Below are 72,089 nucleotides of genomic sequence, written 5' to 3'. Positions count from 1 at the left end.
AATCGGTTTTAGCCTACTCTCTTGAATCTCTGTTTATTAGACTTGAAGAATCTGATTATAATCTCTGTGCGCAAGAGAGAATACCTTGCCCACAGTGGAATTGGTTTCTTGCACCTGTCAGCTTCCTCTTCCTCACTATCAGATGTGCTTCTATAAGGAGAAATTTCGTAAGATTGTATACCCACAGAGTTAGGCTTTTCCCCATGTGTAAAACTTGATTGGGCAGGGAATGAGCTGATGGTTGCTGATGTAACTTTTTGCACTGGGCAGATCTTTTCACATTGCGACACAGACATGGGCCCTGTCTGTTTACAGATGGTTGTGAACCCTGCAACCATCTGGCATATCGAAGGCATAACTTGGCATAATTTACAATCTAAAATGTTGGTGAGGCCTGCAACAAGTCATATTGCATGCCAGACAGCCAGATAGACAGTGACAAGAAAGACGAATTAAAGGCAATAAGAATACTACGCAGTGAAGATCTGCTTGAGCTTAAATTAGCTGCTCAAAAAGTCAGGAAGTTCAATCTCTCCTGTTGCTGCAGTGTCAGGGATCTGGAACTACCATGTTCTCTGACATACCTTGGAATTTTGAGATTGGATTCTTGTCGATCTTGGAATCTGTCTGCCTTGTCTTTCTTTGTCTTCCTTTGTTGCAGAAATAGCAGGCTTGGCCTCCAATTGTCTGTCCCTCATAAGATTGGCTTCCTTCTCTCTCTCAATTTGATGTTGCTTCTTGGACAACTCCTCAGCCTTTCGAGGATGTTGGCTTTTTGCCCGGACATCCTACCAGAATTAGCACACATGATGGTTCCATTGCCATAAATAAAATATGAAGCTAAAAAATTTACACACATGAAAACTTACCAAGGCTTTCTTCTTCTGTTCTCTCTCCAATTCCAAGCGCAGATGTTCCTCTTGCTCTTTTCTTAATCGCTGGGATTCCTCCAGCCGCTTTCTTTTTTGTTCACGTTGTTTTCTCTCTGCCTCTTCTCTTTTCCTTTTTCTAGTTGCAAGCTCAGCTTCTTTTTGCTTCCATTGTTCTTCCTTTCTTTTCTGCAGCTCCTTTTCTTTAGCTTTTTGTTGATCTAACTTCAGCTTAAATTCAGCAGCACGCTTTGCCTTGGACAAAAGATTGTCCTGCTTTCTATGGCCTTGAACTTTGTAAGCCCAGTCTGTGGACATTGAAGAGAAAGCATCTGATACTTTTGCATTTAAAGAGCTTTTGGGCTCAAGGTGGACATTGCAGGCTGCAGCAAGCTTCATATGTTCACCATGTTTCCATGCCCTGGTACTGAGGTCTTCCTTGGATTTTGTGTATAGGTGTATATCATTTTCCAGATCTAGCTTCCATATCTTTTGTTCATGGGTCTTTTTGTCCTCCTTGGTTATCAAATCTACCTCAAGAGCCTGGATCTTAGCGTCCCTCTTCCCTGCAAGTCATTGGAATTTCTTTTAGAATGCTTTAAAACTATACTATGGAAGAGAATATGAATGCATAATAGACAGAAAACTTCTAGCTTCTCTAGGAGTTAGGTTTGAAAACCATCACCTCTTGAAGAAGCCACACTGAAAGGAGTTTGCTGCAAGCAATTTGACAAGGAGAAATTGGTAGTAGCAAGATCGTATGTCCTTGCAATGCATGGAGTGGCCTGACTTGTTCTGCTGCTTTCCTTTAGGATATTTGTACCAATCCTTTTGTATCTCATCCTTGATTGTGATGCAGGTTGTTTTCTGCATTGTGAAGGTGTGTTCTCCTTTTCTTCACTGTTTTCCTCCTCAATGCATAAATGGTTGACAATGAAATCTCTGAAATAATCTTGCTCTCCCACTCTGTGAGTTTCCTCTTCATTGCATAAAGAATTTTGTGCTCTGACTCTGATTTTTTTTTCATACTGATTATTCAGCGCAGGAGTTGATGGTCTTTTATATCCTCGTTTCTCTACACAAAATTCTGCATTTCCAGTGAGGGGCTTTCTAGCATCCAAGCTCTCTCCACTTCGATTTGTTAAGTCTCCAAGACTGAGAATTTTACCACTATCATCATCGAAATCACAATAGCATGCTTCGTATAGCCTTGTGCCATTCTCCTTCTGAAGGCTGAGCCATGGTTTATGAACTGAGAGTGGATTCACCATGTTCATCCTGCAGGCTGAGGAAGATACATGGTTTGACCATTCAGGTAGATCTGCCTGGCCTTCTGGATTTTCCTGACAAGGCAATGGTGATCCAGCATCCTTCCGTCTTAACTGGTTTAATGATTGTTCACAATTCCTGATTTCTGCCTTTGTAAGTGTCAAATCCATACTACTTAATCTTGTCCTTTTTCTTCTGCTGCTATTCACTCTCCCCTGCAATATAGACTGAGTGAACTGAGCCATGCGAAGGAAATCCAGTTCTCCTTGTTGATGGACTTCATTTTTTAGGGGATATACAAGACTAGGAGAGAGATTATGACCATCCCTTGCTCCGCTTGCATCTAACATTTTTGGAACACCCAACCTGGTAGGTGGAGTTATGAGCAACAAGTCTGTATGATGCCCATCAACACAGCCATCCTGCCCATGGCCAACGCACTCATCGTAGCATTCTGTATTGTTTACGCTGGCAATGTTTCCCTTCTGTGTACTAGCATTAGTTGGAGGAAGTGATGTGTCTGTTCCTTGTGTCTTGTGGCTGCTAAGATCCGCTTTTGCATTTGAAAAGGCCCAAACTCCTCTCAATGTTCCTGTATCTACCTCAGCTGAACCTGAGGCATGTACTATGTTTGAAATCGATTCTACCCATTTAGAATTATTCAAATCATCTAAGCGTGCACCTGTATCTAAGTCTCTAATATGAAGATCTGCACAGTGGTCATTGCCTTGGGGAGAAGATAATGCATCTCTAATTTGTGCTGTATCTTTTGCCTTCTCATCATAACAAACCACCTTTGGACAAAGAGAGGCCTCAGTACGCAAAGGTTCCAGAAAAACTTCAATGCTGGTTCTTCCAGAAGCCCAATAACTAAGCTTTCCTCCCAAAACTGCATCCAATGGGCTGTTATCATCATATGTTGGCTTTTCACTTTTTGCTTCAGACTGTTTGCAGGCTTCCTCATCCATAAAAAGAGTAGAAGAGATTTGCACCTGTTTTTCTTCATTGAATTCCCCTTTTTCCAAGGTAACCTGTACATGAGAGTTCCCGGCTCTTTCAGGAGAAGGGGGTTTATGGCATGGCGGAACAAACGTAACGGCTGTTTCCTCTGATGCCTGCAATACAGGGACAGATCCAGTAAGATACACCAGTTTCTTATCTTCCACCGGTAAAGTTTGTGGGCTCATTGATCCTTCCCCCGCTGTGACAGGATTTCTCATGCCATTGTCTGCAGGCTCGCTTGGCTCAACCAAATCCGCAGGTCTCAGATTTATGAACGTATCATTCATCACAATTATGTTGCACGAGTTGTTCGAAGTATCCGAAGGAAATTTCTCAGAACCAATGTCCATTGCAAGCTGCTTGGTATCTCCAACCGTCATTTTTCCACTGGTTGAGCCAGGTGTCCCTACATCTGCTGCAGCTCGTCTCTTCTTCTTTGGTTTCAAATCACATATTTTGACCTCATCCCCAAACAAACCTGGAGCGGATGCTAACATTTTTGCCTTAGACCTTGTCATTCTCTGAGATGTCACAGGATTAGGTTTTCCAGGTAGGGCTGATTTGAATCCAGATGGTCTCTCATTGGAGTACTCGTCCTGAACAGCAGTGAGAGGGGTTCTTGCCCCCGTGTTGCCTTCTGGCCTGGATGATACCATCCTTGAAGGAGCACCCTCAGAAGCGTTCTCCCGACCAATAACAGATTTAAATTGGTCAAGGGCAGCTGTATCACTCACATCTACACTCAAATCGACCAAAAGGTTTGCAGTCGTACTTCCATCAAGGGATGGTTCCTTTCGTGAAGTCGGGTCCCGTACGAGATCTCCCTCGTTATGGACATTTGCTGACTTTATTAAAGAGTTCGATACCACATAGTTTTGGCTGTTCCCTGCGATTCGCATGAGAGCTACAAAAGACGTCAAGATTGTGTACAGCAAACGCTTCGCGAACATGACTTTTGTTGGAAGAATTTACCGATTAAACAAGCATAAATGCATATATTGTGGGGTAACTGAGATGAAGTCCTACCTCTCGGTTGCAATTCGCGTTTTGGTGAGCTTCCGTCCTTAGTATTAGACTGGACAATCGTCCCCACCTCATCCAAGCGCAACCGACTGGGAGTGGAATCAAGTAAGCATTCAGCTGCACCTTGGTCTTGTGTTCTCAGATTGCGCATTCTGGCGCGCGTCGTCCTTTTCTGCGACTGAGAAACGACTTTCCGGAATTTCAAATCCTGACCGCTTGCAAATTCAGGCTGAGGCGTTTCCATCAGCTTCTTCGAATCCTTCCATGACCTCCAGGATTGCGGTTGCAAATTATGATCCTCAAGACAGGCAATCAGAGATTCTTCGAAAGATTGTGCGAGGGCCCATAGTCCCTGCACAGCACGTTTTTGGCAACGGAGGATGTGCAGGAGAGTGTCCGCCTCGAAAGATGCCATGCTGTGGAACGCCCAATTGTGCTGTTATACTCTTCTTGCACTCACAATCTAAATCTCTCTCTCTGTCGCACCCGCCAGCACCAGGGATGTAGCAAAACTTGGGTATGCGAGCGCTTCTTGCTCATTTTCTCTTCTCTCTCTCGGTCTCTCTGTGTCTCGATCTCTTCCCCGCCACGTTAAATGCTCATGAGCAACACATTAGACTCTTCTTGCAATTCATATTCCGCGCTCTCTCTCCCTCTCATGAGCAACACAATCTGCTCTTCTTGCAATTCATAGCGCACCCTCTCTCTCTCTCTCTCTCTCTCTCTCTCTCTCTCCCTCTCTGTCTGTCGCGATCTCTCCAAATGCTCATGAGCAACACACTATACTCTTCTTAGTGCGCGCACGCGCGCTCTCTCTCTCTTCCCCCTCTCATGAGCAACACATTATGCTCTTCTCGCTCTCTCTCTTTGTCTCCATCTCTGTCTCGATCTCTCCAAATGCTCATGACCAACACCATCCATGTAGCAGCGACGTGAGTTTCAAATTCACCCGACGATATGAGAAAAATGGAGGTAGCCATTCCCCTCCCTTTTCAAACACACTAGCCGTTGCCCTCGCACTTTTCTTTTTAGGTGAAGGCGACGGTCACACACATTCTCAAGTTGACCTAAGGGTGTTTATAGACTAGCCCACCATGGTCACCGCCCACTGACCATGGACACCCAAGATTGCTCACCCATGTCCAACCCATGGTCAAATCCATCATGGATGGGCATGGGCGGCTCTAATCTTTTTAAACACCTTAAGGCAACCTGCAGAACACGGAGCAATGCATTTGAAGTGTCAAACCCAATCATCGAATCAGTTTGCCACTTCCATAGGAGGGGCAAGCCTCGAATTGGTGGTTCACCACATTAAATGAGTGGAGCCCCCAACCATAACCCACAGTCGTAGCACTCCAATTGGCCCCATTGTACAGGGCCAGTGGATAGAAGGAAGCAATCAGCTACCTCTGCCCCACCACACAGTGCCATCCCTACCATCCTTATTTATCCGAAGCTTTCAAACAAGTCAACAAGAGCAAGCACTTCATCACGTTCAAGCAAATTCTCTCCAACGAGACTCTGTGTTCCACGTGTCATAAGCTTCTAAATCTATATGGTCTTTCTTGCAAATGCTTTGATACAATCACCCATTTGTTCAACATAGCATTCCTAGCATTATTGCAAAATTGTGCTCTAAGAGTGATGAAAAACATAATTAGTTAGTCTCTTTACATGACCAGCCTAGAGCACAGTAAGCCACATGTCATGATTCCATACACATTGCATAAGCCATACCTACTACTCATGCACCAAGGGAAACAAGCTGTACAGATTGCAAACAACACCGAGACGGCTACTTACGGAGAGAGATTGATAGCTTCAAGAAGAGTAATCAACACAACCAATATTCTCACCGGGATCGCCATCTTGGCACCTCCGCCATCTAAAGGACATGATCACAATGGTTGATGTGTGGGGCTTGCCAAATATGTTCTCGACTCTTACAGTCGACAAAGTCATCATGACAACACACTGGCCCGAGATCAATGACATTGAGAAACTCACCAAGTCCATAAACCCTAACTCGACCTGGAGAGACTGTCTGATCGAGTGCGCGGTGCAGCCGATCATCTTGCACAGAAGTAGGCACTGAAGAAAACCCATCAACAGCTAATGGTACCACAAGACACATTTTCTATCACACTCACCTACGTTATCATAGGCCACAAGGCACAAGGGTGCACAATCTCAACGAAAGCCATGGTGGTCATTTAAGAAGTGTTCACTCCCGGCCTAGCATACATTATGCTATCCAAAGTCACGACACAATGCAACGTCTGTATTCTAGCATAATTAACACGACGACCATCCAATTCTAGAAGGTATTGCATTTGATTTTAGAAGTAAATATATTTTTCACAAGTTTCTAACTTCCATTCCATAAGTGCAGATCAATCGTTTGGACACGAGCTACCGCCTACATCATCAACCATGGACCCGAACCAAGTAAGCAATGCGCACGATCCTTCTCGTGACATTTGATTCAATAGTGAAGATTTCAATTGACAAATGACTACTATGTATCCTGTGTTACAGCTATTCGAGCTGTATAAGTCGCAAGTCAGCACATAACCATAAACACCAAGTAAACAAAAAACTTGCTACTTTACGACATCACAAATGAAGCTGGCTAACAATATAGGCGAGGAGCTAGATGTATACATACAAGGATTCCCTTCGTACGAGAAGCTGAATGAATTTCTACAACAATGCTGCACCAAAGGAGGATGCCAGCCGATTCGCGAACAGCAATGTCCGAAACTATCATGCCAAATCGACAACAACCACAACAATAGTAAGGTTTTACTAACAATTGTGTAATCAACTAATTTGCAGGACTTCATAAAAATATATTAAGGAAGCTAGACATAAATATTGGTGACCCGTAGTCTACACATGCCGCGAGGCAAAGCCTAAGAGTTACTTGATAGCAAAGCAAACGGCATATCTTGCTATTACATCAGGTTGTTGCACTATGGGTTCAAATGTCTCCATTGATCACTCGATAGCATTGTATCGGAGGACAGGTGCTGACATTTTGAATAAGTTCAAATGATAAAAGTCTTTTAACAATCGAGAAGGTAATTAAATTAGTGGTGCCTAATATAGCAGGCAAGCTATATAGACTAGGGATGGTGGATCCGCTCGCCAGAAAACTAAAGGTATATAGCCCACTGCTACTGAGCCACTACTATTGATGCATAATTGTACCAAGAAAATAACTATTCACTTTTATTTTGAGAACAACAACCATGCCATAAGTGCTAATTTATTGTCGTCTTGTCAGTCCAGACAATAGATCCCACCCGTGATCGAGGACAATGATGTATGCCCGAGGAAACAACTTGCAGTAACGAAATTATTACATAACTTGCAAGCATAACCAAAAAAAAAATACATTGGCCACACCAGTAACTTGGCGGCACACATGCAAACTCACAAACATCGACTACCAGCTAGGATGAAATCAGACGTAGAACAATATGTACCTTTTGATAAAAAATTTGATGTAGACATTCTAGCAAGAACAGAGAATGTGAACAAGGCAATCACGTTATTTAAAAAATGCAAAACTGACTTTGATACGACCGGCAATAGAGGATACAATGATCTCAAAAGGCCACCCTCCTTGTGAGAAGACTTAAATTTATTCAAGATTTTAACACGCTTTATCATCCCATAGATGTTACTAGTGTGTAGGTCTTATGAATTACAAGATTTTGTATGTTCACATGTCATCATATGATGATGGCGCCAATAGTTTGTTGTATTCCTAAGGATGTACCATGAGTAACATCAAGAAAACCCTTCTATGGATCATAAATAGACATATAATTTTTGTTTAAATACCACCAAAGGCCTTGATGGATAGTGGATCTACATATGGAAATCGTACAAATAATCAAGGGTTTGATCCATTGTTTGTGAGGCCGTTTATACTTCACTAATTGTATGATAATTAGAGTTTGAAATAGGCAACTACATTCATCATCTTTTAGTAGTCTAAAGTTATTGTATTCTGATGATGTTGTACCGCATCTGGAGTTCACACACTTCATCCCACATGGATACGACATGGGATTGAGAGATTGGGATGATCCTACACATTGTATAATTTAGAAAAATGTGGCTCTCTCTAGGCTTTAAGATTAGAAAGATAATATGATTGGAGTAATAACTTCACATTTACACTTCTCAAGTAAAATAATCCTCCATATTAAATGGTGAGATCTTTTTGATGTATTATCATTTGCCTTGATGCCTATGCTAAGTAAACTCTTATGCTTAATGTTTCATGCATGATTATGGTATTAAAACATTTCCACGGCATAACATTGGCTAGCATCATTGGGAATAAAATTTTATAGGTACAATGCCAAGTATCAATGGTTGCCTCATATTTAGGGGTGAATTTGAAGAAAAACATTTGCCGAATGTGTGAAGAGACACATTACAAAAGCAACAAAAATGGTCAAGGACATGGCAAAGTATGTATGGATATATATCATGGCTCCTTTCCATGCATGTGAAGAATCAAAGCACAAATGGTATATTTTGTGTTCATAAAATTGTGAGGAATCCGGACATATGGAAAGCAGATGGCCAATCATCAAGATTGAACCTCACAAAGTAACTGGGGATAATTTGGCACACAATCATCATCATTTTTCACAAAATTAGTTGGAATATATTGCTCGTTTAAGGAACTAAAAAAGGAGCACCTCATAATAAGAATAATATTTTATGTAGCCTATATATATTTGACATTAGGGAAGCATGTTATTTACTATAACCCTTTTGACATTTGAATTTAAGGAGCATGTACATGCTAAGTAAATGTGTTTTTAAACCATTGATAAATGAAATGTAGTTATTGTAGGCTAGCATTGATGCATGAAGTGTAGTTATTTTAGGCATATGAATTAGTGTATGAACTAGTGTCTGAACTAGTGTCTGCTAGTAACTGATTAGTATATGCTAGCTTGCTTTGTGAGAAGCTAATGATGTCATGTACAAGTTGGAGGATGCCCGTGTGAAAGAATGATGCATAAATTGAGAAGCATTGGCCCTCCAAATGGGGTGGAAGGAGTGCCCACGTGAGTGTACTTTTGCTATTGACCACTCTAGAATGCTCATGCAATCCACATACCACATATGAATGCATAATGGCTCATGCACACATTCCATGCATACGAGAGGTCACAACCTCTCATGCTTCTTGGGATCCATCCCTTGGGCATACCCCATTATTCTACCCTTAACCTATGACACTTTATGCCTGCCATTTATTAATGCACCCATGCATTCCTACCCATTCCTATCCTAGGACCTACATGTGTGAGTGCACCATTTACATTAATCAATTAACATATCCAATACATTATCATTATGGCATTTAGCCATTTAAACCTACCTAGCCTACCTTCTAATTATTACATTTGATCATTCTAACCTAATACATTTAAGACTACAAAATCATGTCGTGACATGCCCTCTTGCTTGGGACATAGATGTCCTCATCTACTAGGTATTCTTCTTTGCCTTCATGGTCTTTAGCACTCCTCTTGCTTGGGACATAGATGTCCTCATCTACTAGGTATTCTTCTTTGCCTTCATGGTCTTTAGCACTCATTAGTTTCCTGCATAAACTTCCATACAACAACTTCAATCTTTCATCTTCATGTCTAGTGCTCCTGCCAAACAAGTCCAACATTAGTATGTTCCTTTAAATCAAATTCCCAATTAAATCAATAAGAAAGACATAGTACTTATCTTTCATGTTGTGTTGTCCATGTACTCCTTCGCTTTGGACATTCTTACAAAGACTAATTCGACTTTATCCATTGGGGTTAGTAGGAATCCATTTTCATTCTACTTTTCCTTTCCAACAGGATACCATTTCCTAACCTATCTCTCTCATATGCATGCATTGGTCCAAGTTCCAAGTGACCAGTTTGGAACCATTAGTTTTAGGTTGATCAGACCCAAAACTTACAAGATAGGCCTAACTTACAAGATCAAGTTCACCAAATCTTGCTTGAGTACTCATTCTAGACCACCAGGTCTAATTGTGGATACCCATAGTCATGTGTCCATGACTCACCAATTACATGAGATCTCTCTAAGGTCACCAGGCCTAAGGTCACTAGACCTTACTAAGCGCTTACATATCCACCACCTAGTCCAACACCTAGGTAGGACTATGGACCCTTTCAGTGATCTACTACCCTCTTGCTTGGGAAGAGCCCAAGTACTATCTTGTTTCATCAACCCTACCTAAGAGAATGACATAACCATATCTAGTTCTCTCAGGCACCATGGATGCCTTCCAAAGGATCCAGTTTGCCCAACGTCTCTGTATGATACCACGGTGTACATTTCCAAGGTAATAATTGTGCACGTGCTCAATTCTTGAATTTTTCCTATTTTTACTGTATGATCCTACATGCAAATGCATCTACTACTTTATTATCCTACACGCAAATGCATCTACTACTTTATTATCCTACACGCAAATGCATTATTAATTCATTCTTTGTCCTAAATGCTCATCTTGAATTTAAGTAGGTCAATCGTTTGACCCTTGTCATCCCCATGTAATTGTGTATTCCATTCTTTTCTAGATGACTAGTCACTTTTGTAGCCTTCACTCGAGTTTCCTCCAACTACTCCAAATTCGTTTACCACACTTGTTATGTCCATTGTTCCTAGAATTTCACCATCCTATTTCCAAGGAACATGGCATATATCCCTAGCCATACCCTCATCTCTTCCTAAATGCTTCCTCTGATGTAATCTCTTTCATGTACCACCACTTCGGTTTTAGCCCAAGATTTTGATTTGTAGCCTTTCTTAGTGTCTACCAAATTTTATTTATTTATTTATAATAGTATTATATTGCCTTTTTTATTTTTATTTTCTTACCTCTTTAAATATTATCTAATCTCTATTCTTTTATATTCTTTTAATCCTCAATTTTCCTTTAAGCTCTTTGTTTTAACTCCTTTTTATTCTATCTTTTCCTTTTATTATTTTTTTCAAAATTTATATTTTCTCTCTCTTTTTTTTAAAATAAAAATTTTCTTTTAACTCCAAGGGAATTAAGGGAGGGGGAGAGGAGTGTATGTATATTTTTTTTCCAGAAATGCAAGAGAAGGGGGGGGGGGAGGGACAAAGGAGAATTAGAGGGAAATAAGGGGAGGGCGAGGGGGGGGGGGATCGGTTTTCTTGAATGGCAATTAAAAGGGCGAGGGGGTGGTCGTTAATGATGACGGTGGTGATGGCCAAGGCGGCAGTCGCAGAGGGCTGCATGTGACGATAGAGGCAGAGGTAGATGGTGGGGTTGGAGAGGCTGCAGAAGCAGCTGGCGGCTACAAGAGGCAGACGGGACAGAGGCGACGTGGTAGACTGGCAGAGCCGACAGTGGATGATGTGGCTAAGGCGGCAATAGAGATGGGACTGCAAGCAAAGTCAGGTGTAGGGCTGACACGCCATCGGCGGTGCTACACGTGGCGGGTTGCAGGGCTAAGGCGATCTGTGGGCGCCTACAAGTGATGCTTCGTGGTGCGCATCTCGAAGCACCACACAACAAAGCATGGTGGGGGACTAAGGACTTTTACAAGGGCCTCCCCTAATTTAAGAGGGGAGGGCAAACTGACTGGCCACCCGCATGTGTCAGGCAATGCCCTTGAGGCCTCCTTTACCCTCGACACCCACGAGGCCTCCTTTACCCTCGTGGCAGAGGTGACGGCGTAAATTTTGGGGGCAGCCAACAAACACCGTGACACAGGCCAAAAATACAACATACAAAAGCCTACACCCCCCTTTTTTTTTTTTTTGCCTCATTTCAGCATTCATGGTGATTAATGTTGATCTTGACGTTTGAGTAAATATGGATAACAAAAATGTGCAATATCCTCTAGCTGACTAGCTGAATAGCTCCAACATCATTTGCCTTCATTAAACTAGGCACAAACTAGATAACTACATAATGGCATAGATTGAACCATAAGAAACAAAAAGAACGGGACATGAGTAAGTTAGCTAGCTAGAATAGCACTATATTCAAGATTGTACAATTGGTAATAACCACCAGCAAACTAGCTATAATTGCACTCTAACAACATTGTGCATTCTACTATAGAGAATAAGCACAAGATAGTTGAATCCTTATTGAATAAGATCTAAATAATAAGAAAATGAATCTAGTGACCAAAGTGTTGCATCCACAAATGGAAAATGAACCAATCGGCAAGCTGTCACAACATATGTCCAATGTAATACATATGCATGACCTAGCAAGATGGATCTATGGCTCCAATGTCACCATTCAACATGTTGCATTGTGCATCGAAAATCATAAATTTAAGCATAAACTAACTAATTACTTATTGAATCAGATACAAACAAAAAGGAAGATGAAGAAAATGGCCTTTTGTGTTGAGCAACGGGATGATGCATTGCACGTACAACATGGTCCTAACCTTTTCCCTATAGATGACATTATTTGGAGATACTCATGTTATTATGCTAGAATAGCCTTGGAGAGTGCACACAGATCTAAGGGGGTATGTCACTTGTTTTCATAGTTCTATGGAGGCTATGTCATAGAATAGCCTTGGAGAGTGCACATAGTTCTAAAGGGGTATGTCACCTGTTTTCATTGCCAACTTTGAAACACCATTGTTTGCATAATGAAATGAAATCTACACATGATCTAATTTACATTCTTCATTCATTAAAAGTATACCCTTAAGTAAACTTTCTATGTGAAAATATTTGGGGAACCTATTATGTGCATTTACAAAACAAGTGAGCATCTCACATGCTTGTATACATCATCCAATATTTGGGGCACCTATTATGTGGATATACATAACAAATTAACATCTCAAATGCTTTTATACATCATCCAACATGAAAATGACGTTCTTAAATGTAAATAGTATGATTATGTATGTTAGCTCTTCTTCCAACCAATTTTCAAAGTGCTTTGTGATAATGGAAATGATAGAATTCAAATTAAAGTGGCACCTTCATATCACATAATCTAGGTAAGGTGTATAAAGAGGGAACAACTTCATGATTAGAGATTTTCATGTTCTAGAATTTGGGTTGTCTTGTGAGATTTTTAAAGCCTATTAGTAACTTATCATATAGTTACCTCTAATTGCTCCAAGTTTCTATTTGTTGTGAAGAAAAAGTCAAATCCCCTTATTGATTATACATTCCATGTGTGTGGAGAACTCTCTGGAATGATAATCTGCCACTTATTATCTATGTAGATTCAATATTGTGATAGGTGAGATTTTATTTCATAGAATGAATTAGGGGTAGACCACTTCATGAATGTGGAAGAGTAAGAAAATGCAAGCACAACATGCTCCTAGCCCTCTTAGGGGACACCTCACATTCACTCCCATCATGGTCGGAGAGATGCTGTGTACAAGCACCGACGTGAGTTAAGGGAGAATGAGCATCTCAAGCAGGAGCTTGAATGCTTAAACATGTTTCTTCCTAGATGTAAAGAATAGACATGCATTGTCGGTACCTACCATCAACAAGCTGTGGATGCACAATAAGCTCTCTAGCATATCACGTGGGTAGAGCGATCCAAGATATGGATCCAGATTTCATTGGTCTTGCATGCACAAGCCATCTACACTTCCTTCACCCATTACATATGTGCACAGTGATAAGTTTATCATTGATATTCATATACATTTTAAGAACCAATTTGTTTGAAATCTTAGCAACTAAGTTTAGAGATGGATGTTAGATTCAATTATTTTTGTATACTAATGTATTTCTTTTAGTATGTTAGCTTTTTGACATTTTGAACCAAGAAATTTAAAAGATTTGTTTGGCTAAGAGAGGTTATGCATTGTACAAACATATACATCCAAAGGAAATTTCCTTTTGGTTCAATCCCTTGTCTATAGCTCAATCCAAAACAAAATGAAATTTGTGCCTAATAGGTAGCAAAGCAAGTTGAGATTGAAACATATAAAAATAAAGAAAGGAACTTCTATCAATGCTTGGAATAAACCACCATACAAATAAGCAAAAACCAAAAAGGTGTCGATCATGGGAAATAGAAAAGAAAACTAATTTTGCCACCTAAAAAGGGCCAACCTGTTTCTTGAGATCCCAGCATACCTGCCTATGGAATCTCTAGAATAGGGGCTAACAATGGGATAACAACTAGAGTGGCAGGCCATACAACTAGCAAATACCTCTCTCTATGAGAAAATAAAAGTGCCTATTGCTGCAAACCATGCTTTGTAGAAATGCTCTCGCCTTTCGGCAGTCACTCTAGACCCCAGAGTCCCATGCTCCCAAATAGGTTGCAGAGTGTAGATAGTAACCTGCCAAATGGAAAGTAAAGTGGCCATTGGAGTGATTTGGTGGCCTCCCATCACCTAACTATAGTGAGTGACCTAGATGTGCCATGTAGTGATACTAGTAGTTATCCTCCACCAAGCATATAGGGCGCACCTATCTGGGAGGAGCCGCCTCATGTGCCTTGATCATGTTTAGTGTTTGGCCATGAATCCAAAAGGCTAGAGCAGTGGGGTCAATCAAAAAATGCATGTGCACCCTCCATGGCCAAGAAACCATCCCCCATGTGAAGCCTCTCTCCATTCATTGGGTACTCGCCACTATCCTTAAAGATGCTAACTAGACCCTCTATGTTGTCGAGCATCCCCAAAGATAGTGAGGAATTGTCTCAATCACTCCATTTGCACAAACAGTGGCATCTACCATCCACCCTCATCTACTCCAACCAAGGGCCACAATGGGCAAGCCTCCATGTGCTAACATCTAAAAGAAATAGGAGATTTTGTGGTTGCAGGCTGGGTCCATAGGCGTAACCAAAATTGGGGAATGATATCTCTAGGGACATGCTATTGAACCCAGTGTTGCTCCCTCGATGGATTCCATGCTACTACCTCCAACTACAAGCAACATCCAATGCAAGTCATGTAAGAGAAGAAGGGCACCTCCTCCACCTTGTCAAAGTGCCCTACTCGAGTAGCCCAAAACCACTCTCCTGGATACCACTCAACATCCCTGAGAGGACTCCCCTCCCAAAAGCAAAGTCTCCATTGTGCTCCCTCCTGGTCCAAGAGAACCGAATCCAAGATGATAGTCTAGCTCTTGCCCAACCGGCCCACAGCATTGATCCTCTACCACAAGTAAGCCCATCCAAAGCTGCCTTGTTCCATCTATCACTCTCCATCTCTGGCAACAAAAGGCCTCCCTCCCCTACGCTATAGAATTTGCATCAAAAACAACCCAGATTCTACTTGAGAAATTGTACCCTAAGAGGCATTCACGCCCCCAAGAGAACTACCCTAAACAATAGTGCAGAGTCTAGGTGGTACTCAACCCCTCCACCAAGAGTCCAGGATCACTCCATCTATCTCTATCACCTTGGCACCCTCTCCTTGAATGTGAGATAGTACTTGATCTCTGTCCTCATCCTCCATAGGCAATTGCCTCCAAGTCCCAAAGGAACAAGTAGGGCCATTATTCCACTGTGCCCAATTGATATGCATCCACTGACCAAGCATTTCCCCCCTCTATATCCCAAACCTTTTGGTGCCATAGCAATGAATGCCTATCAAATTCCTCCCAGCAAGTGGGATTAGCTTGAATAAGACCAAGTGATATGCACTTCCAAACCCTAAAAAGGCTTCTTTATTAAGGGGGAGCCTTTCTTTTGAGAGGTGCACGTGAGAAAATCCATCTAAGCAACTACTGCCCATTGACCACCTATACAAGGGGTGTTTCGAAGAAGGCCATGCTACATCAAGAGCTTCCAGGGCTTAGAACCTCGAGTGAGACCTCACACTATAAAATTGCCTAGGAGGGCTCTACTCTACATCTTAGGATCAACGATGCTGAGGCTGCCTTGGGCTTGTGGCAAAATCACAGTCTACCATGCCACTCGGTCTCGAGTATTTCGGGAAGATTTTGGGTGCCAATCGAGCCTACCAATAGGGAATTATGTACCAAGAACCTTAGCTACCCCATGCAGCCCAGTGAAAGCACTAGCAAGAGGCTATGTACTAGGCTAGTGAGGAGTGCCCCATTCACCACTAAAGCCTTGCCTACTAGAGAGAGTTTGGTTGAGCTCCAATAAAGAAGATTGCACTGCAAGCTCTCCAAGATTAAGGCTATCTACTGCTCTGCTATAATGTCTATGCCCACCTCGCACCCAAGATTCTTCATTGTCTGCCCTCATGGGATCCATTTGAAACTAAAGGGATGCCCCCCAATCTTGAATCTCCTAAACCTCCTTAGTGGCTATAAGGAATCCCACCAATTTGGTTGGCCTAGTTGATCCTAGCCCCCAAAGCCACATAGTAAGTGGCTAGAGCCCTCCAAACTGCCTCCGGGCTCTCTACAGAGCCCTCCACATAAAGTGTTGTGTTATCTACAAACTCTGAGCTCAACAACTCCTCCTCTTGCCGTAGTGGGAGTCTCATCCCTCAAAGGCCCCCGACCTATGAATGCAAAAATTAAACCAAGGCCTCTGCCATAAAAAGAAATAGGAAAGGGGCGAGGGGGCAGCATTGTAAAACTGAAAGAGAGAGAGAGAGAGAGAGAGAGAGAAGGCATCTCCTGTATGATCGTCAATAAGCATCCAACTTGAGCTACTTGCATAAAGTTCCGAGACCCCTCTGATACATCTGTCGGAGAAGCCCAACCGCTGTGTAGTGTCTTCCAAGAAGGTCCACTCCACCTAGTCATGCACCTTCTCAAAATCCAAGAGTAAGATAGTGAGAGGACGAGACTCCCCCCGGGCCTAGTCAAGAGCCTCCCAAAAAGTGAAGATGTTGTCCAAGATGCTACGTTTCTGGAAAAATCATGTCTGAGTGTCATGGATGATGTCCACCAGATGTAGCTACATACGCAGACTCAAGACCTTAGCTAAGATCTTGTAGGCTATGTCCACCCTTTTGCTCTATCTCCCCCTTTTGGGATCAAACAAATCCACCCTCTAGTCAAGGACTAAGGAAGGAAGCATGTGTCAAAGATCTCTAAGAAAGCACACTAGAGAGGACTACATATGTGCTCCTAGAAACACCTGAAGAAAGTTGGCATCAAGCCATCCATTCCAGGGCACTTCTATGGAGGAAGTGCCTATAGAGCCTCTAATAGCTCCTAATCTATGAAAGGCATCTCTAACTATCTGGTTATGCTTTGCAACACCATTGATGGATGTGCTCCCAAATAGTCTCCCTGGTAGCGCATCACGGACTCTTCCTCTGCCTAGAACAAACTCCTGTAAAACTTGATGGTCATCTTGAGAATTGCTTGGGGGTCCAAGTGCATGTAGTCATCCAAACCTCTCAATCTCTGCAGCTGTGTTCCTGTTGATCTAGATCTTGCACTTTGAAAAAATTGACTGGCCGTGTTGCCCCCTGCTACATGCACTGTGATTGGAGTAGTGATATGAGAACTCTGCCCATCATATCTTTGTAACCTGGAGGTCCAACCTTGCACACTCATACTTGTCTACTAGCCACTGCTATGACCCTATCTTGCTCCCTCAGATGCTCAATGGAGCAAGTCCTATCTCAAAGCCTGCTCCCATGCTTGAAGAAGTGCAGAGCCTGGGATTATAGCTCCTCGCTATGCTCCTCTAAATCACCTCTATTGTCCTCATAGCCCATCCTCCCTCTAGGTTGTCAACAACCGGCTAGCTCTGCCATCGCCTCCTACACTTCTTGCTCCTATAATAGAGAGTCAGGAATGTAGATTACCTTCTAGGGAAGCCCTCTCTGGGGTTGTCAATCTGCAAGATCACTAGGTAATGGTTGGACATTGTGGTACCTGCCAGAATACCAATGGCTCCACCCCTATGCAGTGCCCAATCTCCCACGTAGAATTTGTCTAGCCTCTCTAGAGTCCGTCATGCCTGCATTAAACGAAAGAAAAAATAAGGCTAGCTGGAAGCCTAGAGAACTATGCCTCTCTCTAAGGGCCTCTACAATAGATCATGAAAATGAGCTACTCGCAAGTGCTCCTGTCTGCCACTAGCATTGCCAGCAAGGATGCAGCACCCTCTTTGTCCCCTCCATACATCTACAACCACCACTGCCTGAGAAACTGAATGCAGACTCCTCCACTCTTGTCCACTGTAGGAGACCACATATCAGGGTCTCTCCCTCGCAAAAGATGGTGCCACTGGCTAATCTCTATTATTGTTTTGTTGAAAACATATGCTCTTGAATCAAAAGTAATTTCACCAATCTCCCAACCACTGCCCTCTGAAGCTCTTGGCAAAGGATCAAGTACTATGGCTATTGACATGCACGATTGTGGAGCCCATGCACGTTCCAACTCACTAGTGCCCAACTCATGGGGAAGAGACTTAAGGAGATAGATGCATGACCTACGAATAATATCTGGTCCTAGGCCGGATGATGCCCATGGCATAACCTGTACCATGCCTCTGAGAAGAAACCTAGCTGAAAAGTAGTAGAGTTATCGTGATTGATCCACAAGTCCAACCCTTGAGGGCCCATCCACTCCCCCATCATGTTATAGATCTGGTCCTTCATCATTCTGTCAAACAAAGGGGGGTTCCACTTTCCTTTCCTGTGGAGTCAAACTTGATCCCCAAAAAGGGGCGAGTACGAGAGACGACCACTCCAATCTAGCCCCCTTTGCGGGGCTGCAAAATCATAACTCTCAACAACTCTAGGGTGAGAGGGTATGCATTGGGTATCTCTAGGTAGTTCTATGGACTGATCTCCAAAACTCCCTACGCAAAGGTTGCCCATGGCTCTAGAATCTGAGATGAGGAATCTCCTAAAAAGGTCTTCTACAAAGAGCCTGTGTTCTGTAGATGGGCCAAATACTAATGATACAATGAGGAGGTCGCCGCCCAAGAAGACAGGGGCTCTATTGCGCTCTTTCTTAGAGGCCAGGGTTCAAGGTAGGGGGGACAAGAAGAAGAGAAAGGGGGGAAGGGGAGGAGCTAACAATGGGGGGCAAGTGGTGAGGGTGACAGCAAGCAAAGGGGAGGGAGGGAGGAGCAGGGGAAGTAGCCACTAGATCGGTGGCCACCGAGGCTACTAGACCTCCTGGTCCTGTTGCCGTGTTGACTCCTATGGGCTCTGTCCCACTGTCATTGGTGGACATGACTAAGCATCAGAGGAACTCCCATCATCTTGCATATGGTGGGGCATCCTCTACCTGCTTTCCTGTGGCTTGAGGGGTGTTTGCTTCCCCTGAGACGGGGAGTTGCCTCCCATTCTGTCCTCCTCTACTCACACTACCTAATGCATCATAATCGTTTCTTTAAGGCCACTTCACTTGGGTCCAAGTCCCTCTAAAAGGCTCTACCCAGGTTGTATAGGACTCTCTCCTTTGACTTGTCCCACATTGCACATCCTCTCAGCGAGCAGTTCCTCTACTACGAGCACGACTGTGGGGGATACTTTTGCCGACCTCTCCTACAATCCCTAGCTAGGTGTCCGATCTGCCTGCACCATAAGCACTGCCTTGGTAGACCTGAGATATCTATCGTTGTTTGAGCTCACGACCATTCAAAGTCTCAAGGAAGATCTCCTCCATAAGATTCTCCAGACTCCACAATCAACCTGAGTTTGGGGACTCCATCATCTGCTACCAATGTCATTGCCATCTGAGGGGCTAGCTCCACCACCATGCCAAAGGCCCTATCAATGAAGTGGAGGTTGTGTCTGTACTCCTTGGGGAGCCCTAGAAATTATAGCATCACTGGGAAGTGAGGCACACGATGTGTTGAATCCATAGAATCCACGGTACCGAGGGATGAGGTAAATCAGGTGCGGGCCAAGTAGAAATGGGCTCCATTCCACAAGAGTCCTGGTAGTGTCAGGGGATCTCAAATGTAGATGAAAGACCCCTCTACCATAGATGGTAACCTCTTGAATGTGGTCCCCATCCAATGTTAAGCTCACCTAAATTCAATCACGAACCTGGCTAACTAGTTGGTGTGAGGCTAACTATCATGCCTACCAATGCCCTATCTTAAAGTTATTGTACAGATTTCTTCATTTGGTGTTTTCAATCTAGAGAGAGAAGAACTTTAATGGCTTTGAGAGCCATGGGTGCTGCCATTTGAGCCCCTGTGGCCAGACCAACGGTCACCATCAAGATTCATGACTCCAAGAACCTCTTTGAAATTGATGTTCCACCATTTTGGATCAAGAAGGTGCCCAACACTATGCAGTAGACTATGAGCTTTCTCCCATCACTTTCTAAAGAAATTTCATAGCTCCCCCTATTTTTTGTACATTGAAGGGCCTTCTAGAATTTCTCTCGTCTGGTTACATCGGCACCTTTCTAGCAATGAGGGCTTACTCTATGCTCTAATTGCATTCAAGATTTGATAATGGTTGGGGCATTTGAGCCTAGAGCTCAGCACAACCATGATCGGTAATTTTATTTTCATGGCATCCTCAAAAGACTTCCATAATATGGGTGATGCTCTCTTTTCTTTCACATCATGGCATTCATCTCTAACCTCTCTATTCCTTGACTCAGACACCCATCTTTGAAAAATGTCACGATGGAATGTCTCAATCCAAAAAGCCTTATTCTTTATCAACAATTGTAGTGTATAGAAGTGTATGCGAAATCTTGTCCCTGTAGGCAACTACAACATTGTGAACCCAACCCATGAAGTATATATTGCCTCGCGCTATTAAATGTAATCATATAAACTTGTCAATTTTACTAACATCATGTATGATCTTCTTAAACCATGGCACATGCTTGTACTGATCTTTCAACACCAAATTCAAGAGATGCGTGTAGCATGCTAATACATACAAATGTCAAAACTCTTTTTGTAATAGTCTACCAACTTTTAAACAACTCCGCATTGTCCATGATAATCTACACAACTTAGTTTGGACCTATCTCCCTTATGGTATAACCCATACTTTATTTCATATTTTGAATCAATGGACTTGCAGAATGCCTCTTCTCTTGGTAATATAATCATCACATTGAATAACATATGTCTTTTTATATTGTTCACTCTATGTATTATGTTTTGCAAGAGCTGAAAAGTACTACGGTTGATGTGATATTTTTACTCACAATATGTTTTGTCTAGTATAATCATCCACCGCAAGGTAATATAGGTGGGTTATAAGTATAATCATCCACCACAAGGTAGTATAGGTGGGTTATAAGTAGGAGGTTTGATATTTGCACCATACTCTGCAGTGTGATTCCATGCATCTTGCATACCAACCATATTCAATGGATAACTGGAACACAACATTGATCAACCAAGAATGTATTGAGCTATCTCGAAGTACTAGATCTAAATACTCTCTATAATTTATGGTTGCCTCATGCTCTAACTTCTTCTCCCAGCAATAACTCTAGTTCAACATGGTGTAGATATAAGTGTTTCCCAATTCCTCTAATTGAGGCCTGCTTGCACCAACACTTTTAAAATGAGCTTGAGTAGCCTAACTATTTATGCGCAGTATATGATTGGAGTATGAGATTGCATTGGGATGGTGGGAGATGCAACACTGGAGCTATCACTCACAACTTTCCAAATTGTTCTTTTTTACCTTTTTCATTTGCCTCTAGTTTACATTTTGATTGTCAAGCAATTGCAACTACCCCTCGAGCATGGCAAAGTGCTATAGATTTATTTGTTGTAGATCCAAGTATCTAATCCCTTATACAATGGTCTTCTCCACCAAGTTTGCACCTCCATTTGCAACCTCCCATCTAGGTGGTTGACAGCCTTATGTTTTTCATCTGTCCCACTATTTTTTGATTTCTTTGTGTTGCTCTAGAAGCCTCGACAAAGGCTCTAGCTACATTAAGAACACCACTCATAGGCTCATCAACCACATTATGCATGAGTATGAATGAGTGAGGCATCTATGTTTGCATTAACATTAAGAACTCCAGTCATAGGCTTATCAACCACATTATGCATTAGTATGAATGAGTGAGGCTGCTATGTTTTCATTTCAGCTACAATGGGTCTCCTACTTGAAGCTCTTTCTCTTGTTGTATTACCTACATATGTGTTTTCTTGTCTCCATACTTATAACTTTTCAAATGCAAAGCACCGAAGCATAGATACATGTCAATTCAATCCCTCTAGATACAAGTGGCATTTTACACATTTTACACTAATATAAAGTATGGTGCATGCAAGTTGCGCCAAGATTCACATCCAATAAAATGAACAAAAATAACTCTTGAAATCTCATTACCTCACTCTCCTCTCACAATCTCCGTTGCATTCATTAGCTTGTAGTTGTGGTAAAACCTTACCCTAATAACGACCTTGGTGTAGTCAACCACTTCCACAACAACCATAATGAACACTATCTCCCTCACTCTTGTCCTCTCATGACTCAATTGTGGTTCACCTTACCCTATGTAGCAACTATGGACTACAATTCTGCCAAATGAAAATTGCTTGGCTCTTGCAAGCCTTTTGTAAGTACAAAACTGGTGGGAAGCCAATAGATATTACCATGAGTGAATGCCATGATTACCACTGGTATTATAATTTTACCAACGGTATTTATACCATTATTACTGATAGGAGTTCAACAACCCACTAATATATACCATATTACTGCCAATTGTTCTATTAATATACTTTACCTCAATTCTTATTAGTGTTTTATACTTGCATATTGGGTCTTTACACAATAGAGGTAGAGGATGAACCTTAAAAAGCTATCCTACACATGCACACATACGTGTGTACATGTGTGCATGCATGCATGCCTATGCATGCACACCCACACATGCATGCATATTATGAGCACCTATAAACAAACACACACACATGCAGAATTGAGAAATGGGGTAGTATCATCAATAAAGGGGTGGATTTCTTACATACAATAGGTAGTTCCTATAAATTATGTGCATCGTGATATGAACAAGACATGAAACTACTATCAAAGGGTGGGTTCATATGAGAGAATAAGGTCTTCAAGAAGATATAGCGGTGGAAAAGAACCTATATTAGGTGCATATGGAAGGATTACAAAGTGTAGGAAGTGATCCTTTAATGAGAGTAAGGTTAATCCTTAAATTTATAACAAAATTCCAACTTCTACTCTAGATTCCAAACGCCTTACCTACATCTATCAAAAAACACAACATAGTTAGAAGTAGATGGTGCTTTTGAGCATCATCAAGATACTAGTATCAATTCAATTAATCAAGCAACAAGCAATGCAACATAACCCATTTTACAAAAAATGAGATCATGAGAGTAAATAAAGTAGTAAATACCTTTGTATTCTCATGAGAAAAGACATAGATACAAATAAGCATCGTAACTCAATCCTCATAGGGAGGGGTTACATCCTTCAGCATAACTTTTTGTCAGCCAATTACAGACTTGATGCAAAGATGTCTATTTATTGATGATCACACCTGCACTTTATGATAAAGTAGAGAACTTGTGAATGGCCATATGTGAGATAATGAGGCCAAATTATCATGTTCATGAGATCTCTAGTATAATAAATCTAGTTCTATGTAATGAAGTAAATATAGTAGGAAAAAGGCAATTACTATAAATCAAATTGGGGCATTGATATTAAAATATGAGACCTTGTAAGGGTTGAGCAAATGTACTCCTTTCTTTCCAAATTTCAAAATTACCTCAACAACAATCGTATGCTATCACAAATACATAATCCTTATGAGAGTTTGAAGTGATGTTGGTAGTATAGGTACATTCCATAGCATTATCAGCAATAATCATGTCTATCATAGTGCCTCAAAATCACAACCACAAGCAGACAAACAATAGCAAGAGTAGTAGCAGCAATAATTGACTATTAGTATTGCATTCTATAAATTTGATAGCACAAAAATAAGGCATTAAAGAATATAAGCCACGAGGCATCTAAATGAAACCGTCGTGTACTTGAGGTAAATAAGTGTACATGCAAGCGTATGTGTGCATTTGTTATTGTGAATGTGTGAAGGTCAAAAGACCTATTTTATGGTAAGTGTTCAAAAAAAAGTGCAAGAACATACAGTCTATGCACTTTCAGATAGCAAATACAATCGCTTTCAATCTTCTTTGTGGTAATCGTGTAATCAATGGAATAATCAAATCTCACTCATCCACAGTGCTATTGTTTCAAATAATTATATATTCTTTGATGGAAGGCATTTCTTGATTCAAAGAGTTAGTAATAAGGGTTGGTAATATGGATGAAGTCTGTATGCCTTTGCCTTTTTGCTTGCTTTGTTTGAGCGTTGATGTCATTTCTAGGAAAGAGAAACATACAAAAGATATGAGAGTGATGGAAGATTAAATAGAGGTTAATGCTAGCAATAATCATAAACTATCACACAACAAACGTATCTCGACAATCCCTTTGTCCATTATACACACTTTTCAGTATACTTCATTAAAATTTACTTTACTTCATGCAATGTTATAAGGCGGTAGAAAAGTATGATTTTAATTCTTTTACATTGTTGGATCTAGGAATGCATTCAAAGTTACTCATTGTAATGTTTACATATATGATGAACGAAGCTAAGGAAAACTTTACTATCGAAAGGCATAATGCTCCTATGTACATTGCTAAATCTAGGGATGGACCTATGGATAATCGGTTAGACATGAGATGAAAGAAGCTAAGGAAAACTACACTTTGGAAAGTCATAATGCCCATCATGACTCACTAGTTTAGTGTGAAGGGTACAGAGGACACAACAGTGAACTATCAGATGAGTAATCAAGCAATACTAGGAAGAGTTTGAATACTTCTTCCTTGTTTTTTTTGCGTTGTCCTGAAATTGAAAAGTGCCCCACAACACCCTTGTATGGAATGACAAAGACAAACCCTTGAGCTCTTGAACTTGGGACTAGCACATACTCACCCACACGTTTTATCCGCATTGAATGCTTGTGGGGGCTATTGTGATCTCCACGAAGGAGGCACGATTAAGGTGTGCTAATTTTTTAATGAATCTTTGCCTAATTAAGGTCTTGCTGCTAATTGTAAGTGCATCGACAGACAAATCTTGAAGTGGTTCCTCATTACTAAACAATTATACCAAGGTAACAAGATCAGTCTCGTTGTGGCTTCCTGCAATTGCAACCCGTCCCCAAAATTCTAGCTGGAGTTTAACAGCTTGTTAAGGCAGTCGAAAGTTGGAGTAGCATAAAATTGTAGCCAAATCCTTCCGTGAAGGCCTCCAACCAATTGGATTACTTCAGGTTTGGGTATAAACCCTTACTAGGCTCTCCATTTGATTGTTCTTATCAAATCGCCTCGGACGCATTAAAAAGCTCTTCCGTGTCCTTTCAGGGAACTATTGTTTTGGTCGACGCAAGGATCGCTCTCTCCTTCAGACCGCATGCAGGTGGGTCTAATTTCGGGTGCAACTCCTCAAGCTGGCCTTACTTTCTTGTAGCTCTTTATGAACAGCCTCCTTGCATGCGTGGTGCTTCTTCTCTTATTTGGTACTGCTTGCACCACTGTCATTCAAGACCAGGGTCAGCTCTCAAACCATGTGCATATGCGTGCATACCAACACCTTTGGTCATCCTCTACCGCCAGTGCCATGGATGAGGACAAGCCCAATCAATGAACCCTATTGTGCAAGAGCCATACTGTCTAATGCCTTAGGGATACTTGATAACCTAAAACACAGCATCGATCTGCATTGGGGATGCTTCGAACTCAGCCAGGACTACTTGATTTGGGCCTGAGGGCTTACTACGAATCTTTCGTGAGAGCATGAGAACCTGAAGCCTCTCAACTCAAGCCCTTTCTGTCTTTGATAGGTTTCGCCCCAACAAGGGCTGCCATACATACTTGCTTGTTGAACTAAAGAGTCAAAGAGGAGGGTTTTGGTCTGGGGGTTCTGGAAGTGAGAATGAAAGCATTGTTGCTTGTGTTTGGCCAATGCGGGTACCTTGCTTAGTCGGGCCTGTAGCTCTGGCCCCATGAAGATTGGACCTAGAAGAATGCACATCTTAGAGAGATCGATGACAAAGCCCAATAATGGCACCAAGAGAAGAACTGATCTTACACAGAGACACACATACACACACACACATACATACGTACATATAAGCATGATTGTTTTCATTCTTTGTTTCCTTTTGGCCCAATTCCTCTTGCATGGAGTGATGATGAGCATGATAGAACGGAAAAGCTTGCAACCGAAATAGTAGGAGACACAAAGGAGAGTCGATCGGCAACTACACTCGTTGGTCCAAGAAACGAGCCACCCATCATGATCATTATGCAGAGCAGCAAGAACAAAAACAGCTGCCTTGAGCAATGAAGTCCCGTGGCGATCGGAAATAGAGAATAGTTGCATATATGGCAAATGAAAACAGCAATGCATGGACCTTCTTTTTAAAACCAAACATAAACTTTTGAAATATGGCTTTAATTCACCTTTATATAATGGTTGGGCTTACTCAATATGCTAAAATTAGTTTTTGGATTCGGACATGAGAACTTGAAGCCTCTCAATTCAAGTCCACTCTGTCTTTGATAGGGTTTCGCTCCCAACAAGGACTGCCATACATACTCGTTGGATGAACTAAAGACTCAAAGAGGAGGGTTTTCAGCCCTTCCTAAGGCCCCAATAAAGGTCTCAAGCTCATCTATGTGGAGGCCGAACAAGGTTGGTGATAACGGATAACGTTGTTTGACCCCAATGGTGCTCATGATCTCGTCTGTCCACCCTGCAGTTGTCCGAACCCGACTTGAGACTCTCTCATAAAGTGCCATGACTGCCCAGATGACCTCCTAATCGTACCCCAAACCCAACTCATGTAAATGTCTGCTGAGTTAGGCCCTCTGCACTGTGTCAAACGCCTTGCAGAAATCCACAAAGCAACAATGGACCTCTGCCTCCATGCCCTAGCCTCCTCGATAACCCCCTGAGAATAAGTATATGATCTATTCGGAAGCCTGCGTGTCCCACGGCTCTGAAACCTTGAAGCTCTACAACTAGGCTAACCTTTGCGTCGAGTATTGATGCATAGATCTTGGGCATGACATGTCCAATCATAGTGGTCCTATTGTTTTCCGGGCTCATGGGATCTCCTACCTTGTGTATGGGGGTAATGGTGTTAAGGGTCCAAGTATGTGGGAAGCGTGTGCAGACTCCTTCGTTGACTAAGATTGGGGCCAAGGTATTGATTCCATATGCAATGAATTCAGTACGTAGGCCCTCATGATCTTTCGCTCGGCCGTTGTGAAGCTTCAAGGGTTTGTGTTTGACACCACTGGTTATGAAGAGTGTGCACGAGGTGGGGCGCAGTACGTGTGAGAGATTGGGCGCTGGATGTGTGTGTGTGTGTGTGAGAGTGAGAGAGAGAGAGAGAGAGAGAGAGAGAGAGAGAGATTAATTTGCCCTGTTTATTTCATTTACAGCATATGTATGGCTTTGAAGAGACTGTCCACTTCGTCTGGAAAGGATTGTTGATAAAATACGGACATACTACACATTTATGTCGAGTCATTGATCCTGCTCATGAGCAAGGATGGACAACAACGTGAAAGGCTTTGATTCATTATATGGTCAGGCAGAGGGGGCACTAGAAGATGCAGTACCTTGTGCATTGCTCCCTTTCATCTTCTATATGCATGCCAAGGATGACAACAGCTTGCGGTTGCAAATTACGGATTTTCATTCCAACACTTGGCAGACTTTGAGAACACTAGAACAGTTAGAAGACCTGGTACGTTGTATGTGAATCAGAAATTGATATGTTTTCCCATTTGAAAATGCCTTGTTTCTTTTATTAACTAAAAACAATTGTCTATAGACACAAGCCTATTAAAATTTTATGTAAATTTGTTTGGTTGAATGTAGTCAATCTGTTGTTCATGCTTGCTAGTGTTGTGTATTTTTGTCTGGCATTTTAGGTTTTGAGGTATAAGTTGTTGCCAAGTACGTATGGAGTTTGTAGCTGGGAATGCTCTGATTGTGTCCATAATATCTTTCAGCTGGGCTGTGAAAGTGGAAATATTCCATTGTTTTCTTGGGTTCGAAATTAATTCTTCTTAATCTGTCATTGCCAAGCTGAAGGCTTGGATCTTGGCTTGAACAATACATCTATACTGATTTATATATCTTTCTATGGATTGAATCACACTGATTTGCAGCAATGCTAATGCCTGCAGAGAGACCAGATCGGAATTGGTGGATCATGGAATGATTTTCTTCAATATATTAGAGATGCTTTTGCATCAGAAAATGTCAAGCTTGTACTAGGTGGTCCAGCCAGCTCAATGGGTGGCCAGGGTACCTTTCTCTTTATGTTCAACTTGCCTGTCTGACACAGAGACTGCATGCTGCTGCTTGATTGGTTCTTGATTGTTTCTTCTTCCGCAAAAGCCAAAGAGATCAACTTTTTCCAGTGAATCTCCTTTTCATGAAGTCTACACTAAGTGCACTTGTAACTTGTAGGTGCAACATCTGCAAAAGTGATCGCTCAAAAATATAAAGGCATGCCGCGTGTTTCAATCCCTTTGGAGAAACTAGGAGGCCCTTCTGCCAAGGATGCCATGGGAAATATAGCAGTACAATTGCTTAAAGCTTTCAAAAGTCAGTCTGGTGTTCTGGCAACAGGTCAAACCTTATTCTTTTTTGTCGGAGTTGTTTTGTGAGTACTTAAGTGTGCAGGATGCTTTGAGCAATCATGGTTTTTGAACGTGACTTATGAAATCTACATTGAAAAACTTTGACATACAAAGAAACTTTCATGTTCTCCTTTGAAAAAACAATGTTGTATACTGATCGTTTAAGATAGTACTTTCTTGCAGCTGTAAGAACCCATTTGCATTTGTATGCAGAATAGTAGCCAAATTGCAGCTTTAACTTACTGCAGTGTCAACTACAAAATCTTCAAGTCCATCATTCTAGCAAGGACTAGCTACTTGACATCCTAAGTACTGTTAACACCATCTTTCAGCCCTATAAAGTTTGATCCCCTCCTCAAATCAATTGTATTTTGGTTTGGAGAAGCTAATTCTGGCCTTCTACACCTCTAAATCTAGCATGCTCGTGTGTGGAGCTCGGAGGTGAGAACCTTTGGAAGAAGATCTACATTTGAAGGATAGGACGGAAGGTGACCTAGATTCAAATAAGTGTGCCTTGGTCAAGTAAGGGACTGCAAGTGTTTGTATCAGTCGCATCGGTGTTGTTTGGTCTAGTCCAGGATCTTTAGTCCAATGGCTTCAAATGCGCCGATCCCAAACTTTGAAGAGGCAGGCAAACTGGACCGGAATAATCAACTCTACCTAAAAGGTGAAGCTGCAGAGTCACATGGTGGCAAGGAAGCTATGGAAGATGACGACAAGGGGATCTAAAACCCCTTAATACAGTGGATGCGACAGAAAAGATGGAAAAATTGTAGATCTAGACAGGTCGAAGTGTGGGAGGAAAGTATGTAGAGGCGCTGTCAATGATCATGGAAATGAGAACAAACATGGTAATCTTCCACATCCAGTTGGTGGATAAGTTGAGTTGCCTATGCTTGTATTGAATATGCTGCAGGAGCATGTTAGAACCTTTGTGACGAGCACTGTGACTTCGGGAAGCTCAAAGCTGCTCGCTTTTGAGGATATGGGCTCGATATAGAGTTAGTACAAGAGGCGCTGCAAGACAAAGCCTTTGTTATGCAAGGCAAGGGCAAGGGATCGGGAAAGCGCAAGCTCAACAAAAATAGAGACAACAAATCTGCTGAGGACTTGACTCTTCTAGAGGTGAAGGCAAGAACAAGAAGAAAAGCTTTCACTGCAACCAACGTGCTTTTTAAACCAGCCTGGACAATTTACTACAACCAGCCTGAGGGACTGTTGAAAAAAGAAGGGCGATCAAAAGGAGTCCAAGCAAGTGGCTAGTGTGGTAACTGATACAAGAGCTTTTCTTGGTAACAACTTTGAGTGTTGCTGAGATAAGGTACGCAGATCTAGGTGAAATAAACTTAATATCTGACATTGAGAATGGTCCGGTGAGCTAGAGGTACAAAGAACCTTTGTGAAGGTGGAGGGCAGCATTGATCAAGGAGTATAGGAACATTGAAGGTCGCAGTATGGAGTTATACGTGGATGTAATGGGTGCCTCTGGGAGGTACTTGGCTTGTTTTCACCGCAAGCAGCTGGATGAGTGGATCCAATGGCATGTATACTCTTTGTGCATTCTTTCAGACTTAAGTAGCTTGTACTGGGCATAGTGTTTGCCTTGTTTTTCTTAGGTATTGAGAGAACAAAGGGTGAAACCCATCTTGGCAAACAGAGGGGCAAGTCTTGTTATTTCAGAGGCCATCAATGCATGCTGCATGACTTTTATAACGGACAATGATGATTGCATCAAGGAGCGTGATTTGCTGACAGGGACATGTGGTTTCAGAGGTTTCTTCAAGGCTTAGTTGTAGGATGCTGGGAGCAGAAGGAGGTGAACCTGTTGAAGCCTGTATGGTGGAGACGGGAACATGAATAGTAGTAGATCATGAGAGTATGCTGTCACCTGTGGCTATTAGGTGGGAGCTCATTTGGAGCTTGTGGCCTAGGATTTCTAGAAAGATACTTGGTGATGGCCAAGCACCATGCTTCTAGGGTCTATTTCAAGCCGCGTGGCAGTAGGTTGGCAGTCTACAGACTGGCTGACCAGTCTAGGAGGGCTTGAGCTCTATAAAGGGTCCCATTGCTGGGGGTCCAGGCATCCATCCATTCAGTGCATGATTGACTGCATCCAGAGGTGAGGTGCTTAGGTGTACCTCATAGTTTGGCTGCAGGGAGAGCAGCAAGGAGGTCTTGAAGGGCACCATCTTGCCAGCCCACTGAAGCTCCTTTGGAGCACACAGATTGAAAGGTTGCAGGTGCTCTGCGGAGGTAGAAGGTAGCCTATGGGAGTGCTTACAGTCCACATCTAGACATCACACAGGCTGCTAGATGGTGGGTATCCGGGTTTGTCCATTTTGAAATTTGGAGCAATCTATCTTACATATTTTGGTTATTCTACTTCATTAGCATAATCTGATTTGTATTTGTGGGTTACCTCAGTAGTACTTGTGTGCACAAAGAATGGGGTGAGATTTGATTTATGCATTGTGTGATTCATGGGTATATTCTTCCGCTGCTGTGGGAGTGTTTGCTACAGCAAGCAACCTCCATCTCTATTTTTAAACATATCAATAGTCAACTATACTGCCTTGTTGATGGTGATTGATCATTGCATTCTATGGACTATCGTCATTAGATTGCGACTATTTCTGTATAGTCTCAGGCTATAGTCTCAGGTCCCATCTATTCCACTCACTTGTCATGAGGCAAACTAGGTCATTCGGGACGATCTCATACAGCTCCACATGTACAGGTAATGATTGGCATGTAGCAAAGCTTCCAGTGAAGCTCAGTTCTTAACAAAGAGCAATATTTACAGATCTTAAAGCCTAGAGGAGGGTTTGATCGGCCTGCCTGGCTACACCTGGATCCAACCTCCCATGCTTTGAGGATCTCGATGGGGCCGTTCTGTGTTTCTTCTCACAGACTGCGCATTGAGACTTGTCAAGCTGAGGGCATCCCATGAAGGAGGTTGAGTTGGAAGAGCAATTTGCTTTCAGATGTCATGGTATTATGAGATCCAAGGCCATCACCATTGTCTATTCAGAGATGGATTTAGAGCCGTCTGCAGCCTCCTAGCCCATCCACATCAGAGAAAGGCAGCGATTTTCCTTCATTAGGCCTTATGATACACTCAGGATATAGAGGTGTGATCGTGAGGGCCAGTCGGAGTTCAGTCAGGTGGCATGAACCAGTAGTCCCTAGGGCGACGATGCAGCAGAGACCCAGAGAGTGTGCCATGACAGACTTGCGAATGTGTATTGACCCACCCATAAGGCTTGGAGATCTTTCCTCTATGTTCGCTGGCTATCTTTCCTCTATGTTCGTTGGCTTGCGGAGACAACTGACTGGGGTGACAGTGGCAATTGTCTGACAGCAAGCTACTACGAGGCCTCCACAACGGACTACTCAGATCGATCGATCGTCAACAACGCTCCATCAATGGGTTTTATCTCTCAGCGACACCAGTCTTTCTTGAAGCCACTGTCCGTTGAGAACCGCCTGTCCATTCTCAGTTGGCCAGTGGACTCGTGAATCAAACAGCATACAGAGTAGACTTATATCCTCATGAAAAGTAGATATACAGAGTAGACTGGCCCTCATGTGGCCAGTGGACTTGGTTGTATCATGTGCACTATATATCTACTTTCGTGGGTTTTAGATATTAGTATTAGTCTTGGGTGTGGATGCTTGCTTAGTAGGCCCACCCCTTCAGGTTTTCTCATTGTAATTGGTCTTTTTAGTCTTGTGGGCCCTTTGGTCTTTGTAGTTCTTGAGCTTCTTATTGAATGGAAGGATAGGATAGGTGATGACAACTTTTGGGAGAGTGTGGCAATCTTTGCAACAACAGTAGCATCTTTGGAATGGCAATGTCCTGACTCGTTGCCTAAAACTTCTTAGTGTAAGGTTGTTTTGTAGTGAGAGAAATTTTATGACCCAAGGTCATAGAATGAGCTGGTAATAGGATGCAGCTAGGTCTAGTGGACCCATTTAAAGTGACTTTAGTGTATACCAAAGGTATGGGTGTCGTTCAGTTAGGCACATCCCTAGGTAGGTAGGTACATACATATGAGCTATGGGCTCATTTGTGGGGATTCCACAAGGTGGAGTCTTTGGGATATGCTGAACACCTGGATTGGTGGATACTTGTGGTGTGGGACATTTGGTGGTTTAGCAGATTGGGAGCTGCAAAGTTCGGTCTAGGAATACAATCAGCTTAGAGTTTAGTGTTTCTTTACCTGAGTGCTTGTTTTAGTCATCACGGAAAGTTTGGTCACGGCACACTTTAGGATGAAACCCAGCATTGTGTAGTTTTTAATATTTTGAGTTGATGTACATTTCGAGGTAGTGTTCAGGGTTGGGCAATCGTAAAATAGTGTTACAGACATTCCTGAACTGTAATTACAAGCAAAAATTGATGCCTTTGTAATTTGTGCAGCCATTTCCCCCCCACAAAACTGGTCATATATACAGCTCACATGATTTAGATGTGGAGAGGGGCAGTTGGGCAAGACCCAGGAACCCCACTAGAGAGGTAGAAAATGAGCAGCATGTACTCCTAAGATGTCGAGCCCATGCACACTGGGACAGCAAAAGCAGCTTGAAAAATCTGTTGGAGCAGCCTTCCAAAAATCTAGGAAGCGACTTAAAAGAAATCTTGGAACACCGCAACAAAGTACTCGGACTAGCACACTGCAACAAGGTACTCGGACTAGCACACAAGCTATCTCAGCAAGTACTCAGTACATAGCAATTTTTGTTCATTAGATTGTAAAAGATCACTATTTGCCAATAGTGGTCACTAGTCCCACATATCTTGGAGGGTCTCACGCGGACTTTAATACAATCATATCATATCAGCTCTCTCTCTCTCTCTCTCTATATATATATATATCTATCTCTCTCATTTCTTCTTTTTTTCTTATTTGTTATCTTCCTTTTTGCTATTGGAGTTTTCCTGTTTAGATTGGGATTTTGTAGCTTAGTAAGCACTACCAAAGAGATTCTGGAATCTTTTGAAACAGTGATGGTAGCTTATGCTTGAGTACCAATGAGAACATAAGCATAGCTTTGCCTATCAAGTTGTTTTAAAATTTTCTATTTCTCTTTTACTTTAGTTTTGTTTAATGTCTCTTACAAACTCCGTTCTTCCCCTATCTTTCTTTCTCTTTCCTTTTTTTTTCACTCATTTGCAAGATTGGATATATATGAGGATGTGTGTGTGTGACATTGTCATCCAGTTTTTTTGTTGGTAAACACGTGTGTGATTTGGATTGTCTATTGTATGTTTCATATCAAAGATGGGTTTCACAAATATATACACTGTAAGCAAAGAATTCCCACGATACTATGTGCCCATACATGAATTCTCTACATTTTTCTTAGTAAATCCATGATCTCTTTTCTTTGGAAGAGCAATTGGTGGCTCGATAATATTTTGTGTTCCAAAAGCTGCTTTTGAGTAACAATGAGCAACTCCTTACATTTTGGTTTCAAATTTGGTATCATGGCATTGATTCTTGTGGATGATGTCGGCCCATATTGATTTTTAAAGCTAAAATGATCATTGCACAATATGGACTTTTTGAGAATGTTTGCGTATGCTACAGCATATTCAACACTTTTTATTTCTTTTTCTTAGTAGATGTTGTGCGTGCATTGAAAATTCTCACTCGCCTTTATGTCATTTTGTCATACAGAGCAAAAGCGTGCATCTGATCTTATCCAATCACTAGCAGTAGAGAAGGTACATGAGCAATGCCCCTTCCTTTCTACTGGAACATAAACTATGTGATACTTATACTTTTCTTCGTGCAAGCGATTCTGCAAAAGAAAATAGGTAGTGATTGTTCATTTAATTCAATATAAAGATATTATACATTTATGTGAGCATTTGCACAAGGAAAATTGATGTAGCAATTTTCTACATAGTTTGGCTTAAACCATGATTGTGAGCTTCCATGATTATGAGCTTAAGTATTGTAACCAGATTTTTGGCTCCTTAGACTGACTCTTAACTTGATCATGGAAACAACTGAAAGCTCTCAGCGCTCTCGTAAAGTGGAAGGGAAAGATTGCTTCGCATAAGATTGCGGAATATTGCTTTACTTTTAGGTTTGCAAGACAAAAACTAAAATGTACAATATCACTTAAGAAAAGATGAACACATGATTAAGAGGCTACGCCACCCTTATCGAGGTTCTTTATTACAATGAGATACATGACCAAGCTGTTGAAGTAAATCTTATCAACACCTTCCAAACTTGAGACTCAAACTGAAAGGACTTAGACTATAGCCGGAGCTATATACAAGACATGAAAATGAAGCTCAAGGATGAGCAATAAGCCTATATACGTAGGTATTGCCTCAAGGGATAGCCTAGCTTAGGTGCTCAAGTCTCTAAGGGCTCTCTGATCCTACCTGCACAATGTACCACTACTTCCACACATCAGTAACACTTCTCCAATACTTTGAAACAGAGATTCATATTTAGCATATCTGAATACTTCTAGTTCATTGATGCAACTTCAAAAACTATGCAGAAACAATTCAAGTTGCGTAGTTTCAGTATAGTTGTCGGCTATGCAGAAACAATTCAAGCTGTAGTTTCAGTATAGTTGTGGGCTAGGAGGAGCATTTTGAGAGCTGCATCAACAGTGGGAGGCAGGACTGCACGGAAAAAGGTTGCTGCAGGGCTGTGGGGAGGAGGAACTGCAGGAGGAGTTGCACCAACAGGGCTGCGTGGAGGAGCAGCTGTAAGAGAAAGAGTTTCTGCAGGACTGCTACTATAGAGAGGAGTAGAAGGTGCTGCTGCTGCTGCTGGAATAGGACTGGTCACCTCCCCACTTGTGAGCCCCCATATGAGAAGTGCATTGAGGGGGTGGACAGAGGATGATAGGTTTAGGCATGGGGCTGCCATATGGGCAGCACATGGGCTGTCATGTGGGCAGCAGAGAGAAAGGACAGGTACCTGGCAGAGGAGATCCACCATGGAGGGCAGATCTAAATCCAGATGCTGTCCACACATGGAGAGGATAGAAATGCACAGGTCAGCAAATGTTATGGGACCCTAGGGGCATGGAAATGAGGCAGGATTATGGACAGGCCTACCTGGGCCAGTGGCAGCCAGCCATGTGGCCAGGCAGGGCCAGCAAAAGCCCTGCAAATGAGCCCCCAGAGGGAAATTTAAAGGCTCCAACGTGTGGGTCAGTCGGGAGCCTGTTTGGGTTGGTTTTGGGGCAGACAAAGGTCAGGCAATTTGCCTTGAGCCCTATAAAAGGAGACCATTTGGGCCTCATAGCACATCACTTTCAACAGCCTTAAAAGAGCAGCAAGGAGCAGCAGACCAGCCATCTTTTGGGCCTACATCCAGGAGGAGAAAAGTAGGCTGGGGAGCTGGAGACTAAGCTCAGAGAAGGTGCCCACCTAGGCTGAGTTTCCGGACAGCAAGTGGAAGAGATACTTTGGACATAGAGTCTACTCAGAGATCTAGAGGTGCCAGGCATATAGTAGGAGAGCCTTTTTGATATTGTATTTGTGGACAGATGGAAATATATAAGAGTTGCTTCTATATTGTCTCTGAGCACAGTCTATTTGCTAGTCTGCACACACATGAATGGTTGTGAGAAGGAATACTGCAGAGGGAGGAGCTACTACTGGATTGCGTGGGGAAGGAGTTGCAGAGGCAGGAGCTGCTGTGGGAGTTGCTGCAGGAGAGTATGCACCAACAAGAGGGGTATAGATTTAGGAGGGGGCATCTTCAAAAACATGGGCGTGTGCACCCAATTTGGCATGGGGGCTAGCTCCCTTGGATTTTGGTGGGCTGCGTGGAGGCTGCATTTCCTGCAGTGACAAGTGGTGCAATGGTTCATGCATGGCCCTCCACATGTCCTCACAGGCTGCCATGTGTCTAATGTGTCCCGTGCCACATGTCAAGGCTGCCACCTTAGCATACCACATCATCCTGCCACACCAGCGTACCACATCGAAATTGTGGACTAAGGTTATTTAAACACTCTTTATTTGTCTGACTAAAAATTCAATTTAGGTGACCAATACTACTTTGATTTGACTTTTGTTTTCTCCCTTAGGTTGCTGGCAATTAGCTCTATTCAAAGGGCTAGTCTAGGGTTAGTTTGAGTTTGGTTGGCCTTCTTACATAACCTATGAGGCCTATTAGTTTGTCATCTTATCTTGTATCTCTTTGGCTCTTTTATGTTAACAGGCCCACACGGAAACATTCTCTTTAATAGTTGCTGGGTTAGTCTACATTATACACATTTGATTGGTCCCATATTTGGGTACTCAAGTGGGGTTTGGTCATTACGTTTCTCTTAAAGAGATACGTCTCAACTTGTGGGACACTAATGCCCGTAATCCTTTCAATGAAGGTCCAACTATAAATTAAGTGAACAGTAGGAAAACATATGCATTCTTTTGGCAAACATCCTAATTTCAAGAACTTGAAAAAAATAAAGATATGCCATAGATGAATATCAGATATGTGTTTAATAAAGAGAAGTGACATTGATACCACTGAAAGGGGAAGGGAAAGATTGTTATGCATAAGATTGCAGATATTGCTTTACTTCATAGATTTGCAAGACAAAAATTAAGGAGCCAACACAGGGGCCCTCTGCTCTTTATTAGAATGAGATACAAGACCAATGTGTTGAAGAAAATCTTATCAACCCCTTCCAAACGTGACACCAAATGGAAAGGACTCAGACTATAGCCGGAGCTATGTACAAGACATGAAAATGAAGCTCGAGGCTGAGCAGTAAGCCTATATACATAGACAGTGTCTCAAGGGATAGCCTAGCTAGGGACCATTGCTTCCACACATTAGTAACACTTAGCCAATTCTTTGAAAAAGAGATTCTAAGTTAATACTTCTAGTTCACTGATGTAACTTCAAAAGCTATGTAGAAACAATGCAAGTTGCTATAATTTGGCCTCGTAGTTCCAGTATAGTTGTGGATTGGGAGTAGCATTGCATAGGGTGAGAGCTGCATCAACAGTGAGAGCAGGATTGCATGGAAAAAAAGGCTGTTGCACTGTTGTGGGAAGGAGGAACTGCAGGATGACTCACTGGTAGGGCTGTGTGGAGGAGGAGCTGTAGGAGAAAGAGTTGCTGAAGTGTTAGAAACTCACTGTGCCCACCTGTGAGCCCCGGACATAGCACATAAGAGTATCTGTGTAGTCTTAGATCCAGCTGGATAGTCTTAGATCCAGCTGGATAGAAAGATCGTCGATCTTGCTATCCCAAAACTGTGAGAGAATGGAGAGTGAGAGAGAGCAAGAGAGTGAGAGCTGAAAGCTTGGAAGCTAAAAGCTGAGTTGCAATAGAAGAGTGTAAAGAGTACAACACAATGAGTGAGAGATAAGGTTTTGTCCTAGTGACAAAACCTTAGTAGTCACTAACCATAGTTAGTGAACTAACTGCGGTTAGGGGGAAAAACCTCTTAAAGAGGGAAAAGTGCCCCTAACTAGCTTATTAAATTACATTGGTCACTACTGAATTATATCTATAATTCTAACACCCCCCTGTAGTGCCAATGTCATGTACAAGGCTGATCAATCACCAAACGGATATAAGTTCAGGGCACTGCGAAATGCCTCAAACTTTTCACGTGGTAGCGCTTTGGTGAAAATATCTGCAACGTTGTCATGTGTGGACACAAAGATCATACTGATCTCTCCTGCATGCAACTTCTCTCTGACGTAGTGATAGTGAACCTCAATGTGCTTCGTGCGAGCATGAAACACTGGATTCTTTGCCACTGCAATGGCACTCTGACTATCAGTGAGAATTGGAGAAGGACCCTCCAAAGACAGATGAAGATCAGCAAATAGACGTCGCAGCCAGACACATTCAACTGTTGCTGTGAAAGCTGCCCTGTACTCAGCTTCACATGATGAGGTAGCCACTGTAGATTGTTTCTTGCTCAGCCAGGAAATGCAAGATTTACCCAAAAAGAAACAATTGCCACTAGTGGACTGCCTAGTATCATAATCACCAGCCCAATTTGAATCACTGTAGGCATGCATCTGCAAGTCACCCCCCCTGGGAAATAGCAAGCCAAAAGACTTCGTGCCCTGCAAATAACGGAAGATGCGCTTAATTGCCTGCCAATGCATAGTTTTTGGGCTGTGCATGTACTTGCTCACCTGAGATACTGCAAACTGAATATTAGGTCTAGTGTTGCAGAGATATATGAGGCATCCAACAGCGTGACTGTAAAGTGTGGCATCAACTAATTCTCCTGCATCATGCATTGTGAGTTTCAGCCCCGCCGGCTCCATGGGAGTGGCTATGGGCTTACAATCATGCATGTTAAATCTGTCCAAGAGTTTCTGAACATACTTGGACTGAAACATAACAGTGCCACGTCTCTCATGAGAGAACTGGATCCCCAAATAAAAGTGAAGCAGCCCCAAATCTGACATGTCAAAGTTGGTCTGCAAATCAGCTTTGAAATCTGCAATTTTATCTTCATTGGACCCTGTGAGTAGTAAGTCATCGACATAAAGAAGGATGACTAAAATTTCCCCCCCATCCATCTTGATGTAGAGGGTGCTCTCAGTAAGACTATTGTGCAGCCCCTTGCTGGTCAAAAAGGCATGGATCTTGGCATACCATGCACGAGGGGCCTGTTTCAGCCCATATAAAGCTTTGTTGAGCTTGCATACTTGAAGTGCATTTGCTGTAATTTCAAAGCCCGGAGGTTGTTTGACATACACCTCTTCCAGCAAGTCCCCATTTAAGAAGGCTGTTTTTATGTCCAACTGATGAACATTCCACTCAAAATGTGCAGCCATTGCAATAACTGATCGGATGGTGGTCGTCTGGGATGTAGGGGCGAATGTCTCCTCATAATCTATGCCCTTTTTCTGAGCATAGCCTTTAGCAACCAGCCTTGCCTTATATCTGTCAAAGGAGCCATCTGGCTTCCGTTTGACCTTGAAAACCCATCGTGTGCCAATGGCATGTTTACCCGGTGGCAAGTCTACAACATCCCAAGTCTGATTTTTTGCAATGGACTGCAACTCATCGTGCATGGCATTCATCCAATGCACATTGTCCTTTGCCTCTTCGAATGTGGCAGGTTTCTCCTCATCAAGAAGAGTACCTGCATATGCTGATTCCACTGAATTAGCACCTTCCATGTGCCTTGCTGCACTGCGAGTCCTGCCAGGTAACGGAGCATCAATTTTACTCTCCCTAAGAGTTAACAGCCAGTTTGGGACTGTTTTTGCTGCATGTATGTCTGCAATTTCTTGCTGCACAACCTGTTCCACTGCCTATGGAGGGGGTAAGACATCCTGTGGCGGAACTAAAGCATCTGGAGGTGGCTGTAAATTCTGATTTGCATCAGAAAAATCAGCAGGGGAACCCAAGGCAATGGGTAGCAACCCCTCAAAGACATCCTCTGAAGCAGAAGGCATTTGAAATTCAGCCTGAGTGTGAGCTGAATTTTCAGCAAATATCACATCTCTACTTACTATGATCTTGCGTGTAGCAGGATTGTAGAGACGGTACCCCTTGCTTTCTGCACTGTACCCAACAAATATGCACTTAATGGCTTTATCTGACAACTTGTGCCTAAATTCAACTGGCACAGGAGCATAAGCAAGGCATCCAAAGACTTGGAAGTGATCCACCGAAGGCTTTCTATCATTCCAGACCTCATAAGGAGTTTTTGTTTTTAAAGCCTTAGTGGGAGCCCGATTCAAAATGTAATTGGCACACATCAAACCCTCAAGCCAGAATTTGTGAGGCATGTGTTTGCTTTTCAGCATACATCTGTCCATCTCCATGAGAGTTCTATTTTTCCTCTCAGCTTTGCCATTTTGCTGAGGGGTCAGCCTGACTGTGAGCTGATGCACGATACCTTTGCCTTTCAGAAAAGCATCAAATTCTGCAGACAAGTATTCCCCACCTCTATTTGTGCGCAATGTCTGTATCTTGAGTCCGGTTTCATTTTCAACCATGGCTGAAAAGTGTTTAAACACCGTGAACACTTCTGATTTGCGTTTCAGCCCAAAAACCCAAGTGAAATTGGAGTAATCATCAATAAATGTAACGAAGTAGAGATGACCACCCAACGATGGAGTCCTCATGGGACCACAGACATCACTGTGTATAAGCTGTAATTTGCGGACAGCTTTAACTGAACCATCCTTCTTGAAGGGAAATCTATGCATCTTGCCTAAAATGCACCCTTCACAGGCATGTGGAGGAGGTATCTCAAGAGGTGGCAATGCATCAACCATGGAATACTTCTGAAGTGTCATCAAGTTGTTGTAATGCATGTGGCCATATCGGGCATGCCATAATTCTGCATTCTGCATGGCAGCTGTAGGGGTAGAAACTGCAAGAGCATGGGCTGCTCTTTTCTCAAAAAGATCAATCTGAAAAAGTCCACGCAGCAGAGTACCAGATAACCTTAAGGCATAGTCATCTTCCCTGTCTCGGACAGCACATTTGTCATCCTCAAAGATGACCTGAAATCCAGCTCTGTTAAGAGTGGACACTGAAAGAAGATTTTTGGTTATACCAGGCACATATAAGACATCTGAAAGTCTGAAAATTGAGCCATCAATGGCAGTGAGCTCAACATCTCCTGTGCCACGTATTGAATATGATGAATTGTTGGCACAAGTGACTTTCTTACCAACGGGAGGTGGATGCAAGGAAGTAAAAAGACACTTCCTAGAAGTGATGTGCTCGGATGCATCGCTGTCAAAATACCAAGTGTTCAGTGTTTCATTGACACTGAAAGCAGATGCATCCGTAGAAGAGTCATAACTGCAAGTCAAAAATGCATATGTATCATCACTACAAGTGGTTGTACTATCCCGAGCATCTGGAACAGCCAGCCTAGAATCTGAAATGCAAGATAAAAAGGCATAATCCTGTCCAACAAAGTTGGCTGCAGCATCCCCACTATCAGATGCATGAGGAGCTGAATCTGAAACAGCCATACCGGAGCTGTTTTTCTTCTCTTTTGCAAGCCTTTTCCTGCATTCTGCAATGTGATGACCTGGCTTTTTGCAGTAGTGACAAAAACCCTTCTTCTTGGGCTTACTTGCATCATTTTTAGCCTTTTGTGAAGGCTGTCCTAACCCACTGGAAGGTTGATTTACTGATGTCTTTGCCTGTCCCTTTGTTTTTTATTTAAACTTTGAGAGCATGGCTTGTTCACTTGCACGTGAAGCCAAGTTTTTCCTGGTCTGCTCTTCCTGAAGCAAAAGTCCTATCAACTCATGAAAAGTGAGAGGATTTGCACCCCCCCTCAATGATAAGTTCAGCGAGGTATGAAAGCTGAGATAAGACTCAGGAAGAGAATTCAGAGTGGTTGTAATCATCTCTGAATTAGGAATAATTTCATCTATATTTAACAATTGCTCTCTGAGATCCTATAGCTTTGTGAGGTGGACTGACATGGAGTCACCTTCTTCCATATGTGTATTACTTAACTCTCTTTTCAAGAAAGATACCCTTGCATCATTCCGGGCTGCATACATGCTTTCTAAAATATCCCACGCTGCCTTGGAGGTCTTACACGATCGGATATGCGGAATGATAAATCTTTTCACTGAAAGAGAGATGCATGACAAAGCTAAGGCATCCCGTGAATCCCATCTCTTTTGATCTGGAGTAGTGGCTATAGCTGCATCAACAACTTGTTCTGCAGTTGCCCCTTGTGCACGACCTCTTCCACCTCCTTGCTGAGGAGGGGTATTAGGTGCCATACCTGCTGGTCGGATCTCACCCCCATTCACATAATCCCATAAATTGCGAGAAATCAGAATATTGCGTACCATAAAACTCCAGAGAGAGTAGTTGGTACCATCCAACTTGTCTTCCTGTGAAAGACCACCGAACTAGAAGTCATTCTGATTTTGCTGGGCCATATCTAAGAAAGAGATTTAAGCAGACACAAAACTGAATTCCCTTACTGGGAATGAAATGCACAACTCCCAAAAAACACAGCCAAGCACTGGCTGTAAATGCAACTCAGATTTTTGTACTTGCACCGTCAGAAATCTGTCCAAGCATCAAAAACTCTCGAGAATCTGCCAAAAGTGCTGCAAAACACTCCAAGAAAGGCAGTATGAACTGAAAACTCCAGAAATTGCTCTCCCAACACAAAAGCCCCAAAATAGGCCTGAAATTGCAACCGGAAAGGGGCAAATAGATCAGAAGCCCCAAATGTTGCAAGAATTGCGCTCTGTCTGCAAAAGCCCCAAATTTTACTGTGAGATTGCAGTGTAATTACAAAATCCCCAAATTTCTTCAAGAAATTGTACTGCAGAACTGAAAGCCCCAAATTTCGAGCTTGAAATTGCAACCTGAAAGGGGCAGAAGTACAGAAAGCCCCAAATTTTGCAATTTCAGTAGAAAGCCCCAAATTTCAGACCAAATCTGCAATGTTTGCTCCAAGTGTAGCTCCGAAACTACAAAATGTTTGCAATGTCTGCAACAAACAAAATGCCCTAAATGTACTCGCAAAAAACTGAGCCAAACAATGGCTGTCTGCAAAATGTGCCTGCCAAAGATCACCTGCGAGTTTCTCCTGTACGAAATCCAAGGACTACCTGCTGTACGGAAGCAGGTCCAGTACAGAAGCAGTACAGAAGCACTGTACGGCAGGCAGTACGGAAGTACTGTACGGCTGACAGTACGGAAGTACTGTACGGCTGACAGTACGTGCTGGTACGGACGAAGATAGCTAGTTGTACGGCTGGTACGGCACTGTACGGCGAACCGTACAGTCTGATGACGAACTGTATGGACGCGATGTACGGACGATCTCTGCAAGCTGTACGGACGGCACGGTACGGTAGGTACGGACGTGCAAAGACCAAGTGCAGGTTCCGTACAGTCGTACGGACTGTACGGGCGAGATGTAGCAGCAGGAGCGCAGGCTATACGTTGGAGCTAAACGGGGAAGAAGCAGGGAGAGGGATCAAATGCTCTGATACCAAATGTGAGAGAATGGAAAGTGAGAGAGAGCAAGAGAGTGAGAGCTGAAAGCTTGGAAGCTAAAAGCTGAGTTGCAATAGAAGAGTGTAAAGAGTACAACACAATGAGTGAGAGATAAGGTTTTGTCCTAGTGACAAAACCTTAGTAGTCACTAACCATAGTTAGTGAACTAACTGCGGTTAGGGGGAAAAACCTCTTAAAGAGGGAAAAGTGCCCCTAACTAGCTTATTAAATTACATTGGTCACTATTGAATTATATCTATAATTCTAACAAAAACTGCTTCCCCACTGGAAGCTGCACCTCATAGGTGTTGTTGCTAGGTGTCATGGACAGCTCTACCTTTTACACAAGTTTGTTATTCACAAAATTGTGAGAGCTGCCCGGGTCAAAGAGAATGTGAACTCGTTTGTCCCTCACTTCTCCATAAGCTCGGAAAAGGTCATGGGGGCCAAATAACGAATTATTAAAAGTGTAATTATATGAAAGTGGGTAGGTAATGACATTTATAGAAATACCTATCATCAAGGCTTGTTAGCTCCCTTAGCTTTGGTTCCTTTGGCCTGCATGGAGCTTCTCGGTCTTGGTGCTTGCATCTGGTTCTTGCGCTTAGGACAGTCGTTCCTTGTGTGGCCCCGCTGCTCACAAATAAAACGACGTCCTTCTTGGGTACATAAGAAATGGGCTTTTCCATTCTTTGTCTGAGTCAAGTTCTTGGAAGCTTTGTCAACCGACTTCGATTTCCCTATACTAGAAGATGACTGAAAGAACTTCCTCTTGTTCTTCCCACTCGTATGTGAAGTAGTGATTCCCTTGGCGCTAGCCATGGTATCATCATATATGCACGCATAATTCATGGCCTCTTGCAAAGTGGTACATTTATTGTTCTTGATCTTGAGTTTATAGGAATCAGGCAATCCATCCACAAAGAATCCCAATAAAGTCACAAGGTCCATCTTTGCTTGCAATCACGAAACTTCTGGAGATAAACTTCAAAGGTCAAGTTGTGCTTGGACATATCGAGGGCTTCAAGCTTGCCTATGATGTCATAATCCTCCTCTTTCTTCAGGAATTCTTTCCTGAATACCTCTTTAAATTCTATCCAGGTGGAGGGTCTCGGCCGCAACTTCTACCACCACCAGAGTAAGGCTTTTCCAAATAAATACCCTGCTGCAAGTTGGATCTTCTTTTTATCATGATAAGGGTGAAACTTAAAGTGTACTTGCCACTTGTGCAACCAAGTGTCTACCACTTCCTTGGTCCTCAATTTCTAATCTTCGGGATAGGGATATGGTGTAATGTTCGGACCCAACACTGAAATCTAAAGCATCCACATGAGTAAGTGCTTGAATAGTGCTGGTCAAAAGCAAAAGAGAAGACGGAATCCCTTGAAGTTGCTGTGCCAACTCCGTATGATTCAAATTAACCAGATCAAACTTTGCGTCGAGACTGGAGGTGAACTCATTGAAAGCATTCTTTGTTACCGGATCGTCATAAAGACCTTGGTTGTCCCCTCCTTGAAAATCCATGTCATGATCCCCCTTGGGAAGCCTGGGATCAATCGTATCAGCCACCACGAGTAGATCATGGCAAAGGGAAGGAGCACTAAAACTGAATCTGGAGGAGAGAGCAGTCTAGGGAAGAGGAAACAACAGGTGGGATTGAGATTTCAACCGAGCAGCGAATTAGGGACTGCCAGGGGAACAAGGAAAGAAAGAAACCGGCAAGGCTTTTGGAGGAAATAGGGCGACTGATCTGAGCTATGGAATGGCATCAATTTGGCCTGGCTGAAGAGAATTGTTATAGGAGATAGGTGAGGAGGATGTCTTGGCGCACAATTTTCGGAGTCTAGGGTGGAAGGAATCTGAAATCTTCATAGGCTTAGGTGAACTCTAGCTTTAGAAAGCCAAGCTTTCCAAAAGCCATCCACCTAACTTGGAAAGCTTTTTGCTTTTTAGGGCTTCCAAGCATCGAAACCCTTCTCAGCCCAATCCCGCTCTATTCTTTCAGGGCCAGCCCTAATACTCTCAACCACACATTCCGCTATGTCCCCTAGCCGAAACCCTAATTTTTGCCATAGCCTAGCGCTTCAATCTGGCAGCCCTACGCAAGCTAATCTTCCCGCCAAGAAATGCCCTCAACCACGAATCCCTAGCTGCGAATCTGTCTCTCCTTGATTCTTCAGCGAATCTTCATAACTCTCCCTGCTTCACATTGAATCCTCTTGGGCTCTTTGCACGAATTCTTTCTATCCCAATCTAGATGAAACTGTAACCTTAACTAACGAATCCACAAGCTCTTGCAGGATATCACAAGAAATTTCGAATTTGAATCTTACCTGGAGGAAATTACGTCGGCACCTTCACTCTACAGGGGTTCATACCTTAGGAGTTGGCTTTGATACCAACTGAAACGACCCCAACACTCCTGAGAACCCGGACCTGCAAACAAACACAGAAAAGCAACCATAGAACAACGATGGAAATCTGAATGCATGCTCACCACCCAACCACGACATCTACGAGAAAAGATCTTGAGTTAAGAGATGTCCCCTTCGAGGCACGAACTTCCAACCAGATCCCCAACCAGCCTGGTGTCCCATACTACTAGGTGGCGCCTAGAGGCCTTGGATCTGCTGCTGGGCCTTGGGCTATGTTAGGATGTAGGTGACACCATCCAAGATCCAAACCTTGCATGAGGGAGCTAGACTCGTTCCCACCTGCATTGTGGAAATCTGAACTCCTAATCCGTCGAAAATAGCGGAGACTTCTATTTGGATCATACCCTTGCCACTCAACTCAAGAATCAAGCCTGCCTAGCCCTAAGCCCCCCGAGACTACCTGAGCTAGTCTTGTGTACCTCTGTACACGTTAGATATCCATCCATGCACGTGACATAGCCCATGGGGGACTGTTGTTGCTACAGTCAGATTTGACAGATGCTTAACTTAGGACGGTGGTGCCTTGACCTCTTTGGAGTGGAAGAGCTGGGCTATTGACTGCCGATGACTGCCGAACCTGCAGAGATGAGTTTTTTCAGTGGCGCATGGGCTGTCCACTTCAAGAGATTCTATGGGACCTAGGGAGTGGTTTTGTCCATCTAGGAAGGGAACTCAGACAGGATAGCAGAAGTGGATTTCTTTTCATACACCACTCGGATCGGTAGATGACTTCAGCTGGAGGCCTCATCCTGGACCACTAGGTGGAGCAGCAGATCCCCATTGAGGTCATTACTGTCTTCTTGTCTCAGATTTGGACCAACCTCTGCTAAAGGAAGATTTCCTACTTTTCTGGCGCTGGCCCCAGCGAGACCTACCTATCGGCCTGTGGCTATTGGAGATGTGGAAAGATGGGACCTGTCATTGTTGCTCAGCATGTGATCTAGAGATGATAGCTTACTGCTTGTGGAGCTGCCCCTAGTCCAAGAGGATCTGGTTGGGCTCTCTTAAGAAACTGGCCAATGTGATGAGGATCTGTCATGTACACACTTGGTGGATGGTAGCCTGGCTGAAAGAGGGGAGGCACACGTACACCATTGAGATGGTCTCGCCGGCCTCTCTCATCAATGGGGAGTGGGTCTTCCGTTAAGACATCCTTGAGGCCTCCCCCCTGTCTCGATGGCAACCAGAGCTCTTGTCAGAGAGACAATGTCCAGCATTACAGCTTGGCACATCTAGGTAGCTGGCTATGAACAGACCCGACCAGCAGCCACCCTCGTTGATATTTGACATGATATCATGTACATTGTGTGCCATTTGGGAGTGGGATACAAAGGACTTTAGGACGATTGCCCAAAGGTGTGAGCGTTTCTGCAAGGCTTGGCCTGCAGGTATATTTTACATTCTCACAGAGATATCTGTTGGTTGTGTACCACTCCCCCTTGGCTGTTGGCGCCTGCTTCCATGATACTTTAGGCAGTGAGCTGAGAGGCAGGCTGCAGGAAAGCTGTCATTTTTCATTTCAGAGGCTCCAGATTGCTGAATTTGTATTTTGTCAAGCTTCTAATAGACTATTCTTTTCTGGGGGGGAAAAAAGTTGGTTTAGTTGTCCTTTCAAATGTGCTTGCATGTTGCAGGGAAATGCATATCTTGAGGCTGATGTAAAACAGTGGCTATAAGCGAGCATGGCTTTTGATTTGAGGATGCTTATGCCAATACAATCATGCATGGGGTGCAGGAAAAGTCACAGAGGCTCCAACAGCAGGTTGATGCAATTAATTTTACAAGCAAAAAGAGGGGTCGTAATGGTCCTTCACAGTTTTCTCTTGGTGGTACTGGTGCATCACTCTCTCAGCTTGATGCTAGAGATGGTACAAGTCAAAATGTCACTGGTATTTGCATCCTTCTGTTGCAAGTCAAAATGATACTAGTATTTGAATCCTTCTATGTTCTCTTTGTACTTAGAATCTTTCTTGAATAGGTATGTGAGATTCTATGGATTTATTTCGATAGATGTTGCATAGAGAGCTGGTGGAAACGAGGTTTTACGTGAGCTTATTTTAGTTCTTTTGTAATGGGAAGGTGAGGATTCTAAAAAGAAGGCTTCAGGGAAAGCTGCTCCTTTACACAGCAAGGTGCACATGGCTCATGCAAAAAGGTCATTATCTGAGAATCTTTGTTCAAAAGCTTTTGTTTAAGGTCAAATATTCCATTTAAAAACCAATTTGTGTTCTTATTCTTATGGTACTTGTGGCAATGTCCCAGGGCGAAGCAGCGTGGATCACGCCTTGCGGATGCAGATGATGAATAATTATGTAAAATTTTTCAAATTGTATAGATTTCAAGTTTAGTAAAGCCATCCTGTAGTATGTCCGACCTCTAACATGATGATTTGAACTTGAGCCATCATAAATGGATGTAAATTTATTCTTCTACTAGTACATATCTGATGGAAAAGTTTTTCAGCAGGAAGGGTGCATAATTCTACAGTGGATGTTGTTTGTATGTCTATATTAGTCTTTGTGTTGATATCTATGCTTTCAGTCCTCGTCGATTGTTTTCTTTCAGGTGGTGACGAGACGCAATCCAAGCTCAAGTGTTGCATTACACTTATAGCCTCTTGTTTACAGTTAGTATTATAATGGATTTTGCATAGATGCATTTTTTAAATTCAAATATTGCATTGCACTAGTATTACCCAAAATAAAAGTTTTATTGGATCCTACTTTACCCCTGCAGTTTCTTAAAGAAAATGATGTAGACAGGTATGTGGCTCTACAATATGATTAAGAAACAATTGATAGATAGAGACATTGTTAGGGGAGATTCTTTAAGAAGCATAGCAACCTTCTTAAAAACTCCGTGTAATTTTCTCATGCGGGTCAAACCGTGTAATTTTCTCATGCGGGTCAATATTGCTTTAAGGATTGACAATGCCATCCACTTTTTTATGCAAGACTAGGAGTCCCCTTACTCCCTTCAATAGTGGTCATGTTTAAGATGCACCATTTTCATACTACCAAGTATGCAAGCTCCTTTTGTGGCCTTTCTATGTCTTGTTTAAAATCCAATGAAAAACCTTGATCAACACACAAATGCATGATTGCTTGGACTTTTGTAAACAAGGATAAGCATGGGCTTCGTTATGAAGAGGGCATGTAGGCAATACCATGGGTGACTCCACAGAGGATGGTGTTATTGGCTAGTAGCTTGAAATATTCTCAAATCTTTTCAACGTTGACAATGTTGATTGGTTTCTTGTTGTATAGGGCCTTTTGATTGGCATAACCCTAATATTATTTGGTGATGGATACTAACATCTCCACAAGTAAACACAAGCATAACAAATTTAAGGATTGCTTTGCATGTTCTCTCTTTGGAAGTGAGTGCTTGCAAACACTAAGGAAGTGTGTATTGGTGGAAAAAATACCATTTGAGGAACATCCTTTTGAGACTTCAATGAAGAGTTGTTATTCAAGGACCCAAAAAAACACCACTTGACATCCACATATACCTAACATTAGAAATTGCATTGTTTTTCCAATGGTAAGTGAGGCTCACATGGCAGTAAGAGAAGACCTTTGCATGCCAATCACCATAAACAACTTCAAAATTGAAAAAGGAGCCAAAGAAGATACCAACCTTCAAGTATCTACAAGAAAAAAGAACGAAAGAGGGGAGGTAGAGGCCTACAATCCACAATGGAAGAAATTTGATCAGGCCAACCAAACTAAGGCAACCCAAACTAATTGGGACACAAAGGGAACCTCAACTATGGGGAGAATTGAAAAGAACAAGGAAAGACTATGATGAAAGGAGGAACAATATTTTGGCCACGACTCACTTGAGAAGTGCTTTGTTATGTGTCGACCCTTAGGTTAAGGCCAACAAAGGAACTTACCTGTAGGTGGCGTCAAAGCATCTCATTGGCTAACTCCTGTAGTAAGCAATAGCGGGCAGTGCAACCTTTGTTAACTTTTGAATGGCAAGTATCAGTAGTAGGAAAAGGTGATGCAGACGACTAAGGGCGATCGACCAATGATGAGCAGCGGATCGAGCGCGCCAGCTTTAGAAGGCGGTTTTGCAGTAGTTTAGAAAAGCGTTGTAATAGGGAGAAGGGAAGAGAGAGTGACATTACAAGTTCACGCTCTCCCTCTCACTTGGCTTACTAGGTCATCATACGGTTTCTCCTTCAATAGCAACCCTCGACCTCCCAGTTTTTCTTGTTAAGTGTTTCGTAACCCTGAGCAGGCACATATTGCACTTAACGGATTGCAAGAGCGGGCATCTTCACCCAAGCACTGCACATGATTGGGATGTTCACAAGTCTTTGAGTGAACTTGTCGGGAGTGAGCAAACCAAAGCGGCACTGGCGATCCTATTGGGGAAGGGTCTATTGAATTGCGAGTTGGTGTGTTGTTAGTAGGGAAATTTAGAGGACTGAGATAGCAAGCCTAGAATTGAGTGGTCATTGAAAGGTTCCTATTGACCAGTGACAAGGTGAAACAATTGCTGGATATTGTAAGCTATTACACGAAATTTCTTCGAGTAACTCCAAACAAGTGGCGCAGTCTAGTGTTGTGCTTGAAGACTAGAGTGTTGAATACAGACAGTCTTCAAATAGCTAATTGGCTACTTTTTGACCTAGCCAATTCTTGATATGCGCTCGAAAAGAACATGGAGACACGCAGCCAGGTGCGAAGAGTTCTTGAGCCAAAGGAATTGGCTACATGCTACCATGAGAATTGGTGCAATCTCAGAACCAAAGTTCAATGCCCAAAGGAGACTAATAGAAACATCAACTGTCCACCAACAGGAGCGTAGAGTGCAACAAGAGAGATACCCTTGGGATGGAAGTTGATTACTATGTAGAGTCACAAGGACAAAACATTGGTATTGGCCTAAGGCGTCCCAGAAGATTGGTAGGTGAAGGCCTATCATGGTAAGTGAAGTCCAAGCATTCTTCTACCGAAAGTTTGGACTTTGAACGGTTGGCCATTTCCTCTTTGGATTGTCAAAATGAGCAAGAGGACCACGCCAATCAATGAAGAGAGAGACTTTTTCAATACTCTATCGAAATCTCATTGAGAAAGGTATCAATGATGAAGAATACCAATCACTCCAAATGGCCAAAGAATTAATAGACAAGAAGAGTGGTGTGCTTCTCATGGAGAAAGATGCCACTGAGTGCCTAAAGGGGTGAATGTGAAACAGCTAAGGCAGTTTGCTCAAGTTCCCATTGCCATGGATAGAAATTCTACCCGGCCTACTAACGTAAATCGACCCGCATCTCTAAGGCCTAAAAATATTCGTATGGACGAATTGTGTGATGGTCAACAACGACCTCATACACATGAAGACGGATATGAGTCATGACAGATGGAGATCCTGTTCTTCCAAGTGGACGACTTTCTCAATCTGGGTATGGAGCAAACAGAGTGGAAGCACTTGTGGATCGAACAAACAATTCTAGTTCCAACATCAAGGCAAAATTTAAGAATTTCAAAGGCACTGTGAAGACCCACATAGTCATCTTCAAAGTTTCTTGCGGATATGGTGCCAGAACAGATGAAGAATACATGGATTATTTTCAATGTACTTTAATAAAAAATGCAGAGGGGCGGTTCGACTAGTTTCTAATTATATATTTTTCAGAGGCATTCCTATGGAGGTTCAAACTGAAGATCAATGTAGAAGATGCTCGCACAAAGCTCTAGAAGCATTCCTATCATGGGGGTTCAAACTAAAGATCAATGTAGAAGATGCTCGCACAACGCTAAGCGAGCTGAAACACAATAAAAGAGAGCCCCCCATCCAAGACTTCGTACTTAGGATGCAAGCTCTTTATTAATCAGCTGACTACTGTGCCAGATGCCAAGTCTATGAGAGCTTGGCTGTTATGGGATACACCCAGGTGGACTTGTGTAAGCGGAAAATAGTCAACACAACTAAGACATATGAAGAGCTGCTTGACCGAGCTGTCACTCTTGAAAAGAGTGAAGGCTTGAAAGGCAAGACAAAGAAGAAAGATGCCAACAGTGATACTGAAAAAACACTAGTGAAGAAAGATAAGCTCAAGACCGAGCTAAAGAAATCCTTAAAGGAATTAGGCATACGAGGGAGACTAGGTAGTAATGAAAACTAGTGTAATAAGTGTTCTAGGAATGGACACTTAGAGGAAGAATGCAAAACGAAGTACTACAACATTGGCACCAAGTTTGGGGCATTGGCACCAAGTTTGGGCACAATGACTCAGAATGTTGGTTCAATGGTTAAAATCACCAAGTATCACCGAGAACTAGATAATCATCGATAGTCGGGACTCTACCAGTCGCAAACCACCACGCCCCGAGTAGAAAGATAAGGGTAAGAATGGCAAGGAGAAGACACATCCATCCAAGATCAAATGTTTGTACTGTGTTGAAAACCATCTCCGTTCTGACTGTCTAATTTGGGCTGAACATTTAAAGTTCCTCAAAACTAATATGGAACAAAAAGAAGTGGGTCTAGAATGTCGAGCAGTTGTAGTCGAGCTACCAAATGCAGTTGATGGCCCAAGTGGTTAGTAGGTCAAAAGGGGGAAGTTGAAACCTCTACAGATGCAGGTCCCTCAGACAGAGATATCAATTGGAAGGCACAAAAGGAATTTGCTACTAAAATTGCCAAGGATTTGAAGGGCAAGGCACTAGTTGTGGAGATGCCAAGTGAGCAGACTCAGATGTCTATTATAGAGCCACGCAAATCTTCAAGGCCTAAGGAAAGTACACAAGAACAGAGCATGGAAAATATTAAAGAATATGAAGATCAGTTTAATATTTGCTGAATTGATGCGGATAGCCTTGTATTGCAGTTACTCAACAGATTAAAGAAACATCTGATTGGCCAAAAAGAGGTAGACTGTTTAGTCCCTATACCCATCATTGACACCCCAGTGGTGGTCGATGAAGAAGTACCAGCAGTGATCAACATCAACGTAAAAAATCAGACCATACCAGGTGTGATAGTAGATGGTGGTTTAAGAGTAAAACATTGTTTCTGAAAAATTGCTAAGAGGCTAAAGTTCAAGGCCTTCAACCCATCTCCTTTTCGAGTATGGATGGTAGACCAATGACCAGTTGATCCAAAAGGTATGCTACAGGATATTGTCATTTCTGTAGGTGGTATTTATTACACAATTAGTTTTATTTAATTGCCATGGAGCAACATACCTGTCCTATTTTGCTGGGATGACCTTGGCTTAAAAGTGCAAAGGTATTACATGATTAGGGTTTAGAAGAAATGATCATCAAGATTGATAATCAAAATGTTTGCATTCCTACAAATCCTCAAAAGATTTTGAGTTGTTATCAGCCTAAGGATTTTGGAAGTTATAAACCCATTTCCTCAAGATGTGGAGTTAAAATTGATGGAACTACAAATACTTTCTGTTGGTGAGATTGATATTTTCCAAGTGGCTACTGACGTCAAGCAGAAATTGAAGGCCGAGTAGATTGCTCAACGAAAAGATCTATTCCTAAGTAACTTCATTGAAGACATTGAAGGAGAAAGGGAGCTAGTTGAGATACCATTACATGACTTGTAACTAAGTAGTTAGTGCCTAAACCAACCCAAGAACTTAATCTTGGAACATAAGACAAACCTACAACGATGGTCATAAGTGCCAATCTCTCTTTCGAGCAACTGAAGGTTGTTAAAGAACTATTCACCAAGTATAAGGATGTTTTTTTTTGGAACTATACTGACCTTCAAGGAGTTCCTCCTGATTGTGTCAACATAGAATACTTTTGGTACCAGATGCTAAACTAATTTGGCAACAAAGGTACACGAAGAATCCAAATTATGCTGAACAGGTAAAAGCCGAGTTAGATCAACTTCTTCGCGTTGGATTAATTTGTGCTATTAACCACAATAGTTGATTATTTCTCATTGTGGTGGTGCCAAAGAAAAATGGTAAACTCTGAGTATGCATGGAATACTGGAAGTTGAATGCACAAACTACTATTCCTGACCCATTTCCAATATCTTTCACTAATAGAATTTTGGATCAAGTTGTAGGCCATGAGATGGACTCATTCATGGATGGTTACATGGCTACAATCAAATTACTGTTGCGCTAGAATGGGATGCTTATGCGGATGCCTTTTGTTTTGAGAAATGCACTATTAACTTTTCATAAATTTATGGTAGAAACTTTCCCAAACTATCTAGCTGAATTCATTGCCATTTATTTGGATGATTTTTTAATCTATTCTTCAGATAAAGATCACCTTTGCTACTTGGAAAAGGTATTTTAGAGATGTAGACAAGCTGGTATTTCACTCAATCATGCTAAGAGTGTGTTATATGTCCAAGTTGGTATTTTTCTTAGCCATATCATTTCACAAGATGGTATACGCATTGAGCTAGGTAAAATTCGTGCTATTCAACTAATGCCAAAGCCTGAGAATCTAACTCAAGTGTGTCATTTTGTTGGCTTCATCAAAATTTTCAGGCGTTTATTAAAGATTTTACCAAGTTTCAGCTCCATTGTATGAGTTAACTAGGCACCTCCCAAGAACAATTAGAGTTAGCAGCGATAGAGGCTGACAAGACAGTCATACGTGAAGTAAGCATCAAGCAACATGGGAAAGGGGTGCCTATAAGTGACAAGGCTGACATTGAGCAACCTTAGGAGATGCTAGCTGAGCAACAAGAGAAGCCCAAGTAGGAGCAAAAGACTGGTGGAGTAACAGTAGCAACTCCAACCAGCATGATCACATTTCCTGCTCCTCCTACAGCTCTTTGAAACTTGTCTACTCTCCAGCCATTTCCACTCAAACCTTGGTTGATTGAAGATGATCATCAAGACAGGAGTGCCACCGAGGCGTAGTGGCAGATTCTCAAGGAGTACATAGTTCATGTGCTGCCCATGCTCTAAACAACATGGCCAAGCATTGGCTTCCTCCCTAGGTGTTGGACCATAATTTATTTCTTCAAATGGATTATCAGCAGGAGATGACTCAATTTTTTGAGGTGCATATGGCGAGTCTAAGGGAACTGCAGCCTGATCTCATTGTCAAGCGAGATAGTCTATAGGAACAGCTCGACAGCAGCAGCAGCAGGAAAATTGTGCACGAACGAGTTGGTGGAAAGTCACTCTCTGCTACACCAAAGTCATACCAAACTGTAGATGAACCATGGTAATCTAAAATGTGAAGTGGACAGATTATGTTTCCTAACTACCAGGTCCAAAGATGAGAAGATTGATTTGGTAGCAACAAATCTCCAACTACAGATTGCCCTGCAGAATGCATTAAAGACAAGAGTGGATCCAAAGGTTCTCTAAGAGGGAGAGGCTATGTGAGTAGAGAATGCCAGGATTTGTCACTCAGTGGAAGTGGCTAAAATCCTAAGGAGGGAAAATGCTTGCCTTAAGGGGAAGCTTGAGAATTATGCCCAACTCCAGTCTTGATTTGGTTACTCTAGGTACCTAATGAGAACCCACCCAAGCTGCCCTAAGGATATGAGCTATCAGACAATGATGATTCTACTGATGCATTGAAGGCCAAGTTGCATGAGGTCTTTGACATGAAGGATTTGGGACCTGCAGGTCATATATCAAGCATAGGTTTTGCCTATCAAGCATATCCCAGAGTATGAGAGAAGGAGTCTTCTATCTAGGCATTATTTGTATCTAAGCATTGTGCACACACCAAGCACTAGGTACACTGATCGATTGAGGGGTGAGGAGAAAAGACCATCAACATTTGGCAACCCTGCTGGAAAAAGAGGTGCTAACGGAATGAATGGGGAATTGAGTGGGTTGCCCATAGCAGTTAGAATTAAATGCAATAAATTTAGGGTAGCAACTTCATGCTATCGAGTAATGAATGTTGGTATGGCAAAAACCACACTATGAATATCAATCAAATGACACACGATACGAAGCCCAAGGATGGCTTCCCATCAAGGGTCAAATAAGACAAAGGAAAATGTAAAAATGATAAAGGGAAAAACCAAGGACCACCATAGATATGGTGCTACTTCAGTGTTAATATGGTCATACCAAGGTTGAGTGCAAATTATGGATGGAGCACATCAAGTTGCTCATAGAAATGTAGAGAGAGGGAAAATTGACCTTGAGAGATAAGCTATCTTAAAAGAAGTAACAAACCCAATGGAGGCCAATGTAGGAACTAGGTCTCAAGACTCAATGGAGGGTACCAAGAAGGGCCCACCACAAACCAAGGATATCAACTGAAAGGAATAGAAACAGGTGGCAGCCAAGCTTGCCAAGGAAATAAAAGGGAAGGCACTTATAGTGGACATGCCACACAGATCCACACTTGGTCCTATGGTCAACCCAATCAGGCGAAGCTCATCAAGAAAGTCTCTGATTGAGAGCTAAGTACCATTGAGTACCCAAGTCCAAAGATGACCAATATTGGGAAATATTCTATAACTTCAAAATATTCCTTCCAAATCTAAATTGTTGCAGCTTGCTCCGTATTGCCAAGAACTCTTCCTACACCAACTCAAGGAGAAACCACCTAGGTTATAGATTCTCTTGTTACCATCCCAGTCATGATACGTCAGTGATGGATGAGGAAGTTTCAATCATTATCAATTCTCTTGTTACCTAGTCATTGATACATCAGTGGTGGATGATGAAGGGTCAATCATTCATCATCAATAAGATAAAAAAGTAGAATGCTCTAAGTGTAAGCATGGGTGGTGACTCAAGAGTTAATATCTTTGAAGACGTAGCAAGCACCCAAAGCTCAAGAACTTGAAACCCTCTCTTCCAACTATGTATGGTAGATCATTCGCCAATAGAGCCCAAAAGGTATGCTCCTAGGTGTCATCATTTCCTTGGATATGAATGCCTATACAATTTTATTGGGATGACCTTGGTTGAAAAGTGCCAAGGTGCTACATGATTAGGGATCCAAGATTCTGACAATCGAGACTACGGAGAGCGATGTACAAACCCCCACCAATCCAAGCAAGGTACCATGTAATTACTAACCTAAGGACTTGAGTCAAAGATAAATTTCCATAGGATATTAAGTCTCGGCTGATGGAAATGTAAACTTTACCTGTGGGAGAGATCGACATATTCAAGTGGTTGCTGACCTTAAGCAAAATATGAAGGATGACAAGCCAATAGAACAATAAAATTTGTATCTGGGTCACTCCATTGAGATCTTCAGTGAACATGAACTAGATGAGCCCAATAGCACAATTGCTCAAATTGGTTTGGAACATTTACTTCTAAAGCCAACTTAGAAACCCAATTTCGGGTAGAACTAAGGAGCCACGTACAATCGTGGTAAATGTCCATTTATTAGATGATCAACTTTGAGTAATCAAAAGTTTTTCTTGCAATATAGAGATGTGTTTACATGGAGCTACATCATCTGTAGGGACCAGCATCAAATTCCATTGATACCAAACGCCAAGGCTTCTTGTCAACAGAGATACAAGATGAATCCACACTATGCCAAGCAGGTAAAAGTTGACCTTGATCATTTGTTCCAAGCAATATTCATCTATGCAATCGATCATAGCCATTGGCTATTTCCAATCATGGTGGTGTCAATGAAGAATGGCAAGCTATAAGTTTGTTTGTATTACAGAAGTTGATGCCCAAATAGTGCTGAAGCCTTTTTCAATTTCTTGCATGGATGGAGTTCTTACCAAGTTGCAGGCCACAAGATGTATTTCTTTAAAAATGGCTATAGTGAGTACGATCAAATTTCTTTAGCACCCAAGGATTAGCAAAAGACTATGTTTGTCAGAGAATGGGATGCATATGCTTGCAAAGTCATGCCATTTGGTTTGCATGATGCATTGTCAACTTTTTAGAGGTTCATGGTTGAGACTTTTTTAGATTACTCGATGGAGTTTTTGCCATCTACTTGGATGCCTTTTGTGTATAGTTTTGTGTTTGGCTCCTCTTGAAAAAGATTTTGCCAAGTGTGGATGGGTAGGAATCTCCCTGACCCCACCAAGTGTCTTTTTTGCAGGAAGATTAGTGTATTGCTTGGTCATGTGATTTCCAAGCTTTGGATCAAGCCAAGTAAGATCCAAGCCAATTGAACCCATGCTTGAGCCAGAGAACTTTACACAGCTTAGATCCTTTGTTGGATTCATCAACTTCTACAAAAGATTATTAAGGATAAAATTGCTAAAATTGCAACATCTTTATATGAAATGACCAAGAAGGACACCAAGTTCCAATGGACTGAGGAGTTGTCTAAAAACATTCCATCAATTGAAGAAATAGGTGATTGAGACATTGATTCTCCAACAACCTAGGTGGGATATGCTTTTCCATGTCCATGTGGATGCATCAAACTATGCAATTGGTATTATTTTGGCACAACCAGATGGCAAATTGGACTACTTGATCTATGATGTCAATCAGTTGATGATGCCACTAATGGAAATCATAGCACTATTGAGTGTGAAATCCACCATGTGGCTAAATCTTAGCCTGTTATTTGAAAGTGGGACATGGGAGGACTCCCTAATATAGTGTTTAGGATAGATTTCATTTTCAAGTAAGGGCTTAAGATTTGACCATGTGGTCAAATATTCAAATGTTAACCAATTATTTGAAAGTGGGACTTCGGAGATTCCCAAATTCTCTAATATAGTGTTTTATTGGAATGATTACTATGGGCATGGACATGGTTATGATGGGCACTTCACCCTCAATGGTTTGTGGCCATCTGACCCCAACCTAACAATGGGATGCCTTTCTATTTCTTTGTGCAACCTGGAGAGGATGGATACACATGACCTTGGAGACATTTCTGAAGGCTTTATGCTCCAAAAAGCCATTGGACTCTCATTTACAATTTTGAAGGTATGCAGCTTTCAACTATGGGTGGCTCATATGAAACTGTAGATGGCACAATCATAAATGCAGATCTAGAGATTGCATCAAATGATGACTCAATGTTTAGCATGGATGCCATGACAACTTCCATTATGACAGCTACAGCCACATGCAATACTACCTTGCCATCGCATAGACGTCAAAAACCAACCTCTTTATATGGAAGTGTTATTGTTGAGGCACCATACCGAAAGTTGCCAGAGAACTTGCTACTCCAGCTAGATAATTGTGCATCTGATAACAAAAACAATTACATACCTTTTTGTTCTTGTAGGCAAGGGGCGGTTTCAAGACTATTCAATTCGATTTCTTGATGGTAGGGCACGCACATGAGGACATTGATGTAATGTTCAGCTAGTTCTCTGAGATATCGCGAGTGGGATGAACATTCAATTTTCCTCATTTGATGGATACATTTAGGAAATGTACATCATCCATGGGTTCCAAATTTCAAGGGCTACAACCTACATGATGGGCACGATATGCTAGTTGGTCGTGCAAAATGAGGTGACACACCAATGATGTAGTTCACCAAATTGATGCCCATTAAGGGGTAATTGAACTATGGAAGAACAATAGAAAGGGATGACCATTGTTGCCAACAAGTTGTCCAAATATATTGTCAATTGCTGAATTTGTGAGGGACCACTTGCATGTAATATCAAGGATAAAGGATTACATTAAGTTTTGGGAGAGATGTGCAAGTAGAAAGAATGCATCTTATCAATCCTATATTAGGCCAATGATAGATTAACATAAAACTTGATTTGTGAGCTCAAACAAGAAAACATCTCAGAGACAAGAGCGCACAGAGATTTTTTGGCCAAGAACACAATCACCTGATGAAGAGCATAATACATATGCTCACATTTATGAGTTCCAAGGCTATGAGGAATGGAATGATCACTATTGCGGTCCTCTAAGAGGTAAATCGAGGGAGGTGTTTCGACAAATGGTAGATGTTAAGCAAGTCTTGGTGAGGCCATTAGATTTTGTATAGCCCATATGGCTTGGGGATGGCTTGGGGTTGCCCAATCAAGTGTCGAGATGGATGCCACATCTCCTAATTTCAAGGAGTTATTAAATCAATATTGGTCACCATCGGTTAAGAGAAAAGTTCTTAGTGATGTAGATGTCTATGCTAATTGTTGGAATAGGTATTGGCAAGAGAATAGGTTGTATCCACAGGTATGGAAGTGTGTTGTGGACGTCAAAAGCCATAAATCGACCCAAGAGGATTAATATTCCACAAAATGTATGTGTCAAAGCACATGAAGGATTGCTTGGTATCAAAGCATAGAAAATGGACCAGGTGATGATTTTCTCATTGACAATGTTGATTTCTCAAACTACGAGCTTGAATGTAATAAGTTCTCTCATGTGATGCTTCTCATCAAATTTTTTGTGATCTTTAATGATTCATAGTTGCACATTAATATTACAATTTACACATTTTAAAGTCCTTCACCAATTTGTTTCTTGCAATCCACTTTGCACGATGTTCATCAATACCACCAACAATTGGTGTTCATTAACATAGCTAGAGAACTATTCACATCATCCCCAAATGGTGTTCATTAACACCACCAACTACATGATTTTCAAACTTTGCCACAATACCAAATTTTCCATAACCAATGAATTTTCCCAAGATCATTGGAATGTTCCTAAATCAATAAAATTCTCAATATTGGTATAATTCCCATAATCAACGAACTTTTTCCCAAATTTAATGAAATCCAACCAATTTCAAAACTCCCAAAATGTGAGATTTCTCTCTTTATCTAATATGGTGTTAAGACATGTTTTGAGAGTGAAGTATGGCCTTTGGAAGCTCATACATAATGCAATCAAAGATCATGAGGCAAACAGAATCGCACAAAATGTTAAAGTAGAAGTATAGAAATCATTAGACAAGCTATTAATGCTTTATGTCTAGTTTAATGCTTTATGACAACTAGACTTGGAGCAAGAATAATCACGATGCATTAGAAGAAGAGCTGAAGAATTTTGGAAAATCAATGAAAGAAGCTTGGACAACTTGCAATATAGCCCACTACGTGGTAACAAAAATTCATTCTTTCCTTAAACATAAAATGTAATGTAATGATAGGGTAAAAATGATGCATAGTAAGCATAGATACGTGATGATGAGGTGTGTGATGAGCATGATTTATGTATTGGTTTAGGAGCTAATTTAGGGACAGTTCAAGAAGGTAGTTATGCCTTGTTTTATAGAAATCTGCTTCAAATGAATATGAACACACACACAAACTTCTTCTCTCTTTTTTTTAACTTATGGTGTGGCTCTTCTCTTCCCCACATCCTCTTATTCATTGCTGGCTTCCATAGCATAGATCCCTCTAGTTGACAAATTCCCTCTCTTGGTCGCATCCCCTTTTGAGCATGCTTTCTCATGATCCTAGCTTGCCTAGGTCTCTTGTTGATGAATAATTTAGCCCGTCAACATTTGGCATTCCCTTATTGATTGCCAACAAAGATTTTGAGCACCATTTTCAAGCTCTTAGCTATGCCACATCTAGCCAATTGAGAATGAAGAAAGATTGCTAAAGCTCTCAAGTGAGAGGGAGACATAGTTTCATAGTTACAAAAAGAGCAAGAGCCAAATTGCATCGATCTTGCTGCCCTTGATCTACCTTCTACCAAAGGTCTATTTCAAGATTGTAGCACTCTTGTTGTTCAAAAGATGGTAGGATTTTCTTGGTGTTTGTCAAGCAAGATGCCTCAAAACACCAGCTTTGCACTAGTTATGGGAATGCATATCTGAACGCAGCATTATCTTCTTAACTTGGCTAGCAACTTGCAATCGAAAGGGAAAAATCCTCCTTTCTAATTGCTTTTCTTACTTTGATTCAAGCTTGAGTCTTTGAAAGGAATTCACTTCAAATAAAATCAAAATTGGTGACCAGGCATCCAAGTTATGAGCTTACAAAGCAATTGAGGTTTCCAAGCAGCAGGGGTAGCAATACCATGGCATGTTCCAAGCTAGGTTTCCAAGCGTAACCAAGCAGCAACTTCCAAGTAGCCAAGAAAAATCTGATTCAAATCTTCCAATCCCTTTAAGCCCCGAGCAATAGCACTATGTGAGAGTAAGCCTCCTCCAAGCCGAGTTTTTGAGCACCAGAACCTGAGCGACTTCTGCCAAGGAGCAAGCAAGTGCTTTGCCTTATGTCGGCTATCCATATAAGAAAGATGGCCACAGCAAATTTGAACACATGGCACTAGAACTTCTGCAAAGGAGCAAGCGAGTGCTTTGCCTTATGTTGGCTGTCCATGCAATAAAGATGGCCATAGGAGATTTGAACACACAACACTATGGGATGGTGACATGTGGCAAGCATGGATTCATAGCAACTTGTCCTCAGGACTAGAACCCTTAACCTTTGTGTATGCAGACCGGTGCTTTAACACTCTATCAAAGTCAACTCCTTGTCCCATGAATTTGATGGCCTGGAGAAGCCATGGGCTGTGTCCCTCATATGAAAGTGACTCGTAGCTTCGCCACTTTCATATGAGGGAAAGGCCTCCCATGGCCTCTCCCTACTCCATCAAGCCATAGCACTTGGGTAAATTGTTGTTTGTTTTCAACATAAGGACTCATGCTTAGTCTTAAGTTTTTGGATTTTGTACACATAGGTGCATAAAGATCTTTTATTCTGCACACATTAGTCAAAAAGCAAAAAAGAAAAAAGGCTCCTTCCACAAGTATGCATTTCTTTCAAATTTTTGTAGCATATACACTCACATGCCACAAGATGCACCCTTTGTGGACCCCTTTCAAACATGATTTCAGTAGTTGGTCTAAAGAAGCCACGTGCTTTGAAGGATCCACCCTTTGAGAGAGTTGGTATGAAGAGGCCATGCACTTCAAAGGATCCACCCTCAAATGTTGAGGTAGTTGACGTGAAGAAGACATGATCTTCAAAGGATATAGCTTCAACCATGAAGCAGTGAAGCATCAATGTGGCATACAATTGCATGCACAAGACCCAAAAGAGGCCAACAACAAGGATGTTAACAAAAGGCAATTTCATGACCATGGAAAAGACGACATGCCGAATGAAGTCCATGAGGTCATGGACAAATGCAATGGGGGGGAGAAATGTTAATTTCCAAAACAACCCAAGGAATGAAGCAAAATGTAATATAATGACAGGGTAAAAATTATGCACATAAGCAAAGATTCGTGATGCTGAGGTGTGTGATTGAGCATGATTTTATAGGGTTTATTTAGGAGATGATATAGGGTCGATCCAAGGAGGCGATGACGCCTTGCTTAAGGCTAAAGAAATGTACTTAAAATGAATATGAACACACATAGAGTTCTTCTCATTTTTTTGTCACTCATGATGTGGGACGTGTGGCTCTTCTCTTCCCCTCTCTCACATCCTCTTGTTCAGTGTTGGATTTTCCATAGCATAGATTTGTCTAGTTCATGACTTTCCTCTCCTACTTGCATCCTCTTTCTAGGTTGCTTTCCCTTGATCTTGGTTTGCCCCTCTATAGGTCTCCCTTGTTGATGGGTAATTCTTTCCATCAACAAGATGCCACACAATTTGGGCCACTCAAGGAATGGAGAAGTCGCATTATACCACATTAAATGCATTTTCCTAGTATATAAAACATTTTGGGGAAGCATAGAAGGAAAACACTCTCATAGCTTAGGTCGCTCTTGTTGATGGGTAATTTTTCCCCATCAACAAGATGCCATGCAATTTGGTCCACCCAAGGAATGCAAAAGTCTTATTATACCACACGAAATTCAAGTTCCCTAGCGCACACAACATTTTGGAGGAGCAAATAAGGCAAACAATCTCAAAGAATTTTTTCAAGTGCTCTATCTGGTATACTACAAAGGATGCAAATTAAGAAAAAACAACATGACAACTAAAGCTAGCATTCAATATGGCCCAAAAAGGAAGGATGAGGCAGATCTTGAACAACCCAATAGCTGCAAAGAAACATGCGGAATGGAGGAATTCAAAGAATTTTGTGAACCACAAGTGGATAGATAGAGTTTGAAAACTTAGTGAAAATACAATGTACAAGTCATTATAGTAAAAACTGTGACTATATGACGTAATTTTTTGTAAAAGCAATGCATGTACTTAACTACTTTTTCTCGTATAATCTACACATCTTGCTACTTTTATTGGTGACACTTTTTAAATCCTCGGCAATGGGATTTGAATGGCTTGATGTGCTAAAGCTAGCTCTCTAGACCTAAGAAATTGATATTTTGCATGAACTTCCAAGTTGAGAGGGCCTGTAATTACACTTGCAAGGGAGCAGGCAATGTATGTAAGATAATATTTTGCCCTAGAGTAGCTCCTACAAGGATAGTAACCAAAAATATTATAAGCACAATTTTTTCCCACAAGAATGATCTTATTCTTCTAGTTGTTGATTTAGTTACCTCCCAGAAAATGTGACAAAGCTTTGAAAAACCAAATAGCTATCTCTCTATCATTAATTAGATTCGGTGATAAATTAAAGTTTTTGCAAGAAGAGAGCCTCTTGATATAGTGGCAGAGGCTGGCAAGCTGGCCAAGACCTCTCTCCTTACTCCCACTACACCTATTGCTTCCTCGTCTTCTTGCATCTCCTCTACATCCTATTCTTGGGCCTCTTGATTCCAAGGTGTCTATGTTGCTTCCTTCTCCTCTTGCATCTTCATGCTGTGGTCAATGTCAATTTTGTGAATGTTAAAGTACATTACAAAGGACAAACTCTCCTCTAGAAGGCTACACTTTCTATTGTGTCTATTGCACTTTACCTTAACATGTTGGGGAAAAAGCTCATGTCTTGTATTAATGGAGTTCTTGAACTTCTCAGTTGTTACTACATCCTTGATGTGAATGTAAGACTTGTCTACAATGCAAACCCTGCCCTCCCATATAAGCTTTTAAGACACACTAAGTTATCTAGCCAAAATTGTCCTATGTTGATCCACCAAAGTTGGGTAATGCTTTTTGTTGAACATGCCATAGAAGACATGGAACTCCTACCAGCGGGCATTGCACTTATGGAGGAATTCAAATAGCATTTCATTACATGATTTTGTTCCTTCTCCTACCATGGCACCTTTAAGGAAAAGTGATCTACTTTCCTTAGGAATAAAAAATACTTCCTCTATAGTCCTTTTATTTTTTTCTACATCATTGTAAACTGTATATCAATATCTACTTATAGATATTAACACAAGAAAAACAAGACACATGAAGGCAAGAATATAAGAGAAGTCTATAATCTTTTTTTAATATGTCTTGCCCTTATCTCTTTGATCTGAGAAAGAAAATATTTTGCAAACCCTGAACAAAGTAAAATTGAGCATATCATGAGAAAACATACGAACTATGCCTAAGAAAGCAATTTTACTGGTTGGGCAGACCTGCAAATGCCAAAATCACTTTCTTAAGCACTTTTTTCACAATTGTGCTCTAGAAAGCGATTGGGCTACTTGGTAGGCTTCCAACAACTTAAATCACTTTCTTAAGCATTATTTCCATATCTATGCTCAACCAAGCTATCAGTGTTCCAAAAGACCTCTTAAGAAGCCAAATTGTTTTCTTGATAATGCAAACACAAGAACACTAGGATGCATAGAATAATGATTTCACCTCGTTTAGGATGGTCTCTGAACACAGAACTAGAAGTGAAGTCTAGAGACCTTTTCTTGGACTTCTTGTCCTTATCTTTCAGATTTGATAAAATAAGCATATTTTCAAAGTGTGACCAACCAAAATTTGAGTAGCACGAGATAAAATCTACAAAATGTGCTTAAGAAAGCGATTTGTCTTGTAAGGAAGGTTTCCAACAACAAAAATCACCTTCTCGAGCACAATTTCCAAAATTTTTTAAACTATTGGGCATGCCTCCAATAGCACAAATCACTTTGTTAAGCACTAATCAAAAGTTTAAAACTTAATTATGCAAAAGAAAACATAATGTATCATATTTGGCCATTCACATTCAATCCAAACTTCTATTAACTCAAAATTCACTAGAAGCGTAAGGCATTCATAACTTGAAAAAGCTTTTAGAAGTATCCTAAAGCATTCACAAAACCAAAAATATTACATTGATCATTTTCATGCAATCCATGCTTTAATCAACTCAAAATGCCACTTCACTAGAAGTGAGAAGCATGCTTAGAGATGTATGCAAGAACCTTTACAAAATGAATCAAATCACAATTGCTAATTTGTATATAATCAAAGTTAAATCAACTTGAAACACCCCTTCACTAAAAAATCTTAGATAGGGATTACAAAAATCTTAGTGAAACAAAATATATCACATTTGGTCATTTTTATACAGTAATAAAAGCTTTGATAAGCTTGAAATGGAACTTCACCAAAAGCAATAAGTACTCAGAAATGAAAAAGATTAGACAAATGTTTAAGACCTTTACGAAACAATCCAAGATTCAATCAACTAGAAATGCCACTTCACTAAAATTGAAAAGCATAACACATTACAATTTACATAAAATGCAAGTTTCAATCGACTCAAAAGGCCACTTTACTAAAAGTAAAATGCATTCAAAAGGTTGAGAAACTTGGACAAGAATGCAAGAACCATTCGAAAACAAAACACAACAGTTTTAGTCATTTGCCATTCAAAAGTTAAGAAAACTTAGACAAGTATGCAAGATCCTTTTCACAACAAGACATCCGACTTGGTCATCCACATCTATAGGATCCAGCTTCTTTTAGCTCCAAATGCCACTTGACTTAATAAAATGGAATTCAAAAGTTAAATAGGCTTACACAAGTATGTCAAAACACACATTGCATTTGGTCATTTACATACAATCTAAGTTTCAATCAACATGAAATACTATTACACCATAAGTATAGGACATTCAAATGTTGAAAAATATAGATAGTATGTAAGAACCAAACTGATACTTTTCTCTTTTAAAAATAAAAATTATTTATAAAAAGACTAAGATTAACAAAAATAAATATTATATTTCTTACTAAGTCAAAAACACTCTTAATTAAACCTATAATCTCAAAATACTTCTACTTTTTTGTTCGAAGTGAAATGAAGTCCTAGACTATTTATTCCTATTAATTATCTAAGTTCTAGCTAATTCTATTACCTTGAAAAGGAAGAGCTACCTTCGTAAGCAAAGCTCAACTACTTTTCACTTTTGGTTTCTACTAAACTAGTCATGTCACTGAGCGTCCACAATGAGAATGCTGAAGAATAGGGCAAGGTAGAGGGTATATATAGGCATGACTATGTGTTTCATACTCAATCTATAAATATTTTTATGACATAAAGTTAATGCTCAAGAATGAGGCCACACAGGAAATATATAGGCATGATTATATTATATTTTTCATACTAAATCCATAAATATTTTATATGACATAAAGTTCATACAAAATAAAACAGGCTGCATTGTACAAAATATATTTCATATGAGATACATAGAAGTTCATGTATCCTCCGAATTGTCTAAGGTGGTAAGGAGCCACGTAAGCAAAATTCCACCCATCTTTGTGTAAAGCGAGATGCATATCGAAGACTATGTGGATGAGGAGGAGTTCTATGTTTCACCCCTCAAACATCATGACGTCATTTTGGGTATGCCGTGGTTCCATAAAAAGGAAGTAAATCTTGACATCAAAGTAAGAACTCTCAATTTCATGCACAGAACAAGGAGCACAAGATTTTGGCCAAAGCAAGAGTCGAGACAATCCTATTTGTATATTTCTGCATACTTTGTTTTTGTAAGAGAGAGAGAGCGTGAACCTCAAGTAGAAGTGATTTTCCAAATAGTTCAAACCCTCAAATTCAAATGATAGAACCTAGCTTGTTAATAAACTACAAGGACTCCCAACTCCCTTTCTTGAGAAAACAAAATCATGCACAAAATAGGTAATGGTTGAAAAAGCAACTCCTATGTGGGTAAGGCTAGCTAAGTATGTGAAGTTCTCACTAAAGATGGCATGGAGTTAGGGAATGCATGCATAATAGGTTTGACATAGGATGTTGATTTTGAGGAAGGGAAATTTGCATGGTTGAGGAGGTGCATGGAGTGAAATGTGTGTACGTATGATTTATGGCTTGTGCTGCTAATGAGCTAGAAGCACGAAGCCTATCTCCTTATGAAAGTTTGACTCCTTTATCGTTACAATTTCCCAATTCCTCTAATGTGGTAATATCTTTTGTCAATTTTCTCAGGATGTGATTTTTTAAAGCACTTCCAGTAAAATAGATGTCAAGGAGTGTCACTAAATTACTTCTAGTAAAATAGATGTCAAGAAGTGTTATTGTGAAGATGTGTTTTGGACTTCAAGTCAACTAGCTATATTGCAAGGGGTTCCACATGACAACTTTTTCATAGGTAGTAAAATTTATCATATTGGAAATTATAATATCAAGCGAATATGATTTCAAGTAGTTAAAAATAGTTTGATTGTTGTTATGTGTATATAGATACAAGGGGGGGGGGAGGGGCGGAGAGAGAGAGAGAGAGAGAGAGAGAGAGAGAGAGAGAGAGTGGCACAAATAACACCTTGCATGCTTAGAGAGAAGAGAGAAGAGAGGGGGGGGCAAGGAAAGAAGGAAAGAGAGTTTTGAAGAGGATTTCTTATTTCCCACTCATAATTTCAAGTTTTATTGTTATGAACATGTGTGGGGTGTTGCCTATTGAGGAGAACGGAGGGTGGTGGAGGTGAGGGGGGGCTCCTGAGGGTTGTTTGGGTGGGGGGGGGGATTTTGAATGGTGTTATTGTTGTTTTAAGAATGTTTCTAATGCTCTCGATTATCATTGACAAAGAACTTTTCTTTTTTGTAGAGCTTTTCGAAATGCCACTACAATGCGTACACCTAAATTCGCAAATCAAATTCCCTAAGCCTTTAAGCAAAAAGCTTCCATGCAGTTTGATTAGGAAACTTCTTATAACTAGTAATACTCCACAAATTTAACAAAGAACCTCTATTAAAAATAATACTTGACCTGAACATAGCACTTGATGACAGAGTCACTTGATCAAATATGTTGAAACATATGAAAAGCTTTGATTTCTTTTTTTTTTGGAAAGTATACTTTGCTCTTAGTGTTGAAAGTCTTCATGTTAAAAAAGAGATGCACATTATACAAAATGAGGGACTATGCCATGATAAGAGAAATGCAAAGATCGAGAAGAAGCAACACACAAGATTGTGTGAGAATCCGGCGTTATTTGTTGTAAATTGGAACAGTTCAAGAATCCACAGTTGGGGCTACTCCAACTCGCAGGAACACTGGCCAAGTCACAGTGCGAACTTCTTCTCCTCCTCCCCATGCAGCTTTGAAGGCATTCTGCCGATTCTCGTCCAGCAATTCGACCCCTCGACTCCTTGCGCTTTGCAGCACCGACGCCGATTTGAGATACGTCAAGAATTCTTCCACTCGCATCTCCTTCTTGCAATCGAATCGAATCGGTCCCGTCCCCCTCCCATCATTCAGCACAGATTGGAAAGGAAATTGCAGAGACCTGTACTCGTCGTCCACTATCAATCTCGCAGGCTCCCAATAGGGACCTGTGTCCTTGTAATACTCCCAGAAGACAGCATCCACCTCGCTGTTCACCGAAGGTTCAGTGTAGCACCACGCTGCAAAGATGCCCCCCGGCTTCCTTAGGACATGTTTCACTTGCGCGTAGAACGCATCCAGATCGAACCAGTGGAGAGCCTGTGCAACCGTGACAAGGTCGACCGAGCCCTCAGCGCCCACGACGTTGTGCAATTCCTCCTCTGACACAGGGACCGATGTGCAAGCGTAGGTTATATTCTGTCTCTTTGGCGCAAATTTGATCTGCTGTTCGCTGACATCGGTTGCGATCACCTGCTCATAATGCTCTGCGACCTGAAACCACGCAGCAATGAGAAGTTTTGCAGTGATACCATAAACAGTAGGGTATTAAAGGATCGCGGCAAAGTAACAGCCCATAGCGAGTCGGCGAACACAAGCAGCGATGCGAAAGGAAGGGAAAGAGAAGAAGAACGGACCGCGACGGCGGCCTGGCCACTGCCGGTTCCAACATCCCAAGCGCGGTGATGGTGAGGGGTGAGGGAGGCGAGGAAGGAGAAGAGAGAAGGAGGGTAATCAGGCCTGGCTGCAGCGTAGAGGAGCGCCTGCTTGTCGAACAGACCCGCCATAGCCGAGCTCGACTGCTTATATGGCTATGGTTTTTTGAAGAAGCTGTGAGACACAGGAAGAGCTTGCAAGTCCTTCCTTTGCTTTAAAGAAGGTCACACTTTTTCTTTTTTCAAGGTCGGAAGCTAGCCTTTGACACCTAGAGTCGTGCATTCCAAGCAAGAGATAGATTGCACATGTTTCTTGCTTTTCCAATTCCAATCTCCTTATGATTCTCACAATCAAAATTCTAGTCTCTAAATGTGTTGGTAATATAAATTGAAGGACTAAAATAAAAGGGGTTGGTATATGCTTCATAAGACTTCAAAAATTGTTACGAAGAAAGTCACACAAGCAAATGGTGAAAGTAACATACCTAGTTGTGAAGCATCAACAAAGTAGCGATAGCGCATATGCTTGGAAACAATATCGTACACGTATTAGAAGATACAAAAATGTTATAAGGATTTCGAACAAAGTCCTGGACCTCTCCTATTGGCTCCCAAGAAGGAACCCAAAGAGGAACCAGTGAACGAGGAAACTCCTATGCCATTGCCGATCGCAGAGGTAGTAGACTTGGAAGGCCCTCAGGTCGTGGTGCTCTCTACATCGGAGCAACGTCTTCTAGCCGCCTTGGACAAGCTTCAGCACTCAGAGCCTCGTACGTGGGCGCTCTTCAGTAGAGCAAAGGGGGAATCTTCTCCATCCCCTTTAGAGACAGAAAAAACCTTATGGCAACTCCTGGACAAGCAGGCATACAAGAAAAGCAGAACGGGACCCAAACCGCAGCTGAAAAGTCAACCCAAGAGGAAGGCCAACCGACCAGTAAGATCCCAAGCAAAGGTGACGCCCCCATCCCCAATGGAATAGAAGCAGGGAATAAATCATCTAATGCTACACAAGGTTTTCAAAAGCAGAGCTCAAGCATTCCAGGAGAGAGGACGCCTTTTGAACCAGGTACAATTGTGTTCGCCCAAGTTGATGAGGATCTTCTTGACGAATCGATCGAATGGCTCGAGTCGCATGCACTTGTTGGGCATATACATGGTCCTCGTCCCCCATCTGCATTCCTCGAAAATTGGTTTAGAACTAATTGGAGTAGGAGAGGCAATATAGGAACCAATGTATGTTTCCTCCGTAGAGGCTATTTCATTTTTCTCTTCAAAAAAGAAGAGCATGCTGCAAGAGTCTTGCGGCATGGCCTATGGACTGTGCGCGACCAACCTCTTTATCTTGACAAGTGGTCTCCTTTCTTCAATTCGGATAACCCTTGCTCTATGATTCTACTGGTATGGGTAGAGCTTCTAGATTTGCCTTTCTCACACCCGCATCGATATGTAGTAGTCTCGGAGAGGTGGTTAGTGTAGAAAGGGAACAATTCCTCAATCCTAGAGGGAATTCCTAGGTCTATGTTCAACTTGACGTAGCGGAGAAAATGCATGATATAGTAGTAATTCTTAACTGGAGAGGAGGAATACTAAGAGAATAAAAGTTTCTTTATAAGAACCTCCCTAACTTGTGTTTTCTATGTGGTCTATCCGACCACATAGTTAAGAGCTTCCCGCTAAAACGAGTCAAGCCCAAGAACGACTCTGATCAACCCAAAGGTCCAAACAAAAAATGGATGCCCAAATAGCCTGAGATTCCCAAACAAGTGGAAACTGTTTCTCGCCCAACTAGCCTAATTAAATCAAAACGGGCAGTGTCTCCGGTACCTAAAGCTAGTGCTGCACCTAACATTCAAATGAAAAATGCTTTTGAAGCATTGGCTGAACATGAACAGGGTGATGATTGGGATAAGGAGTTTGAGGATGAA

The 72,089-nt window shown here is 41.7% G+C and overlaps 3 protein-coding genes across 7 annotated transcripts in view; 1 reads left to right on the top strand and 2 right to left on the bottom strand.

The window, feature by feature from the left end:
- The window catches only part of LOC147891664 (uncharacterized), a 7,519-nt gene extending 4,179 nt beyond the window's left edge, over positions 1-3,340 (bottom strand). For both annotated transcript variants that reach the window (XM_087388481.1, XM_087388482.1), the window contains exons 1-4: positions 1,555-3,340; positions 870-1,435; positions 585-788; positions 85-338 (exon numbers count right to left, since the gene is read on the bottom strand). In XM_087388481.1, the coding sequence (XP_087244607.1) occupies positions 85-338; positions 585-788; positions 870-1,435; positions 1,555-3,325 (2,795 nt within the window). In that variant the 5' untranslated portion in view covers positions 3,326-3,340. The remainder of the gene's footprint in view (positions 1-84; positions 339-584; positions 789-869; positions 1,436-1,554) is intronic.
- Positions 3,341-25,020: 21,680 nt separating this feature from the next.
- LOC147891663 (uncharacterized) lies at positions 25,021-54,302 on the top strand. 4 transcript variants are annotated; one of them, XM_087388658.1, is made up of 10 exons: positions 25,054-25,151; positions 25,264-25,422; positions 25,514-25,568; positions 27,602-27,909; positions 28,355-28,475; positions 28,641-28,802; positions 34,498-34,544; positions 47,965-48,118; positions 48,309-48,384; positions 48,492-48,713. In XM_087388658.1, exons 4-10 carry the CDS (start codon positions 27,712-27,714, stop codon positions 48,535-48,537), a joined length of 804 nt encoding a protein of 267 aa, XP_087244784.1. In that variant the 5' UTR covers positions 25,054-25,151; positions 25,264-25,422; positions 25,514-25,568; positions 27,602-27,711; the 3' UTR covers positions 48,538-48,713. The 4 variants fall into 4 exon arrangements, with proteins under 4 accessions (XP_087244786.1, XP_087244784.1, XP_087244785.1 ...); XM_087388659.1 differs by lacking the exon at positions 25,054-25,151 and adding an exon at positions 54,282-54,302 and having other exon boundaries at positions 25,162-25,422; positions 48,492-48,541; XM_087388657.1 differs by lacking the exon at positions 25,054-25,151 and having other exon boundaries at positions 25,163-25,422.
- A 14,981-nt stretch (positions 54,303-69,283) lies between these two features.
- On the bottom strand, positions 69,284-70,399 carry LOC147891662 (uncharacterized). Its single transcript, XM_087388614.1, has 2 exons — positions 70,147-70,399; positions 69,284-70,003 (listed from the first exon to the last, which is right to left on the bottom strand). The coding sequence occupies exons 1-2, from the start codon at positions 70,294-70,296 to the stop codon at positions 69,359-69,361; spliced, it is 795 nt and encodes a 264-aa protein (XP_087244740.1). The 5' UTR covers positions 70,297-70,399; the 3' UTR covers positions 69,284-69,358.
- Positions 70,400-72,089: the final 1,690 nt, after the last annotated feature.

The sequence above is a fragment of the Dipteris shenzhenensis genome, chromosome 17, assembly GCF_047967505.1.
Source record: "Dipteris shenzhenensis isolate YYH24624 ecotype China chromosome 17, Dip_SZ_1.0, whole genome shotgun sequence".
Taxonomy (NCBI): domain Eukaryota; kingdom Viridiplantae; phylum Streptophyta; class Polypodiopsida; order Gleicheniales; family Dipteridaceae; genus Dipteris; species Dipteris shenzhenensis.
The sequence above is the reverse complement of the archived record's forward strand: the minus strand, read 5'-3'. Positions and strand labels throughout refer to the sequence as shown.

What these genes read in the sequence shown, in the direction of transcription:
- LOC147891662 (XM_087388614.1), bottom strand. Translation starts at nt 70,296, where the DNA reads ATGGCGGGTCTGTTCGACAAGCAGGCGCTCCTCTACGCTGCAGCCAGG. An exon ending in GTGGCCAGGCCGCCGTCGCG is followed by an intron (nt 70,004 to 70,146) that starts GTCCGTTCTTCT and finishes GCGTGGTTTCAG; the next exon opens with GTCGCAGAGCATTATGAGCA.
- LOC147891663 (XM_087388659.1), top strand. Translation starts at nt 27,712, where the DNA reads ATGGACAACAACGTGAAAGGCTTTGATTCATTATATGGTCAGGCAGAG. An exon ending in TAGAACAGTTAGAAGACCTG is followed by an intron (nt 27,910 to 28,354) that starts GTACGTTGTATG and finishes TAATGCCTGCAG; the next exon opens with AGAGACCAGATCGGAATTGG. An exon ending in AATCACTAGCAGTAGAGAAG is followed by an intron (nt 34,545 to 47,964) that starts GTACATGAGCAA and finishes CATGGGGTGCAG; the next exon opens with GAAAAGTCACAGAGGCTCCA.